The following is a 72089-nucleotide window of genomic DNA, read 5'->3' on the forward strand; positions in this document are numbered from 1 at the left end:
AGCTACGCATCACCAAACAAGCCCCAAAAAAGGGGAAGACATCCAGACTGATGTTAAATGCCTTGCTCAATGTGAAATGGCAGCCAGCAGCAGAACTGGGAATATAAGCCTGGGTTGCACATGGTGCAGACTGCAGCTACGTTTGCTAGTTTAAAGTTTGGCACACACTTCTGAAAATGAGTGCATGGTGAGGAATACACTGGAGTATTCAATGCCTTGTTTTCTTCTAACAACACCACCAGTAGCCCATATAAAAGTCTACTCAGACTTAACTGTTTTGAAAAGGCAAAAGATCACGTTATTTCCAGGTGAAACCAAAATTTCTCCCCCACCCCTTTCTACATTCAGGCAAACTGGGTATCACAGATATAATTTAGCAAATAGAGATACAAATACTTATTGTATTGTACTTAACTGTTCTTATGTACAAATACAGTACAAATACTTATTTAATACAGAGTTTTTATAATACACTGGCCCAAGCCTTTCTTTGTATAACATTGTGGGATGCCACAGTCTTACAGGGAGAAATGTCTCCCTGTCAATCCTCTATCTTGCTGTACATAGGAACAGTATGTCTGAATTACTGCTAGCATGGGTGTGAAACATATTAACGCAGATCTTACAAAGGCTAGTTGTGGAGGTTTATAAAAACCTGTATATTCTGTTGAACAATTAGTTCTGGCAGCAAGGCCTTTAATCCAATAAAACCTCATTATGTCAATAACAGACCCCATGCAACATGCAAATCATACAGCTTTAGTGTCAACTCCCTGCCTGGTCAATGTTAATGAGAAGAGCTGAGGGGGGATTTTCAGGGTTTGGACACTGCTTTGCTTCAAATGCAATTTTCTTTGATTTGCCTTTTTTTGGCAGCAGCCCTTAAAACCAAAGGGCCCCATGGCATCCCCAAAGCATCATTGGGACTGTTTGTGTGTGATGTGCGCTCCAAAGAGGTCAGAGCCAAGACCAGTGCAGTGGCCACTGCTTCTGGTTGTTCTCTTGAATTTTAACACATCCAGAGCAGGACAAATCCCCTTCCCTTTTGCCTTCCAGTAGCTTCCCTCTCACCCCAAGATCACTAGGCTCTCCTGTCATTGCATCAGTCTCAGCCACACAGAGATAAAGACTCTGATTTGTTTTTCAGGAGCTAGGGAGAGAGAGGAAAGAAAAAAAAAAGGCAAAAAGGAAAAAAAAAAACGGACAAAAGCACCAGTTATGGAGGAATTCAGTGTTTTCATCACCTCTCCCCCCATCCCCAGCTTTAAGCATGAGCTCCAGTCAGTTCCACCCAGACAATAAAGTCATTTGTCACTCAAGGACCCGCACAGGTTCAATACCTGATGTAAAGCAGATGATTGCTTCCATTGATTCAGATGAAATATCCAAGCCGAGCCGCAGCCGGCCGTGGCTAGAGCGCATGCACCATTTGTGATGGTTTAATAAATAAACTATTTATTATAAAATGGAGCCTGATAAATCCTGACGGGGCACATCTGCAGCTGTACCTCTCCTCTGACTCCATAATTAATGGCTTAGTGCTGTGCCACTGTTAAGTGAGGACCCGCTCATCTAGAAGCAATGGCACATGTTAGCGGCATTTATGCAAATGAGCATAATTACCGCACCCGGCCTGACTGCCAAGGTCACTCCTTGCTTTGGCCGAGATTTTGTTGGTGGAGACCATCAGCGTTGGTTGGGGATGTCTTTCCACAAGACACCATTTCTTCCGCTGCCTGAGAACACAACAGGATGTCAGGTGGGCAGGAGATGAATCCCATAGCAAATGGGGATATGAGCCCTCAAATCAAGCAGCCCTCAGAAGATGCTGAGTGAGAGATGCAGGAACTGACTGGGCTTTGGATGGTCTGCAGGCTGGGAGAGGGACCATCCCACTCCTGGTCACAGGTTGAAAAAAAGCTTGACATAAGATGCCCTTCGACAAATAGCATCTCACAAGCCCGAAAGAGAGATCTGGGCAGCTGCAGACACATCTTTCTCCTAAGGAACAAAACTACTGCCTTGTTGTGAACAGTTGTTTAAATTACTTCTTTTTCTCTTGAACAAGTGCTTGATTTAGAAGGACACAGCCAGGAAATACTCCTCCCACCACTGTGATGCACAACCCCAGAGCTCAGCCCTGACTCAGAGGCCATCAGCCACAGTCCCCAGCGTTGCCAGCTTTTGCCTCAATCTGCACGGATGACATCAGGAGAGAAATATTATGTTTCTCTGTAACTGATATAAATGCTTTTCCAAGAATGTATTTCAGTATCAAGACAGGCTAATACATGTGCAATTAGCAGTGGAATTGCTTCACTATTTACCAACCTATTAGACTCTCCAGTCAAAGGACGGTTCCAACTATCAGACAAATCTCATACAATAGCTAACCATTTATATGAGACTCATTAAATTTCATAGTATTTTAACAAGGTTGCAGCTTCCTCATGACATTCTTCTACAATTTCAAGGCAAACCACCGCATCCTTAAAAAGTAAATATATCACAGAGAAGAATGGCAAAGATAGGCAAGGAAGAAGGGATTTGTCTTATATTTTTATTTGACTCCTTCTTCCCTTACTGGAGAGAGGAACAGACACATGATTAAAAAAAAACCCAGCCCAACACACATACACTAGATTTTAACATGGTGAATTCTTGTAATGTAAAGGGGTGACTTTGCCCATTTCAATTTAAATGGAAAATGAGCTTTCTTTGCATACATTTATGTGTAGATCTACAAAACCCATTAAATAACATGGGGGGATTACTGAGTAGTGTCCATCAGAAAGTATTCATCTGAGTTAATTCTCTTTCCAAAATGAAATAAAGTGCAACAATAAATAACAGCTAATGTGTAATTCAATGTAAAGTCAGGATCAATCCTTTCTTTCATTAGACTTGGTACAGTATATGTGCTATGCATTTTTAATACCTTTAAATAATTTAGGAGAAATCGTGCAGAATAAGACTGACAGGAAATAGTCTAAGCTCCTAATTTTAGGAAACAGCCTATAAATTAAATTCCAGGAGGACATAACTTCTTGATTAAAGGTAAATTGTTGTTGTCACACCCAGAAAAAAAAATGCAGCATTGTATCTTATTACTCTAATCTATTACATTTGCTACTTTAATTTAGGAGAGTACCACAAAGCTGACAACCAAAGAATCACAGCCTGGGACTTCAGTGTGCTATATTCTGCCCAGCCACTGCAGAATGACGAGCAGCAATCTAGAATTTGAAATCTTAAAGCAAAAAATGGCTTCTTTATAAGCATGCATCAGCTTCTGATTTTTGGCAGCCACAGCAAATGCATTTCTGACTCTTTCCATTTTCTTGCTGGCTGGTTGTTAACCGTCTCTCTCCCTCCTCCCCACCTGTCACTCCTGACCCTTATTTCCTGCGCGCAGCTTTCTGTCCTTCCCTTGGATCTGATGTGCCTGATAAACCGGGCATGCAGGATGCTGATTAGCGCTGCCGCCTTTAAAGTTTCCCTACCCCATTTCTCAGGAAATCTCGCACAAACGCCTATCTCCAGCCAGCACATGCGGCAGGGATGCAGTGGCTCACCTCTTATTTCAGAAACACCTTCAGTAAATCAGAGAAAAGCTCTTAGCCCAGGTGTTGAAAGGCAAGAGCATAACAGCCTGGCTGAAGCTGGAACTTGAACCCAAATCCCGCTGTGTGCTTGTACTCCTCCCTGCAAGCTCATCACTTGATGAAGTGAAGGGTGGTAGTGGGTCCATGGAGGGAAAATAAAAGGCAAAGCGTAATGCACGAGCTTAGTCAGGCAAAAAGCATTGCAAATGAATAACTCTACTCACACAAGCAGTCTCCATAAATCCCAAATCATGTTTGTGTTCAAATACTTCCTCCCACGGCTGCAAAATGTGTGAAGAGGCTGAGAAAGAGTCACCCATAACTACAAGGATTCACACCTCTTAAAGCTGTCCTTATTAAAAACAAACTGTATTTACCAAAACAGTACACAAGCAAACTCAGCTGTCTCCCTTCCTTCAGTCATCGCAGGGAGAGCTCCAGCTCCTCCAGAGCAGACCAAGCAGGATATGCTTTTCCAGCCAAGGGCGTTGAAACAGCTCCCACTTCGAACTGGGGGATTCACTGCAGAAACTACCCGGTTTAAATCACATTTTATACCTTGTGTCACACCGACGAAATAATTTAGCAGCCTCTTCTGGCTTTAAAATCTACCTACCTATTGCATCACGGCTGGTAAATCTTTTTACCAAGAGAAGGGTAAGAGTTTGACCTTGATAAACAGGGCTTTTTAAAACCAGTCAACCACAGTCCCACGTAAGCCAGCGTGTGAGGACTTTGTCATTGTGAAAAAGATGAGTTTTGATAAAATCTCAGAGCCTACAACTTTTGATGAGTTTGTACTAAGCTCTAAAAGACTATGTAAAATAATGCTTCTTGCCATAAAACACTATTATATGTGAAGAGGAAATTGTATATAACGAGGAACAGAGTATGAACTCAATTAACTCTACTATAAGCTAAAAATACCTAGTTTAGCACAGTGTTTCAGAAACTGAACCCTGAACATGGAAAATCCAGCCATTACACAGCATCCTGCCCTTCAGAGACCATATCAGGTTCAGCCCAAAAAAAACCCAAAGAAAGAAAATGCTGCATCCTGTTCCACTCAGTCCAAAGGGACCTAGAATATTTAAAAAAGCCTAACTGCACTTAAACTCCACTTAGAAGACTTACACAGCATAGTTATAAATGAAGTCATGATTTTGACTTGACAATGTATTTAACAGGATGACTTGTGTGCACAAAGACAGAAATTTAGCTCTCTGGCCTTTACATTTAGAATAAGTGCCCAGTATGTTATTTTCCCCCAAACTCCACATGACACCTCTCCTGGAAGTCCATGTCCCTGAAGGGGAAGTGCTGAGCCACAGCCTTGCATTTCACAGCCAAAACAGCAGCTCTGAAGCCTCCTGGATTTTCTCTCAAAGACAAGCAGCCCAAGACATTTTTCCCACACAGAAATGGACACAAGACTTGGAGATATCATTAAGAAAAACACCTGATCTCTGAGGAGCTGTGCAATATTGGGATGTGCAGTGCTTGGTCTGGGTTAGGTCCCAAGCACGGCACTTTCAGCATATACAGATCCTCAAAGCACTTGTATCTTGGAGAATTTTTCTCTGCCTGGTATCTCCTGCTCTTATAAAGGAAAAAAACCAACAAAATAAAGACCAGGGGAAATGTTTTCTATCCTCAGGAAAAGAAGCCCAGTGTATTCCCTTTAAAAGCAAACTGAGGATAGGAAATTCAGTAAAGCACAGAACAAATGTCTTCCTCAGTTTTCAAACAGGAAACACACTTCTGGTTTTCTTCTGCACATGCAACACCTCTCCACCTGACATTGATCTAATATTTTGAATTTCTCAGCAGTTTCAAACCTAATTAAAAAAAAAAATCTACTTAGCAGAAAGATGTTTTCCTCTTTTTTCTGCCAAATCTTTCCACCTCGTTACTGGCTCCAGATTCAAAGTGTGCAATGCCCAGGGAAATAGTGACAGATTTAAGAGCTAGCCCCTGATGCCCATGCAGCATTTCAGACTAGCACTTTGGGACCAGTGTGACTAACTGGGAGGTTCACAGTTTTCCCAATGAACACAGAATAACAGCTTTTCCTTTCTCATCTGGACCCAGCAGCAGAAGGCATCCAACTTCTGGGGAACAGTAATGTAAGTGCTCCCATACAGCAGTAGCAGATATTTTTAAACAGCTTTTCTATAAAGTCATACACTGCATAGAGCCAAATAAATTTTTTTGGTTTTTTTTTAGTCCTCATGTAAAGTGACCTGCATAATTTAAAAAAGCAGCTTTATTATCTAATAAAACCTTCCATCACACTGAATCACCCTGTGCCTTCACACACAGAGAAACAAAACGTGTGTGTGTGCACACGCAGCCCTATCACGTATCCTCGCGTTTCGCCATCTGGCATCCTTCTAGGGATTAATAAAAGAAAAATAAAATTAGGTTTAAAACACCACATACGCACCCAGGGAATGAGAACTCTTACAGAAGGTTTTAACAACCTGCGTGGAGGCACCACGGGACGGGCAAGGCAAGCCAGCTAAGGCTGCGAGCGCATGTCAGGAGCAGAAAATGCACATTTATCAAGTCAGCGGGCACAAAAAGTTACAACTATTTGTGTTTTATGTAGCATAAGTAAGCTGCAGACCAGCACGACTGATCAAAGCTTGCTCGAGTCCGGAGGAATTGAAATATGACAAATGGTAATGTGACAGAGAAATGTCAAAATAGATGAGGAATTACACATGCCAGCGATTGAAGAAAAACTAGCTGAGATTAAGTCAGAGACAAAGATGAAATGCCAGATTGCCTAAAGCTAATTATCTGGACAATTAATGGAATGCCTGCAACTCGTTTTGATTATTAAGAGCACAGTCAGTCGGAGAGAGGACAAAGCTATTTGCAAGAGTCCGCGCCGATTTCCTCGGAAGAGGATGCTGGCAATGAAGTGGAAGAAATTTGTACCCTGGAGATCACTAAGGCAGCTGCTAAGCTGTGGTACAGCCATGTCACCTGGTACCAAAATGATACCAATCCCTTCCTTGGACTCTCCCTGGTGTCAAAATTCAATGTACATCTCATTTCCAAGCCGATAATTTAACCGGCATACTAGATAAGGAAAAATATTTGTGTGTCTTTGATGTTGCAAAACAAGACACATACAAGTAAGTAATTCTATGCCCTGACCTGCCAAAAATTAAAACTGAACTTCCTCCTGCTCTCCCTTAATTTCTTCATGCACCAGTTTTCAGGAAATTCGTACATTCTTCTATATTCATCAACTCAAGAGCTAAATGTGGTTCCCAGATAAATTCTTTATGTGATGACACTTCTTAAACTGGCCACAGACCAGCCAGATGCAAATACCTACTCACTCAACTAATATAAGGAAATATCAAGATGTTTAATAAAAATATTCACTTGCTAAAAAAAAAAAAAAATAAAAAAATAAAAAAAGAAGGAAGAATGGGTTCCAATACCAAATACAGAGATACTCTGTGAAGAGTTATCTGAGCCTTTTTCTGTTACTGGTACAGGACTACCTTAGTATCTGGGATGAGAAATACCCGGCAGGTTTCCCTTCTAAGCCCACGTTTGTGTCAGTAAAAAGCACAGAGGCCACGTTCTTTTGAAGACACAGTACTACATTTTAGCTCTTTTCCCTCACTCTAGTGAGAACCTGGGAAATATGTATGCATTCACCACTGCCATTAAGCATCACATCCATCAGCCGAGAGCCACTTTACAGAGAGTAGGAATAGATGTGACCCAGTCCTGGTGTTTCTCTGAAGGGCTTCCCCGCAGGCAGTCCCTTCCAATATCAGGTGTAAATCAGAGCCCACATCTCAGCTGAGCAGGGTTTGTAGTGCAGACTCCCAAGCCCCAGCTCTGCCAGAGGGTGAGCAGCATGGCCACAGCAAGACCCACTCACCAGCCAGCTCAGATCCGCCAGGAAGAATCCAGGGCCTGGATTTATTCACTTGGGCTCTGGCATTGACTGACACAGTTATGCTGCTTTCAGCACTTCGGTAATTCTTTTGCACACATGCATATTCATTTTGGAGCTTTTGACATCATGTAACTGCTCAAGATGTAGGAATTTCCAGAGCTGCCTTGATCCTGAAACGAGGATGTCTTTCAGCAAAGGGATCAAATAGCCAAGCTGTTCCTGCTTTGTGTTTAGGTTTATCTTTGTTGCCTTAAAAAGTGAGAGCCTAGAAGACAGCACGTGCTAGAGAATGGACTGCGATCTGCTGTGCTTCTTGGGACAGACCCTTCGTGAGCTTAACAGCAGTTTAACACCCCATGCAGAGATTAAAACTGGTTTTACGAACTCACTTCCTCAGTAGGCACTGTATTTTAGCTGAGGGGAAGGCAGCCAGCTTTGCAGCAGGGAAACCAACTTCAAACAGAGGTAATAGAAGGGAGCCAATGCCTTCAAACACACTTCATCCATCCTTGGATGATGGAGATAAGATGTTGCATTGGGGAACTGCACTTCCTATTTTATTCTCTGCACAAGAGGGGCTGAGAAAGGGACCAACATTTAGGGATTTGGAATTGATGTACTACCTCAGCAAAAAGCTGTCTGACGAAAAAACACAGCTCTGCTGACTGGTGGGTGAAATGGCACTGGGAAGCAATTTCAACACCAGAATAAAGCAATTTTGGTAAAATCCCCAATGAGGTTTGCAAATGCAAAGAACACTTTGCACATTACCCAAGAACAACTGCCTTTGTCCCTGCTCCCTGTGAAACCCCGACTCCCAAACTCGTTGGTGATAGCAATCTGGAGAGGAACTCCAAGCGGGATGGATGGCCACCTCCTTTCATCTCAAACTATTGCTAGAACTCACCCCACACTCAATTACCACCTGCAGGTAGTTACAAGCAGAAAATATTTCAAATCCACAGGCTTAAAAGGCATTTTTTTTTCCATCAAAAGCAAAAAAGTACCCTAAATGCTTTTGGCCATTTGTTAAATATTAGGAAGTTTTTAAAATTATTTCATCTTGCTAACAGGTAGGGGATTTCCAGACCCTAAATAAATAAATAAACAAACAAATAAATAAATCAGTATTTCATCCTTCAGATAGGCCAAATCTCTTTTTGCCATTTTAACTGATTTACACTTCTGAGATGGCGATTAACATCTTGGTCAGAGACATCAGAATAAACGAAAGCTCTCAGCATATCAGGTCCTACCACTGTTTGAAGAAAGAGCTTATACTGTTCTCAGCTTTTATTTTGGTTTGCCAAAACAAAGAAATCAGCTGTTTCCCAGGGGAGACATGACAGACACACTGATTTTCAAAACACAAATGTGATGGAGGCTGGTGCAAAATCAGACATACTCAAGGAATCCACAGCACCCTGTCCTGCAGACTGAAACCAAGGCAATGAAATGGGGAACAAAGCACACTGCAATGTTTGGAGTGGCTCAAAAACCTGATATGTCTGTGTCTGCCACTGGAGCAATTTTTTTTCTGATCTTTGCTCACAAAAGATGATTTAAGGAACTGAATGATTTTTTTTTTCCCCTCTCAGAATAGCATGTCAGAATAATACATGCTTCTGCTGGCCCCATGGGATACATGGGAACTGTGCCAATCCATCACGCTGATACCACAGTCCACCAGTATCTACCATGTCTGTGCATCTAAAAGGTTAAAAAACCCCTTTAGGTTTTGTGATAGGATATTTTTTCCTTTATTCCAGTCTTAAAAATAGTGGGAAAATTACACAATCTGTACCCATTCTTGGAGAGGCAATGCAAGGGGAAGAAGTATCATTGCTGTACCCCAGATTTCTTCACAGGTTTGACAAGCCCTGAGCCACTGGGAAACAGGAGTGATCAGGAGCTGAGTGCTGCCCTATGCTTTGATTCACCTCGTACAAAACAGAGCTAAAGAGACTACAGAAATAAGTATTGTAGGCTCCCGTACTACAATACATCCATCTCAAACACAGACGTGAAAGATCTTGCAAGAGTGAGGCTTTGGTAAAGTGACAACTCTGTATTTAAATGATGATTTGTTTGGACAAGGTTTTCAGGAGGAATCCTGCACAGCAGCTGTTCCCAAGGAGCTCAGCACGAGCCAGAGTGCTCATTTTATCCTACCTTTTCATAGCCTTAAAAAACATGGTAGCATTCTCTAATTGACTACTCTTTTCATATCCCAAGAGAGGGTTTTTTCCATTACAAAATGTAACTTGTATTCTGAATCTCACAGATCTTAACTAGAGGAAGAGACAATACATAAGTGGAGATGTCTCCTTTTCCAAAATTCTGCCAGAGTGGACTTAAGAAAACACGAACCTTTTTAGACACTTAAAATCTCCAAATGTGGGAAAACCAAGAAAGCTTAAAAAAAAAAAAAATACACGCATGCACATACTTGATTTAAATGATGAAATCCTACTCATGAAAATTAATCTGGTATCTGCATAAGAGGTGACCCATATGATAGCCCTGTAGTCCCATTAGTTGCATTTATTCCAAAAGTCTAATAACATTATATTTGGCCCCAGCTTCAGCAGCCTGTAATTTAACACAAGCACCTTTTCTCGGCATGCGAATCAGGTACTAACACCGCCTCTATCAACCCCTTTTGTGCTTCTAAATTAGAAAACCCAAATGTCGTTTTTCTTCAGATATGAAACACAGTCAGCATTGCTGTAAAATAAAAGAGCAATTAACTTTGCAAAAAAACTGTTGTGCAGGAGTGAAATACAGTACTTGAAAAAGTGGCTAAAATCTAAAACTCTTCCTACAAATGATATCCCTTAATCAGGCTAAAATGACAGAACACAGCTTTAGATACTCCTGAAAATTAAAACAAACAAAAAAAAAATTAAACTAGTGGAAGATATTCCTCCCACACACTAATTTGCTTGCTGGGTTTTCACTGCTGCACGGTAAGAAGTATTGTTGCTTTGGTAGTTGGAAAACTGGCTCTGTCTCCTTGCCATCTTCCCTCTCCCCAAATGAGCCCTAAACAGCTGATAAATATTAGCACAGAATTTCTCGTGGTTTCCTTTATCACTCAAATGACAAAAGAAGTTTTATGAATTCTCTGAATAAAATTCAGGCTGGAGCTGCCCTAGCTGAAAAGACAAAAAGAAAGCTAACATTAAGGACTTGAAGTTGATAAGTATTTTAAAATACAAAATTATCTTGGCTTTGACCCTTCTCTAAAATCAGCCAAGATTTTATAACTTGGTAAAATTAAATGCCTCATCAACACACAACTGACTGCTACCCAGCAAAGATAAATTATCTCATTAGTGCCATAGAAATCAGATGAGGCGTGCATAGTAAGTGACATATTAAATGCAATTAGAAAACCCTACTGAAGTGATGTTAGTGACCTGACACATGACAAAAAGCCCCAACGAGGCAATGCAGAATCCAGGCTGGAAGATGCGCTGATATTATTTCTATGCAGCAGACATCAGATACAAAACCACTACTTAGCCACCGGTAAAAATCCCAGAATCAAAAGGGTTGGAAAGGTTTAAGAAATTATTTCTATGCAAAGAAGGGGATATTTCTGAGAGGAGCAGAGCTACCCACTAGTGCAGCAATCTGCAATGGCTGCGATGGGATGAGCAGGTTGGGAGAGCTGCCTTCCTGCATCGCTCACCTCCATCCTCACGTGTGCACACAGTGCCCATCATTGCCAGACATAAGGCAGGTTCCCACTTTTCACGTCTGCAGTGGTAATTTTCCAATGCTAGCTATCATAAAATGAGAATGAGGGAAACACGTGGCTCAAAGAAACCTCCTCCCATCCCCTGCCAGCAGTACCAGTGAACTAAACCCTTCCTGACCAGCATTTATCCAGCTCTCCTCAAACTCCCCTGGTGCAGGAATGCTGCAATCAGACTCTCTGGTGCTGCTCTCCCTTCTCTGCTGCAAAGTTTTTTACTCAAATCTGACCTACATTTTCCTTGCTGCAACTTACTGCTCTTTATTCAACTCACAGCAGACAGATCACAGGCCATTCCTTCTCTCCAGCAGGCATTTACACCTTCCAGGGTCACTCAGCCCAGCCAAGAGACCCAATGACAGCTTCCATTATTTCATCTTGCTGCCCCACATCCTATTTCCTAAATATGTTGTCGTTCTTGTTTAACCTTTGCCCTTCCCTATATTTTCCTTGAAGGGTTGTGCCCCAAAGCAGACACACAGATGCCCCAGCTGAGTCCTTCTCAGGACCAGCTACCTTAGAAGATTAATGCATGCGTCGCACATGCAACACTGTTCACGTCCAGCAAGCTGTCATCTTGCTGAACTATGTCACTGTCAACTACTACCTAATTTTCAGACTACAGAAAGACACCCCTCAGGAGTTATCCCCTGCTTGGACAGTGAACTGGGCACCTGAACACTACCCTCCTGCCTCATGAAACTTCACCCTCCACAAGAGCGTGGTCTGCCAGTGGACCACAGAAAGACTGGTACAGCCACCTCTCCGAAAGGGACTGCTCTGAAGAAAGTGCTGAACTTCATCTTTCACCAGCAGCCTCTCCCACCATCCTTGGTGCCCACGGCCAAGCTCAGCTGGAAGGCAAACCACAACGCCTGATCCCAACCAGTGATATGAAACAACCCAGCAAATGTCCACAACAAAGCACCTGCTTCCCATCAAACAGCTCAGCATCTCTCCAGGAACCTGAAAACGAGACCTCTGCAATTTGGTCTCTGCTTGAGGAAGAAGCTCTGTGGAGGGCTTAGGGATAGCTCTTCCCAAAACACCATCTTGATGGCTAGATAAAAGGATTTTTCTTTTTTCTGGGTTGTGGGTTTTTCCTTCCTTCCCCACTTCTGACTTGCATTAGACTTTTACAGTGAATTTGAAATGCAAACTCTTCTCCAGGCGACAGAGCTGAGGGAGTCTCATCTGGCTGGAGCCTGTAGCAACACAGCTCCCTGCTGCACCTCTATCTCAAACAGCACTTGAGTAACATGACATGCTAGAAAAAGTAATCAAAAACTCTGTTAAGTTTCATGAAATCAGGTCAAAGCAACGTACACCTGTACCTGGTACAAACACGCATTTTACAGTTTTTACACTTTGGGGATTATTATATCAGTGATGGAGAGCCTCATTTCTACAGAGAAAAAGACGAGGCACACTGCAGCCTCTTGTCTTCTTGCAGTCTGAATGACATGGGGCCTTGCTACGGAGCTCCCTGCTCCTTTTCATCACTCATCAACCTCATTAAATAAAAGGGGAGGGGAAGGGTTTGATAAAAGCCCTTGTACCTCTACTTCATGTTGCTAGCAAAGGAAAAACACAAACATGTACTTTTTACATGCCATTGTCAGATGATCCAGAGATTTTGTTCACCTACTGAAATGAGCCAGCTTGAAATGCTTTCCTTAATGCAACTTTTAGCTGCCATTAGCACTTTTGTCAGGGGCACTGCTGGTGTCAGATGTGGAACAACCATGTCGTAGAGGGAATTTTCCAAGCATGTTCTTTCATTCCGCAATAAAACAAGTTATTCTGTTCAAAGAATTACTTTTTTCCCATCACTTTACTTAGCAAGACAGGCCATTATAATTTCTGTCCTTTTTCTTTCTCTGTACAGTTCATTTTGTTTCTCCTGGAGGTTAGGAAGCAAATTACAAATTGACTGGTTTGAATCATCAACACACAGAGGTGCAACACTGTAGGTATGTTGCTGGAATGCAGTTCTCTATTTTAATATATTTATTTTACCCAAAAAATTAATTATTGGTGACGATAGGAAACAGAAATAACCCATAGAGATCACTGCATTTTTGTTTAAGTGTATGACAACATGGAAAAATTACATACAGCAAAAAGATTTCAGCATGTTTAGTTCTGTTTGTGGGCAGTGTTCAAATTCCTGGGTTTTAAATTTAAAGGGTTAAAATGTTTAATAGGACTAATTTGGTGGTCCACATTATCCAGTAGGGATATTTTGAGGCATTACAGAATGTCTCTTGTGTTGCCCAAGATACAACCCACTGAAATTGAGATGAGGGTTTGTTATTGACCAGAACCAATTATTTCTACTGGGAGAAAAGATCAATTTGTGATAAGAATTATAAAGAAATAACAGGGATAAGAATTTGAGAAATTTTGACCTTAGTGTAAGTGAATATTCTCCTTGGAAAGATTTAAATACAGCCTTTATTTTATAGTCTTTTATAAAGGAAACTAATAATAATTTTTAAAAGGCAATTTTCATTGCCTTGATGGACAGAAAACACTAATAAATTAATATTCTCTATTGTGGATACCTTAAAACAGAGCAGGGTTTGAACTCATCTGCCCATGTGTACATAAGAATGCCAAATACGCTTTCCCCAGTTTACAGAGATTCTTGCATACCACAAACCCTGCTGGAAGAGAGCTCCTGCAGAAGTGCTGGTGCTTCTGCCCATCTACTCACAGGCTCACCTTTAACTGCCCTAGGAAAGAGATCAGTCAAGAGAATCACACTTGAACTCCATTAACCCTTCTCCCTCAAAGAGCGTTCCTTACTGGCTTCTACTTTTCCCTGCTTTTTTTTCCACGTGGCAAAAACCATCACCTTTTCTTAAAGAACAACATCTAGGTGCCCATTCAGTGATGCTCAGAGCTGTTTTTAGCAAAGACTGCTGGGTTCTCAGGTCCACAGCCCTCCTGCACCATGTGATTCCTGCATGCCAAGGCAGCAAACCATGTTTGGATTCATGCATAGCACGGATCCAGCCCACAAAGACAGCTTGGTTACTTCCTGTGAGACCCCACTGGACTCAGAACATGCAGCATTTCCTCAGCTCAATCACCCACAAGTTTCAATGAGATTTTAGCTTTTTACTTCCCTTCAGTCAGTGTGAACCTAGTCTGATCTTCAGTCTCGCATTCTCTTTTCAGTGCTTCTGCCCTGTTTTCCAGCCTATTCAGCTCCCTGTCTCCTTGCTTGCTCCCCTTTATCTTCCCTGTTCTCTTGAGAAAGTCTCCACTGCAGAGCCTCCTCCAGCAAGGGCTGGGACAAACCCTGCACTGCTAAACTGGGGGACAGATAACAGAGTTGATGGATGGCCACAGGGCTGGGTCCAGCCCTCATTGCTTCAACTATTACAAATTTAATACTAATATACGCCTTCTGACTGTGTGCTAAGATAACAGAAGATGAGAACTGGATGCAAAGGGGCATTTCATCTCCAGCTGCATTTCAGCTTTGGAGAGTGATGGCAGAGTGGGATACCATTTGCAATATCCCTGGTGGATTTAAGATAGTGAGTTTATTATAATTTTAAACATGTTTTAATTAACAAATTCTTTTGTAAGCCACTGTCAGCAGCGGTTTCCATGGTTGCTGCTATCGGATATTGCAGAGCACAAAGTGGGGCTGCAGCAGCAGGGGGAGGCCACACACTGTGCTGATGGGGAAAGGGATCACTGCTGCCCACCAGGACCCTGGCTGAAGGGGCAGAGACCGGTTTTGTGGCGCTCTGCCCTTGGCAGGGATGTCCTCCCAGGAAGGCATCAGGAGAACGGTGCCTCCTCCATGTACCCACTGCCAGCCCCACTGGCGTGAGATCAGTCCTGTGGGACAACAGCCACATTCAGTCCTGTCCCACTCCCTGGGAATGTCCCCACGGTTCTTTCATACCAGAACGGGTACAGCCTTTAATTTGCTCATCTCCAGCGTTCAATCGAACAATCTACAGTAGGTCGACTTTCTGATGGGAACTAAAGGCGATTCTTTAATTAGATTTAAGAACTGCAACACTTGAAGTTAAATCACGCTTAGAAAGATGAAAATTGAAAAATGATAACTAATGGGATTTACAGATGATTTCCTTTAAAAGTAAAAAATTATTATTACACACATGTACTCCAAGGACCTTTCAATAGCTGTTAAAAATACTCCTCTTAACAGGAGACAATGAGAATATATCCACTTATATGGAGAGATGAACAACAAAGCTTCTGCTAAGACATTTTTTAATAAAAGTAAAGATTCCCAATTATAGACTACAGCCTGCAGTAGTCTATAACTGCCTCCCTTCCATTTCAGAGTCTGTATTTCTTTAGCAACTGAAAATTATGTCACACCTAGGTAATATTGGGGCCACATGTCTGGGTTCTGACCTAAGTGACATTGATGAGGCTGGCTGGAAAAAGGGACATTGAATCGTAGCTCAGCGACATGTAACTAAAGTCAAAACAAGATTTGAAATATTTGTCCTAGTGCAAAGTATTATTTCAACGCAAATTTAAAACCATCTAAAGAATTAGGACCTCAACACGTACTACAAAGAAGCCAGGTATCATACTTTTAGATAACCTCCACATCATTGGGGATTTCTTCAGCAGTGACAATAATGGACGGAAATTACTGCTCGTGGATTAACTGTAGGGATAATGCTAATGTCAAGGTTTTTCCCCTGTAAACCCAGGCACTCTCTTTTGCATCACATCCATCTCTTCTGACACAGCCCCCAAGGCCCAGTGACTTCAACAGGAGTGGATACACACTCGGAATCTGCTTCATGGGAAAGATCTCTTTGCTTAATTAAGTGTATAAAATATTGAACTTGTAAAGATATTCTAGCTGCAATCAAACACTGACTGGAGCAAAAGGCTTCTTGTGCCATTTGTTTCCCGCATCTGGTTTGTGGAAGTCCACTGCCACGGCAGGTGCTAAACCAGACAGTCAAACAAAGGTATCGAGTGCCAGCATCAACACTGGTGACAGAACTGCCAAACACACCTGGAAACTGCAGGGAATGTGATGAACCAGGTAGGAATTCTTCACTAATGCACTTTATCAGCAATTTGAATAACATCTTTTTATATCTGTACAAAATACTATATCTTTTTACAGGGATTCCGAAGGTGTTCTGAAAGGAAGTATTTTAAGTTTTCCTTCAAGCGCTCATAGATAACAACATTTATTGGGAATTTTGTGGTCTTACTTGTACATTAAAGGAATTAGCAGCAAATCCAAAAAGACAGACCAAAATAAAAATTATGATCATGTTTCATGACATAAATAATTATATAATAAATATACTTGCATATGACAGAAGAAGGACAAAAGCGATTGGCTTTCACAAAGATTAAGTTAAAAAGTGTCATGCAGAACTGGTAAAAGAAAAAAACCATGATGACAGCTTAGCATCTATTACCTCGCAAGGCACAATTCTTGCACAATTATGAACCCAAAAGTCACTAGTACACACCAGCTCTTTGGTGGTTCATTATATGCAGCAGGAGGATTACTGCACTTGCAGGGGTTAGGTGCCCTGCCCTTCAAACCAGTGGCAACCTTGGCAGGGAAGCCAAAACCTGCTTGTTTGAATCCTCGTCCCTTCATTCTCTTTAGAGCATGACAAGCTAGCAGAAGCTGGCATGGCTTCCCTGTCTCCTCAGTAGGGGAAGATACCAAAATCCTGCTACTGCTCTCTGGCAGGTACCTTTTTCCAGTGCTGCATTTATTTCCAAGGAGAAGCTATAAATTTGATGTTGCAGCACTGGAACAAACAGTTTGTTCTAGTCAGGATTTGCCAGGCAGGAAAAGTTGGGTTATTTCAGCAGCTTGGTGTTCCTGGGTCAGCCGGCAGAAGGAAAACCACTGGCTCAGGAGCCCCAGAACCCTGTCTCAGCTTTCCTTTCACAGAATGCATCATTAAAAAAGGTTTTGCTTGACTAGGTAAGGCAATATTTGAAGACTCTGGAGAAGAAATTATTTGAAACTTAGAATACATATAACCATTAGAGGTAGCATTGTGATAACACAATGTGATTTACAAACTGATTTCATGCCACTGCCACTTCAGGCCCAGGAGGAATGCCTTGGTAGTTATTTGGCTATGAGAAAAGCTTATCCATTTACTCTCCTGAAAACCCAACAATCTGCTGTGTGGCAGGGATTCTCTTGGGGTGCATCCTCTTCATTCACAGACTCTGATAGGGATGCTCTATCAGTACTTTTAACTTCATCCCAAATTATGAATGCTTTCAAATCTGAACAGCATTAAGAAGCTTCTTGCTTTTCCTGGCAGCCTGCAGTGCAAAAGTGTTAACTCAGGAGTTTATTCTACAATGGATAATAAATGACATTTAGTGACATGATGGATATATCCTGGCTTTGCAGTATATGGATGATTTCAGAATACAAGCCTTATTCCTTGTTTCCCTAATATGCTGCACACAGATCAGTGTTGTCAGCAGTCTGTCTTCAGTATTTTGATTAATCATGTTAACGTAGTGCTCTAAATTGAGTTATTGTTCACATTTCTGATCATATTTATGCTAATAGTGGGGTTCTTTTTCTTTTTAATTTAAACTTTTATGAAAGCATTATTTTTTTACTAGCAGGTTTACTTTCATAGGCCATGTTTTTTCAAAATGAAGGCAAGATTATCGGAATCAAAAATCACTTAATTTCCTCTTTAACAGAAAAAATATCTTTTAGAGATTATTTTAAATCTTATCCTATTCTCCAGTTCACATGTCTGTAGTGAGGTTTTTTTTGCAACATACAAGTAAGAAATCACTGAACTCTCCTGTTGATATGAGGTCAGAGGACACATGGATTTCCCAACCAAGAACCAGTCCAATTTTGGAGTTCTTTTCTTGCAATATGCTTCAAATGAAGCACTTCCAGACTGATGGCACCTCATGACCTATCAGCTTGCCTGGTAGCCAGCATGTTCTCACTCAATGCCAATGATGTGGCATTTGAAGATGGTAACTCTCAGCCCTCATGAACAAACAGGGTTACAGGCACAAGTCAAGACAGGCTTCACAGGAATCCAGTATGGAGACTAAAAGAAGAAAACACTGAAAATGTGTTTGAGATGGGTCTATCTCACATGAAGTATCAAAGAAGCCCTAACCAGACCATGCTGGAAGTAGGCACAGTCCCTGTTAAGTGAAGAACTGGCTCATACATCAGACTGCAGTCTTCGTAAGGCCACAGCGAGGGCAGGATTACTTTCTATGCTCACTAATTGCAGAAATTTGCTCTCCAGCTTCAGGCATCTGAAGGGCATGATTCACAGTGTCAGCAGGAAATGACGGGGCTGTCATGCTCCTCCTGGCAGCAGGAGGAAAGATGATGCAAAAGTGAGTGAGAAGACTGAGGGCCGTGGGGATGACTCGACCATGAGGCTTTGGCACATCAAAGACAAGCCATGTTTTTATACATACAGACAGGAAGAGGAAGTTCCACCCCTCACCAGCCAACACCTAAAACTGTCAAGTGTCTTAGCTGTCTCACTGAGAAAGAAAGCGAAAAATGAATTTTGGAGCGGATTTTAATAATAGTTTTGCAAATCTACATTTTTTTTTGTTTCTTCAGTCCTTAGGAACAGAACTTTTCTGGAGGGCTGCAGACCCAGGATGAACCATGTGTGGAAAACCTGACATTTTTCCTCAAACACACAAGAAGGAAAGAATGTAGAAATTGTATGAAAACCATTCCCACTTTCTTCTCCCACTGAGCAGCAACCAACCACTCAAATCACTAAAAAAAACAATCTGCAATTTTCCTCCAGATGAAGAGCACAGTGGCTTTTGATATATATGCACCTAGCTGTGGCTTTCTGTGAGCACAATTAATATCTCTAGTGCAGCTAACAAAAGCAAAGCTTTTTAAAGATACAAAGCTGAAAAAAGGGATCTAAGGCCGAGTGAGCGGAGAGAGGAACAAAACGCAAAAGCTGCTCCAATGCTTAAGGCAACCTACACGCACTCCATCCATAGATGAGTCTCTTGCTATGAAATGCATTTATATGGATCATTATCTTCACATGATACCTAGGCATTCCAGAAGCATTCAAGTGACCACATTATGCACGGCTCAGCACATCGCTTACGTACGCGCGTGGGTGGCTTTAAAGAATCCTGAAATTATGTCAACACGATGGGGAAACGGGGGGCTTCCCATGGAAGAAGAGAAAGAACAGGAGAGAGTTCATGCAAACGGCTGGGCCCTCCTATCCATTGTGCTGGACATAAAAAGCAAGATTCGTAGATGAAGTTAAAAACATAATTTTAATTCAGTGGAGGACAGATGTTGAAAACATCAATCCTGCCCATATGCAAAGGATTTCATAACCACCTTTGTTGTGTGGCTCAGTTCGTACAGGGAGAAGCTGGGAGAAGGCAGCAAGAAGAAAACAATTTTTAAAACTTTTGTGTAGGTGTGGGAAGCGGGAGATGGCTGTACAAGCAAATTGCTTTGAAAAATCTGCTGGTGATGGGTTAGGGCTGAAACAGGAAATTCTGTAAACTCTGCAGTGCAGCAAAATCTGGGAACCACAGCAGAAACAAAAGACAGGTGGACTTTACCTGAAGTTGCCCAGTCTTGTCCCTGTGCAGCTTCCTCATCGGGCTCCCAGCTGGACCTCCTTGCCACTGCCAGGCACCATATGATGGTCAGACAGGAGGCATTTTGCTACTCTAGCTAATTAGGAAATCCTAGAACTAACCTCAAAAAAAGCGCTCTCAACTCCCATCTTACCAACCTCTGCCTCCCCAGTGTTTTAAAACTCTGTTTAATGGAAACCCTTTAGACAGGCTCCTACAGCCTGTGCCTGCATGGCACACGTCTGGGGACAGGGACTGTCTCTGTGCTGTCACAGGGAACTGGTTCCTGCTTCCTGCTGATAAGGAAACACACTATACATTAATCTTCTTTTACAATATCGTATAAAACCCTAATTACAACCTCATGCCTCCACAACAAACACATCACACATTTAATTCATGCAGAAATGTCAGCCCTCAACAATTTTTTTAATGTGGTTGAGTTTGTAATTAAGGGTTTGCTTTGTTCAGCAAGTGAGGTGTTAGGGTGTGACCGTGGAGCCCAGCTCTACCACTGTTTCCTGCAGGCTTTTCTCAGACATAAGCAAAACCAGGACAACTGACCAGATACTTTAAGAAGATCATCTGTGTGGTCAGAGGTCTTACAGATCTACTTCTGGAACAGAAAACCTTTTGTGAGACCTGATCAATAGAAATAACCAGACAAGCACTTCATTTGAGCACCTAGCAAATGTTCCAGTCCAGGTAACCATTAATCTATGCGCTTCTCCCTCTCCTTCTTTGTGTCATTTCAAAGAGAAACAGCCCTATCTTTCTTCTTTTTATATATATTAAAAATCCCCAAAGAAATAATTAAGCAGGATCTTTGGTGGTAGTGCTTAAAAGAGATTTTTAAATTGGGTAAAAGGGACACACAGTACAGAGCTTACACCCGTCAGTCACTCAGCCAGCAAGAGCCTTTCATTATCCTAACACAGATCAGTCCTGAAAATAGAACTCAAATCTTATTCAGAATTCACAAGAGTCTTCTTCTTGGTTGGTAGTCACCTCTAGGTGCTCTGACAATCCAACACATGAACCTTGCTATTACCTAATGATCCTTGCTGGGAACACAGAGCTGCATGCAAAGACCTTTAAGATGTCAAATGGCCAACATACCATGTCTACCTAACAACACCCAACTAAACTAAACACTCATGACCCACTGTGGTGTTAAACCCCATGAAAACCTTCTTGTTCTTGGTTCTTCTTGCATGAACTGCATTCCCTTGACTTCAGGATAACAGACAGATTTCCAGGAATTAGCAAATAAAAACAATCCTTCCAGTTGTAATGATGTTCCAAGCTTCACAGTTCTGTGGTGGAAACTGGAGAGAAGAGTCTTACATTAGCATATGGAATAAACTCACTGTTTAGGCAAGAAAAACATTTCAAATAAAGCAGGACACACAGCACAGCTGTGTTTCACCTGTACGCAGCCATGGAACAATTTTTAAATGACAAAGTTATCGCAGTAAGTTGTCTTCTGGAATATCATGCAGCAGAAATGGACAGACTTCACCTCACACTCAAGCAGACTGACCGTGACTGTGACTCTTGGACAATCAGCCTTTGAGCTGTAACATGTGAGATGAATGAAGAGAATGTCAGTGGAGAGGCATATAACAACACATACTGCCCTTGTTAATCACATGAGATTCCACCCTGTCATATCCAAAGCACTGAGGATAAGGCCTTTGGAATGCTTATAGGGAAAATACTAAATTATGAATAAAAAAACACTTTGCCATCAACAATGGCAGTGAAGGAGGCAATGTTTTATGTCAGAATTTAAGACCACAAAACCCAAGAAATTTTAAAGAGCCTAATTTTTATAAACCAATTAATTATATTAAACCAAATATGTAGTAAATATATCTTTAATAGATTTTATCTCATGTAATCATGAGAACGACAGTCAAGAATCTCCAATTTTTTGAAGTGACAGGCTTAACTTCAAGAAGCCCACTGGAAAATAAATACAACAGGAACATATAAAAAAATATTAGTTCGTAAATGTTCTTAGTATAAAATATATCAAGCAAGAAAGTGTATTTAAGATCTGGATATGAAGCGAAGTTACTGCATGCATGGCTGGGTGCACTAAGAAAAACTGGATCTGTGCTGTATTGCAGCACAGGTTCTGCACAGACAGCTGCACTCCTTCAAGCTGTATGGGAGATATTGGATAAAAGTCCAATCAATGACTGTAAGAAGGGAAGAAGCAAAAGGGAAGCACAGGCAAATTGAATTAGGTTCCTACCCAGGCTTATGACATATATTATGGCAGAATTTATCGGCCAAACTGACCAAGGCTCCATTGTCCAGGAAACGGACTGAAAAAGTGCAAGCCTGCATCTCAAAGGCCTTTTGAGTTAAGAGTTATTAGGTGAAAAGAACAGAGTAATAAAACAGTGGATGTGTCTACTTCTAGTCAATCAGAGAGACAATGACAGTCCTCAATCCGCTGATCTACAATCCATGTTGCACTTCCTACAGGAAAAACCAACCAGAGATTCTGCATTGAATCTTTTGGGAGACAGTCACCAAAAGCACAGAAATCCACCAAGACTGGAAGTTAGCTAAACCATCTTTTTCATTATTAGAATTACTCTGCATCTATCATCTTCCACATGATTATAAATGTAGGTGAAACAATCGTTACCAAAAAATCGAATTTCACTGGAACTATTGCTATTTTCCCTCAATAAAGGCATTGCCTGCAGTCACAGTGTCTTGATTAGGGGACAAACACTTTTAGAGATCGCTTTCTTAGACTGCTGGGATTTAAGCCTGCCAGAACATAAGCTCAAAGAATAGTATCGGCCTATATGATTGAGGCTAACACAACCTTCAAGATCTAAAGCAGGGCTTAGCAAAGGCAGAGAAGGTCACTCTCTATATCTGGTATCAGCCTGGGAGCCAGAGCACCAGAACCAAGGATATAGACAGTAGTGAAAACTGCTCCTCTCTGGATGCCAAGTGCTTGGAACTGTTACCCTCAGAAAGCTGCAGCAGAATCAACAATGTGGAGTCTACTGGCCAGGAGGAAAAAGAAAGGATGCTGCAGTCTTGATGTTCTTTTGTCACTCACTCAGATTGCTGAAGCCATTGCCTCAGAGGCTTTGCCATTAACAAAGGTGGTCTTTTTCTTCTTCCTTGCCTAAGTAAAGATTACTGGTAAGTAATCAAAACATGTTTCTCAAGAAATCTGTTCATTCTGAATATGGTTAGAAAACAATATCTATGGGACACAAATGCATATTGTCAGTGCAGGAACCCTACTGAGCAGCAGCAAGGCTCACTGTCCACACCCCTGGCACCAGAGAAAAGGGACATGTCACGCTTGCCAGAAATATGTTGGTCTATGAGCATTATGCCACAGTGACAATTGAAAAAGCCAAGATCAACACTCTCCCTAAAAATAAGGCAATTCAAAAATGTCACTTCTGTTGTCACAGTTGATGTCACTTAAGTGTCACTTAGAGTTAATATTAGACTAATCGAGCCAATTATAGAGTACTTATAGTATTTAATAGCCTCTTGCATCTGACTTTTGATACAAAAATCTGCATATTCCTTGATGTTTTATGAATTTAAACCAGTTCAAAGCTCAACCCCAACAGAGCGAGGAGCGTGCAAGGTGTTGAGAAAAACCTCTCCACTGTTCAAGCAGAAAATGATGCGTCACTTTACCAGCCACAGTGGACTTTCAGCAGTGACTCAACATGAACAGCTCTCTCACCACACCCTGAGCCCTTCCAGCCCCTCTGCTGGGGGCCACAGTCTCATGAAGGATTGGCTTCTGCTGCTTCATTTCAGAGGTAGCAAAGGCTCACGGACAAAGTGATGCAGATGGATGGAGATGCTCAGGCACAGAGGCACCTCCCTCACTCAGTAGGTGCCTCAGCTACTTGTTCAGCCACACAACCAGGACCAGCTGGTAGCACGCTGCAGTCCCTGTCTATATTCCCACGCTGCAGTTCATCTATCCCTGGGGATGAGGTTTGCCTGGAAATCTGCACGCTGCCGCTCCAGAGTCAGAAGAGGTACTTCAACACTCCCACTCATCTGCTGAGGAAGCAGAACTGGGCAGAAATTTTTCTGTGACATCTATTTTCTCCTTTCTTTAGTACTGAGGCTAATGAAGAGTTTCATGTACACCTAATTGTCATGCACAGCAGTTTAATCTCCCTACGCGGTGCTCGTGGTCTAAACACACAAAGAAGATACATTGATTCTCACGAAAATTAATTGTTGGGGCATAAAGCAGGCAGGAGGGAGGGACAGCGATGTTATTTCCTCAAGGAAGCAAACCATACCTTTGTGATAACAGGTGCCCTTGGGGGAAGGTCAGGGCAAAAGCAGCTAGTGTCAGGAAAGTGACTTTGCCTTTTCATAAAATGCAATTTTGTAAATGCAGACATGAAAGGCAAGTTGGTGCAAAGTCACATTTTCTTAATTCCTTCATCTCCAAAAGGCAGCGCTCCCCTCCCTGTCAGAGCACCAAGAGCAGAGGCCTTGGAAGGAATGGACACCAGAGGCTCTACCCAAAGCACTGTCTCCAACCCCTTCTCACACAGAGCCCAGTGCTCATTCCTCCTGCCAAGGCTGTGCCCCACAGCCAGCCTGGAGGTCCCTGCTCCCACTCCTTCAGGTCAGGCTGCTTACAACATGCCAACATTTCCAAACTTTTTATGAGCAACAAACAAGGGTGAATTCACAATTTCAATGAGGATAAAGAAAAAAACTCACTACATTGGTTTTATTTTAAAAGGGGTGGGTGTTTTGAATATTTGCAGCAGTCCTCAGGGAGACAAATGGATTGTCCGTGGATAAAGTGGACAAGGGTGCACAATACAGACATTTATCATGCGCACATTTATGAGCTATGTGTGCTTTACAGCATAATTAATCAGTACTTGTCTCCTATTCTGTACACAAATGCTGCCTCCCATCTTCCCAGGCACATTTGATAACTAATTTATCTCCTTCTGCAATGCAAATAATCTTATCCCTGTGGAACAACCTGGGTGAAGTAATTCAAATTCCCACGCGTGGAAACCCAAAAGGGACATTGGAAGCGCTGTCCTTGCGCATCCTTGGTACCTGCACATCGAATCCCTGCAGACTCCGAGGTGCATCCACTGCCACTGTGCCACGTGTACATGCAGAAATATATGTAAGACTGTGTATATCTGACTTGAGCAAAAGAGAAAGAAGGGGAAAATTGTATCCTCACGGAATCATTGCTGCTCTTCAACTCTCACCACCAATGCTGCCTCTTTTTGTACCTGGTCCTGAATCTCAGGAGTAGAAAACCAGTCATGCTCCAGAGAACAAGCAGCCCTCCTTCTGAGGTCACTCAGTTAGAAGTCAGGAGACACAAAACATGCAATTACAAAAGATACAACAGGCAAATCTGGGGATTTTCCCCATGCAAAAAATCTCACTTGTATCATACACATAAAAAAAAAGTATTCAGCATGATGTAAGTGCCCTCTTTGTAATTATAACTTGCCACATTTTCACGATTTCTTACTCTGTATTTACTATTCTGTTTTGCTGCTGCAGAGTTTCCTCTATTGCAATCAGTGTGGGTGTCTGGAGTGTGAGCTGTTAAGATTTCTGCTCCTCCCCTCACATCAATATGCTGGCAGTTATCATAAGCAGCTACAGTACAGATCCTGGTTAGAGATTTGCAAGATCTCACACAAAAACGTAAGAGTTGCTAGATGGAGGAATTATTTATCCCTTTAACAGAAAGTTTAAGGAACATGTACGTATGATTTACTGGGAATAAATAAACAAAAAAAAAGGTGCAAATTCTTTGTGGGTTTATAAGCCTTATCAAAGCAAGACAATGTAGTGAAGCATCCACTGAAACACCGTTCTTTAAAATTAATTTAGAGGAGAACTCTATGGACTTGGAAAAAGCAAAGAATATGTGTTATGCGGAAGTGCTACACCCACGTAAAGTAAAGGAAAAAATATCCCTCACATTTTGGATATATATCCTTTCCCTTAACATGTAAATAAAAAGGGAAATGAAGATAATTTTAAAAGAAAGAGATCTATATATTTATATATATATGTATATACTGCTCTATATCAACCCATAATTGACCTTTCTTTGTAGACAGTCACTTACAAAAGGTTAACTTCTCAAGAAATTAAGAAGGCTCAGACAAAACTAAAATGATATTTTTTCAGCAGAGGCCAAATCACAGCTTGTCATGTAAAGCAGCCCCATATTACCTTCTACTTTGTTCCCTTCTCGTGGATGCCTCACAAAGCACTTCCATTTTACACAAGGGCGCACCCAAAGTTCAGATAAAGAGGAATCCTGCAATTGTTCTTCTTTATTTAGAAGGCATGAAACACGCATCAACACAAGATAAAATTCCTATGTTCTTGAAGGAGCATTAAAGAGGAGCAATGCCAGCAGCTTATGTGCTTTTGCATGTATTTTAACTGCAAAATACCAGCACACAGGCAGTCCTCAAAGAACTTGTGTGAATTTTATCAATGGATCATTTCCAGTCCTTCCAACATTTCATCTGTGCCTTCAGCAACTAATGAGTTAAAGATGATAAATACCATTAACAAAGGAAAGAGGATCTTTCCTTTGTTTCCCAAAGAATGCGGAAGCCTGAATTCTGGCAATGCATTTTTATATTCAGCGAAGTTCCCTAAGCGGACAATTTTGCTTCTAGATTTGTTTATTGTTCTACCTTAAAAAAAAAAAAAAATTGCTTTGATTATCCAGACAGCAATCATACTACAAAAGTAATTAATTTTTTTATTTCCTATTACTGATTGTATCTGTGTGTATATTTTCCCTTTGTAGAAAAATAAGAGGAAAATGTACACTAACGCCTCAAAATCCATATAGTCTGACTTCATTTCCTGGAGAAAGTCTTACCAGGGCAAAGGAGAATTATATATAAACTCAATCATAATCGGTCATTAAATATTAAGCCACCAAATATGCATCTGAACAGCATTTTAGATGTTAAATTTGCCACTGATAATCCAAAAGGGCCCCAAATATACCACCCATGCCACAAACAAAAAAAAAAAAAAAAAGGTTTTGGTTTTGTTGGTTTTGTGTATAAATTATAAAACACAAAGCTTGGTCCTACCATCTCTCCTTATGCTGGTCAATGTCTTCAGTTAATTCTGAAGGATTGTTTCCCAGAGTCAGGAGAAAGGGATTCACTGACACTAACAGCACTAACAGCAGTCATAGCTTCACACACCAATTTCACAAAGAAAGGTCTCAACGATACAAATATTGTATACATTCATAACAGAATTTACTGAACAGACTATAAATGAGCAAAATATCAATAAAAACCATTGACTCAAGTATCTGATTAAAAACACAGAGCATTTTATTGTTCTTTTGAACCTGTCAGTTATGAGCCTTATTGACCTTTTCTGTAATGAGGGGGCAAATGTTCTGAAAAGGGAAATGAAGATAATTTTAAAAGAAAGAGATCTATATATTTATATATATATGTATATACTGCTCTATATCAACCCATAATTGACCTTTCTTTGTAGACAGTCACTTACAAAAGGTTAACTTCTCAAGAAATTAAGAAGGCTCAGACAAAACTAAAATGATATTTTTTCAGCAGAGGCCAAATCACAGCTTGTCATGTAAAGCAGCCCCATATTACCTTCTACTTTGTTCCCTTCTCGTGGATGCCTCACAAAGCACTTCCATTTTACACAAGGGCGCACCCAAAGTTCAGATAAAGAGGAATCCTGCAATTGTTCTTCTTTATTTAGAAGGCATGAAACACGCATCAACACAAGATAAAATTCCTATGTTCTTGAAGGAGCATTAAAGAGGAGCAATGCCAGCAGCTTATGTGCTTTTGCATGTATTTTAACTGCAAAATACCAGCACACAGGCAGTCCTCAAAGAACTTGTGTGAATTTTATCAATGGATCATTTCCAGTCCTTCCAACATTTCATCTGTGCCTTCAGCAACTAATGAGTTAAAGATGATAAATACCATTAACAAAGGAAAGAGGATCTTTCCTTTGTTTCCCAAAGAATGCGGAAGCCTGAATTCTGGCAATGCATTTTTATATTCAGCGAAGTTCCCTAAGCGGACAATTTTGCTTCTAGATTTGTTTATTGTTCTACCTTAAAAAAAAAAAAAAATTGCTTTGATTATCCAGACAGCAATCATACTACAAAAGTAATTAATTTTTTTTATTTCCTATTACTGATTGTATCTGTGTGTATATTTTCCCTTTGTAGAAAAATAAGAGGAAAATGTACACTAACGCCTCAAAATCCATATAGTCTGACTTCATTTCATGGAGAAAGTCTTACCAGGGCAAAGGAGAATTATATATAAACTCAATCATAATCGGTCATTAAATATTAAGCCACCAAATATGCATCTGAACAGCATTTTAGATGTTAAATTTGCCACTGATAATCCAAAAGGGCCCCAAATATACCACCCATGCCACAAACAAAAAAAAAAAAAAAAAGGTTTTGGTTTTGTTGGTTTTGTGTATAAATTATAAAACACAAAGCTTGGTCCTACCATCTCTCCTTACGCTGGTCAATGTTTAGGTCTTCAGTTAATTCTGAAGGATTGTTTCCCAGAGTCAGGAGAAAGGGATTCACTGACACTAACAGCACTAACAGCAGTCATAGCTTCACACACCAATTTCACAAAGAAAGGTCTCAACGATACAAATATTGTATACATTCATAACAGAATTTACTGAACAGACTATAAATGAGCAAAATATCAATAAAAACCATTGACTCAAGTATCTGATTAAAAACACAGAGCATTTTATTGTTCTTTTGAACCTGTCAGTTATGAGCCTTATTGACCTTTTCTGTAATGAGGGGGCAAATGTTCTGTGTTATTCAGCAAACAAAATTACCAGAAGTAACAGACAGCAAATTTCCCCAAGAAAAATGGCTCTGTTTTTAAAAGTTACTTGCAAATGTGCTCACATTTTAAAATTAAACCCATTTAACTAGTAAAATCTGCACATTTACATTTGAAGTCTAAATGATATTAGCATTATACTGCAATTCTATCAGAAAGATAAGAGCAATCAATATATTAAAAAAAAAAAAAAAGACAGCTATCTGCAAGCATAGTCTGGACTAACAAAAGGGAGAAAACCTAAAGTTTTATATAAAAGTGCAGTTTTGCTTGTAAATTGACTTCAAATCTCACATACATTTAAAAAATAATTTAATTTCTACCTCTTAGCTTTGGATACTATTAGAGAAATAAAACATTTGAGGAATAAATGTTATAAATATTTATGCTTTTAAATTATGGCAGATAGTGAAGTTATTAGCATGTCCATTGACAGCCCAGTTTACCACGGGTCTGGTCGAAAGCACGCGGTGCTATTTCAGCTGAGGCACTGGTCTGTCAGGGCACGTTCCCAGGGACAGTGCCTCGGTATGGAGGAGACAGCAATACAGCAAGGGGTTTTAAAGCATGGGATAAATCAGAGGAAAACTGTATTTTAAGTTTTCAGTGAATGTGGGGGAAGAGTAAGGTCCATCCATCCTACTCAGAAGGCTGCCTGCTGAAATCCCATGAACTGGCTTACGCAGCACTTCCAAAAACATCCTGCACACACCTCTGCTGTTTCCTTCCACCTGACGTACCCTCATCTTGCTGAAAAACCTGTGTAACCTGATTCTCAGCTGAGGGGTTTACTGTAGTGTATACAGCAGACATCATGCTTCCCTATATAATACGGTGTTCCTCGCAGTCAGACGCTGTTGGTCATTTGCATACGTAGTAATGGAAGAATAAAAAAGGCAGGGAAGTAACTGCTCTGTCTCTTTCTTTCCAAGGAGTTACACTACCTTTCTGCACATTTCAAAACTTTCAACTGGAATAATGCACAGGGTGGAAGCAGCCGAAAAGGATGCGGACCTGATACCAGGATTTTCCCCTGCCGTATGTCTGTGACAAGCTAGCAAAAGTGCATACCCCTACATTTAAATAAATAGGAAGACTGCGTTGCAAAGGAAGTGCACACAAGGACAGATGTTCACATCTCACACTGGACTGGAGGCAAACCTGAACCTTTAGATAGGAATACATCTGATACAGAACCAATTGTAAAGACTTTTTGCCATACACCGTGACCACTAATATTTTATCACTACTTTTTCAGAGTAATCTGCAATTAAAGAGATATAGCATAAAGAATGAAATATTTTTGCGTCCTTCTGGCATAACCCACCCCCGGAGTTAAATGCTGACAGCTAGAGAAAGAACATGCAGAGCTCTCTATTCAGAGGCAGCACCGTGAACGCATTCAATTAAAACTGCGAAGCATCATCTTGAAAAAGGGGATACGGCAACTGCATTTCCCACCAGGAGCCAGACCTCACCTCAGGTGATACACTACATGCTCTCGCAAGGCGGAAGATTTCTTCCTTCCCATGACAAAAAAAAAAATCTGCAGAGGAGGAAACACTTACCTTAATTTCTTTTTGGAGAATAATAATAATAATAATAAAAAAATATCAACAGAAGAGCCCGGCTCCAGCCCCTTGAGCAGCAAACGCATCTGAGAAGACGCTGGCGAGAGCGAGTGGAGGCGTGAGGCAGCGGCGAGCGAGGCAGGGGCGACAGTGGCCGTGCCCCCTGTGCTGGCAGCAGGCACGACAATGCGCCAACACCCCCTCCACGGCACAGCAGGCAACTGTAGCCAGGAGACAGAGGTGCTTAAATTAGAAAACCGCTGCCAGAGGAAATAAACGGGAACCACAGCGACCCCCTCGACCCCAGCCGCTATCAAATCCGGGAAGATATAGTGCACATCTGTTTTACGAGGCCCCCAGGGAGCTCCAACTCCAGCTACTTACCCTGTCTGCATTATTAATAGATGTTAATGGCGCCATTATATCGAAAAGAAGCCTCTTCCTCTTTATATTATGGAAATTCCAAAATTCCAAGTTAGGTTTGTTTGTGGTTTTTTAATTAAAAAAAAAAAGAAAAAAAGCAGCAAAAAACCCTACACACCATGAGGCAGCAAAGAGCTTCTTGGTCCTGCAAACTGCAGAGCTGCACCCTCTCCCTTCACCCTGCCTTCCCCAGTCATCTTCAATACACTGATTTGGTAGACAAAATCGATTCAAAGCAGCAAACAACTGCAATAAAGCAAACAGGCAGACAAAGACTTCCTGCCATAAGGCAACTCCTGAATGCACAATTTTCTTTTTAATAAGGTTCTGACATTTTTCAGCTAGAGCACATACATTTATTCCCATGCAAATGATGCAGCATAATCCCACACCATTCAGATTTTTCTTACCAAAATATCTAGTTTATTTCTTCAGCAGAAGTTATCTGTCACCTCAAAAAGTATAATTTAGACTGACTCGACGATAAAGTATCTTCTGTCAAGCCTTTGATTTAGTTGATGAATAAAGGAATGTGATCCTAAAGTATCCCTAGGCTGTGTTTTGTTAATGCCTGGATTTCCTCCGGGTCCATTCATCCTCAAGGTAGGTGTACTGCAGTCATGCACCAAAGTGTCAAAAGACCTTCCACAAAAGATATTGACCTATTTTAATCTGATCCATGTATAAATGCAATGGAGCTACCACTGGGAATAAAGTGAACCAAAGATGTATTTTTAACCCCTTTATAGCACCGTACACAGGAGGAACAAATGCACATCAATAACAACATACCCTCAAAGACTGCACGAGAATGCAGTTTGCTTTTTTTAACTGGATCTCTTCCACTGGTGTTAAGAGTCATGTGAAATGCTACTGCTCCTCAGAGAGCCAGGCACATCGCTGCACTTTAGCATTGCTGTCAGATAATTTTGAACAGCTTAAGAAAAAAAAAAAAAAGAAAAAAAAAGAAAACCCAAAAAACTAAAAATCCAGAAATGCCAGAACTGTAGGCTTCCCCAAGACAGCTTCTCCTATGCTACACAAGATACCTATTTTAACTCAAATAAAAAAACCCCACCACCTCAACATCTCAAACTGCAGAGGAAAAGAAAAAGCCATCCTTAAGGATGGAAATACCCCAGCATTAATTGCACGATGAAATTTTTTGCGTAGGTGGGGGCAGGCTGGGGAGAGCGAACGTGTCAAGAATCACCTTCTTGTGCTGCAGATGCATGCTGCAGCTGTTTGCTGGCTTCCCACAAATGAATGAAAAGTGCCGCTAATTCTTCCAAGACAAATGTAACCGATTGGCTTTGTTGCCTGCTCGCCTCTGTGGCTTTTGAGACCACGCAAGTACGCTGCAGACGCAAAATCACAGGGTCTGGCTGTATTAACTGAATTACAGACAGCGCTGATGTGATCATCTTCATCTCTCTCTCGCGCTCTCTAATTATTTATCCAGATCAAGCCTGACTGCTGGAAAATTAGCTCTCTACAGGAGGTAACCGAGCTGAAAGGTTCTTTTTACCAAGAAATGATGGGCTGGCCTCTAGCAGTACATATGCCAGCGTGCAGTTGTAAGGAAATGTCACAAGATGTAAATCTGCAAGTAGATTTCTCATCCTCACAGAAAAAGAAATAAGACATTTTTGGAAGATAGAAATATATATATATTTATACAGACACAGAAAATAAGTAACCGCCCAAATTCCTGACCCCAAACTTAGAAGAATTTATTTAAAATTGCAAGATGTATATTGGTCACATCTTCTTTTCATTGCTTTACACAGCCAGTCCCACTTGCCTGTCTACGAACAAGTTCATACAGTATTTCACTTGCACAAGATTTTCACTTCTTGCCAGCAACTGCAATAAGACCAAGTTTTAGTTCCGATGCTTAGGGGGAGAAAAGACAGCAGCATTTTAGTTACTGAATCAAACCAACCCACAGCAGAATGAACAAAGCATAAAAAACCAGGATAGTAGGGTTTTTTTTAAGCTCAAGGTACTGTTTTAGCCTGTAGCAATCTAAAAGAAACTGTGAATGTAATTTTTTTTTAAGTTAAATAAATGGAAAATAAAAAGTGTTAAACCTTCGAGACAAACAGGGGTAGTTTAAAAGGAATAGCTTTGAAATTATTTTCCAATTAGCGAGACTGCCATTACAAGTCAATTTGCTGTACTGCACACATATATGGAGGTACACGTTTTTAATACACTCTAATGCACGCTTTGGTCCAATTCTAGTCTCATGTAGGCCAGTATAAATTTTAGTGCTAGAGAGCTTTAACTTACCCTTTGAAGCATTAAACACACAAAACGTGGACATTAAAACAATGCAGCAGTATGAAACAAACATACTGATTTTGATAGCTACAACCTTCGGAACTTAATTGTTTGGAAAGCAAAAATAGAAGCGGATTCCAGGCTGAATCTCTCTGCTTGCTGCACTTGCAGCAGTTTCAGCACGTCAAGCCTTCCTCGATCTTTTAATTGCACTGGGTGTTATGCATGCCAGGGATGGGTGAGAATAGTTGTCAACCCACCTGACTGCAGAACAAAGAGCATTTTTTCTTCCAGCATTTGTTACTGATGCTTGAGCCACACCCTGCGTCCTTACAGAACACACTCTTTCTCACATTTTCCTTTTTCCTTCCCACGCAGAGAGACAATTTCTTCCCAATAATAAAATAATAGCCATTCTCTAGAATTACTACCCTGGGTTTCTCCATTTTTTGAATCCCCTGTGGGTTTACTTTTAAGGGACCAAGGAGGATTGCAGGTGCCGCTGCATTTTCCACAGTGTGGGGAGTCTCTGAAGCTGGGATGCCTCAGCATCCCACAACCTGGCTCCCCTTGCCCTGCTTGGGATGGTGCTGGCAGATGAGGGGCCTCACCCTGCTTACCCAGTCACAGGAGAGAGAGGGCAGAGCCTCCAGAGCATTTGAGGGCAGAAAAATTTTTAAAAAACCCCAACAACAACCAACCACCCAACCAAAAAACCCCAAAACATAATGCTACAACAAGGGGGAAACCCCTTGAAACCCCCTGCCTGGCCCCCCTACCCACCAGCCCCAGGAGCCTGCCTGTGAGGTTGAAATGCTCTGGGTGGCATTAACCCCTAATAGCTTTTTGCCAAATCATGTGCTCCCTATCACACCTCTTCAAATCCTCCAACAGCTGGCAGTTTGCAAGGTTGAACTCCTCGTGGCCTGGCTGGTCCACTGCTCTGCACAAAGACCCTTCCGCCTTTCATTTTTTGCTTATATTCCCATTAACACTGCAAATCACACACACTGGTCTCTCCAGAATCAGCCACAAGAACAAAATCCCTTGTAGGCTGGCTACACAACACACAAAAACCTATCATGTTTTTTGCAGATTTGTATAAACAAGCATATTCCTGACTGGATCTATTTATAAAACAACCAAGCAATATAAAGCTAGATGCAGACAATGCAAAAACTGGTACCCGCAAAGCAGATCACATGCCTTTTCCTTCCTGTCTGAAAAAATCTCCTCCATCACCTCAATAATCTCTTCCAAAAAGTCTGGAGGCAATCAAACACCACAGCTTCTAACATTGCCCCCACGAACCATGAGGTGTGGCAACAACTTGGCTGTGTTTTTGGTGGCTCCATAGGAGCGGGTAGGTCCTAAGCATCTTTAGAGTCAACAATGCAGCCCTATCCCTCTGCATCTCCTGAGGCGTTGAAGTTACACTTCCTGACCTAATAAAAGTAGCAGGAATGGTGGCTTTCAGGACAGGTGGAGTTAAGGAATGGTATGATTTAGCCTGGATTATCTTTGCAAGCAGGAGTAGAGGGATTACTTATTTTTTTCTGTTTCCCTGACACAGCACATGCATCCAATGCGCCTCCCAATCCTAGCCCAGTTGTCCAAAACAGCTTAACGAGCAATGCTATGGCCTCTGTGAGGTTTGGTGTAGGGCTTCTTCTTTATTTGTTTTAAAAAGAGCTTTTGTTCAGCTGTTCCTTGGCATTTGATATGTTATCATCCACCAGCCACGCACCACTGAAGGGAAGCCACGGTGCTCTTGGGCTGTGGCTAAATTCTGCGTCAAACAGAAACCCGTTTGACGCAGAATCAAAGAAACTGTTGCCACTTGAACCTTCAAGATGTAGAAAAATAAAACCCTTTTAACTTTTGGTCACATGACTGTTGAATAACCAGCAAAGACAGCTTAAAAAGAAAAAAAAAAAAAATCAATCTGTATATCCCTGGACATATTAGACTGCCAACTGCTGAATGTTCTCGTTACTATTTTGAAATAGGGTGTGGGCGGAGGTACCTACTAAAGCTTTCTACTGCTACTGCCACCGTTGCTGCTAATGGGGTAGGTGTTTCCAGAAATCCCTGCTCCTAAGGAGAAGCCTGAACTTTCATCTGTGCCTCTGCTGGGATGCACTGAAGACAGGAGTTTCTTGCACCATCTGTTATTTGCATCACCGCTGCATGGGGATGCCAGCCTGTGACAGCACCCAGACCTGCTGCAGGCACAGCGGCAGCCAGGGAAGAACAAGATGAGCCGTGAAGGGAAGTCACCAAGACTAGGATGGATACTGAGAAACAGGCAGGCAGCAGAGTGTGTGACACTGATATAACTCGGCAGGATCTGGCAGTTGCCACGAAAAACCCCCATTTTCCACAAGAGAGCAGATTAGTGGCTTTTAAGGCACCTTGCTGGTGAAGGCATCACGGTATAGGAGTATGGGAGGAGGGACTCTCACCCCAACTCCACAGGCTTGCTCCACTGTGAGTTGCTACACTCTGAGCCTCACCAGGTTTGACACACAGTGGACACACCTGGCACAAAATCAGCAGCTCCTCTCCCCCCACCTGGTGGCAGTGACCAGAGGTCCTGCCTGTATCTCTGGGGCAGCACAGCCACCAGACAGCAGCAGAACTTCCCTGGTGCACTCGTCTGTGCCGCACACTGCACCCTGCTAGCTGCCCATTTGCACTCAGGCATAAGTGTCTGCTGAATTTTTGTGGAACCTTCAACTTGTTTTCCTAACACTGTTGGATTATCTTTTAAACTGATCAACCCTGCTCAGGATTTAGGCAAATGGGTTCTGCACAGTCACTGTTATGTTGCTGAAAACATGTCTGAAGGAAAACCAGGAGGTCTCCAGAGTACTGACACTGCATGAATATGTAACAAGCCCTAAAATAAAAAAAAACCAAACAGTACAGTGCACCACAGCTCTCAATACAAACAGGTATGTGAATACTCAGCACCTTTCTCAGAGATGCTCATGTTGAACCTGGGCAGTTTATCCACTTTTTGGCATAGTAGCTGTACCTGCTGAGACCAAAAGAAAACCAGCAGATATTAATCGGAGTAGAATTGAACTAGCAAGTACCAGGACTTGTTGGTTTTTGGATTACAAGTGTGCTGATAATCCTGTTACCATTCAACCTCTGCACCCCTCAAACAGGCTGTTTGTTGCCCAGCTGGACACCAGCCTCCTGGCACATGGACAGCAAGAAAATGCTCCCCGGTTCCCTGTACCTGGTCCACCCACAACCCCTGATGAGTCCCCTGCAGCACCTGGGTGATCCACCAACTCCCTTTTCTGATATATGCTGCATCTTCCCTCCCAGAGGACTAGCCTCCCACTGGCTTTCCCTAGAAGGAATCCTAATCCTTCTGACCTTTCTGAATACAAGTCCTTCCGGTCTTTATTTTCTTAAATAATTCCTATCTCCAGTTGTAGCCAGGCACACTTATTTTTTCCACTTTCCATTCTTTACGCAAATTTCAACCCTCTGTGCGAGGTTTTAAAGTCGTTGCTGTAGGTCTTTGAGAGTCTTTACCTCTCTCCCAATCTCCTTTACTTCCTCTGAAATCACTTTTAGTTAAAAAAGCCTGCAAGCTGTTTCTCGACCATACCCAATCCTCCCATCACTTTGTCACGAGCGCTGGACTGTCTTTTACAGTCAGAGACAGTGATGATAAATGACAGCCTCCATAATCCAGCAAGTGCTGCTGTCCAGGGGCAAAAGTCACAGGCAGATGTGGAGCCTTCCCACTGAGAACACCACAGAGGGAAGAGAGCACATCACTCACAGCAGTAAATCCCATCCTCGCTCCAGCTGCTCGGCTCCAAGCAGTGTCAAAGCCTCCTTTCCAGGCTACAGAGCACACTGTGCTTCTGAGTCTTCTCTTGCCAGCAGACTTTGTTTTCACTTAAAACACAAAACATGGAAAAAAGCATCTTCCATTATCCAAAAGAACACTGCATGCAGCCCTGTACACTCCCTATTCCAGCAGCTCTGATATTGACAGCCAGCTGGATAATGCATTCAAGCACTCTGGGGATCAAACCCTTTATCCAGGAAATCTGTCCCTGTTTGCTAAAGGAGCCCCTGGTGAGTAGGTTTTGAGGAGTGGAGATTCAAACCATGCTTTCCCCCTCACTCCTAACCAAAGTGGATTAGGAAGCAGGAATGCCAGCTAGAAGCAGACTGCCCTTCTTCCCAAAGAACCACAAACATCTTTACAAATATTAGACCTCACAGCGTGCTTGGAAGACGTCGATAAACATCATTTCTGCCACCTCACCTGAGTCTTTGCTGAAAAAGCAATGCTAGAAGGAAGCTTATCTGTGTGTCCAAGGTCAGGCTAGGCATCTGTGACAGATTGAGCCATCTTAAGTCCCTGCACATCCAGCCTTCAATCCTAGAATTAGACACCAGGCAGTGCCTTTAACTTTTAAAGAAGAAGCACTGAAGGAAAAGAAAAAACTTTTACAGCCTAGCTGGAAGCCCACTGGAAGACCTGAAGAGGTTGTACTTCAGAAATCAGCTGCAACACCATCCTCCCTTTTCGGAGGAAGCTTTTCCCTGCCAGTACCAGCTCCAAGCTCCTCAGGCTGTGCCCACACTCAATAGCTTCCAAAACCAGTAACATAGCAGAGTGGGATGGGGTGAAAGCAGGGCATAACCCACACTAGGAGTGTGTGGTTTTGTCCAGTCTAGTGTCTGGTCTTTGCTTGGCTCTCTTGGACCTGCACATCAGCCAAGAGCAGAGCTGTAAAGGTACAGCCACCAGCATCTTCACCAATACCACATGTACCACAGCATGCCAAAAGTATTTCCACTGGCTCCCAATGGACCTGCAAGCCCTTAATGGTGACTTGCAAGCCAAGCTGGTGCCAAAGCACTGGTACCTGCTCTGGCACAGCGAGGCTGATGATCGCTTGTGACAGTGTGGCATCAGTCACTGAGGGATAGATTTTTCTTTCTTTAGGTGAGACTACCCTGTTCTGGTAAGCTGGCTAACTCTGAATTGGAAAGCAGGTGGTAAGAGACTCTTTTCTGTTGCCTTTTGCAGACCCTCCTCTCTCAGGAGGATGCTGTGCTGGGGGAAGGGGACGCTCAGCCACTATGTGGCCAGCAGCAGAGAACACCTCGGCTCAACTGCAGTCAACAGCACCATTCCCCGGCAGTGTTTTGGTCCCTGCCTTGCTCATATTTCCTTTAAAAGATCTCGATGAGTCAAGCTGCTCAGGATGAAAGTTCACAGCCTGCTGGCAATGTGACTGAGAGCACGGAGCCTGTGCTAGCAGAGGATGCCAGGAGTGCAAGGTGCACCTCAGCTGAGCTAATGGGACCACGAGCCAGCAGCGATGACTTGGGGCAGAGCTCACTGCTGTCAGCCCAGCCAAGAAAAACGAAGGCAGCCATTTTCCTGCAGTGTGCTCCAAAACTGTCTGCGGCATTGTTGCTTTGATAGTTAACCAAAAGGATAATTTACAACCTTTCCCCCCCCCCCCCCCCAATTGTAGTCTAAATCTAGACTAGATCTGTTTTCAGAAGCATTCCAATTTAGGCTCACACTTTATTAAATCCTTAAAATTAATGATTTCTTATCTGTCAGCCTCTAAGACAAACATAGGTTTTCAGCAGAACCAAGAACAGCCAAAAACTCCACCAAAGCTCTCCATCCCAGGTGAGGTCCACAGGGGGAAGTGTGACCCATTAGAATGCCAAAAAACTTGAGTCCAGCTTTGCAACTTCCTGCACATAAAGCCCGCATGTTCCTTCAGGATTTACATCCTTCACATAAGTAAGACAGAGAAATTAAATATATTTAGCAGGGAAAGCAGTCTTTCACAAAGAGAAAATCCACATTTTTTCCTCATCTCTACCTCCCTGCTCAGATTTGTCTCTTTTATGCGTCAAGAAAAATTAAATTCCAAATTTGCAAGAATTAACATCCTATTGCTGCATTACAGAGGACCACAATCATTACAGAGGATGAACAGAACGAGTCCACAAGGGCAGCTGTGGCTTTATATCAGCTAAAGTGGTAACCATTTATTTTTCTTTATCTTGAAATTGATGGGTTTGCTTTTAAAGTCCAAAAGTATTAAAATGGGATCAGACCCTTCAGTGGAAATAAAACAACAAAATCCAAGTCTCTTGGTTTGTTTAGAAAGGCCAACCTTCTTCAAAACACTCCTAATTTTAATTGATTTATGTGCTAGACAAACAGTTAAAAAGAAAAAGGAACAGATTCCCAGCCATTTTTTCACCCAGCAAGACCCACTGGGCAAACAAACTCGTATTCATTATTTACCTTGGGGCAGGACCCCGACTCCTTAACCAGGTTAAGGGCCCCATTGTGTTAATCTTTACATTAGTCCAGCGCATCGTGCCTCATAATTAAACAAAGTAATGTCAATCGCTCTTTAGTAAGGGGGCTGGGAGAAATGACACCAACCCCCTCCTCCCCACGCAGGCACTGTAGTATGATCTGCCACCTCCTATAAATGCTGCCATTCGTCTTTTCTTCAGATGCATTGCAGGGGTATTTCCATATAAGCCTTATTATAATAAAAACGACAGTGTGACAAACAGCTTTGCAAATAGGTCTGCTGCTCCAACAAAGCACAGACACAACACTGCTGATTTGCAGCAATACCCCGCAAAATTCAGAAGTGCTACTAGTTGATTTGAAATCCAGTAAATTTAGGTGGTTGCTTTATCTTCTTCATCACGATACCTATTTCCTTGACAAAGCTGAAGAAGTAGAACATGTGCTCAATGCCTGCAACTGTTCCCCCAATCCTTTCCTTCTCCTCCCCTCCAATTTACATTGATTACAGGTTTCAAAGTCTTAGAGATTCATTTTTAAGTTCTGTTTAAAATGCTGATTTTTACTTGTTTTCTTTTCATCTAGATCAATAATGCTCAGATGATAAATATGTACCATTTACCATTTATACTTTTTCATCTTATTGAATATTCCACAGCAAGCCTAAGAAAAATCAGTTCCTGGATAGCACTTCCATTTCCCCTCTCTAGCCTATTCCCTGTTTTATCTATAACACAATACATGAGCCCGAGTGTGTTCTATTAACGCAGACACCCGTTATAACATTCAGACATTAAGTGCAGCAGAAAGGAACTGCATCTTAAAACGTTCGCTGCTCATTAAAAAGTTTCTCTAATTTTATGATGACAGTTCAGCGCATACATTATTCTCTGCGAAACAGTGCCCCAGTGTTAAGGCATCACCACATCAGTTTTCTATTCAGTCTTCACCGAGAGATGAGAAGCCACCATTTTCTTTTTGATACATGCAAATTAAATTGTTTGTCTCTACAGAAAGTGTAAACCACGGAGAATTCTGCATTTCAGTGGCGATACTGTCACCTAGCATTAAAAACAAGTATTAATTTGTAAATCAACCTCCTCAATCGTGTTCAAAGGAAGTAATTAAGCATTTAATGTACTAACAAACCAGCACAAATATTAGTTCTGTTTCCAAGGTATCTCACAACCATATAAAATTCCCCTCACGCTGATGATCTGCATCAGAACAGACTCTTCTACACCATTTTCAATAGATGCAGGCTTACCAGAGTCTTGCACAAGCTATACAGTTTATACTGTTTCAAATTTAGCAACACACAAATAGCTGCTTACACATATCTGGGACTATTAGACTTGATTTTACATTCTAGAGCATTAAAAAACAACAGCGTCTTGTCAGTATCCTGCTTACGAAATGCTACAAATTCTTTAATAGTCATGCAGTATTTTCAGCATTTAAAAAAAAAAGCTCAAAATCATTTTTCTAGCAAGAGCATTTAGGAATGCCTTACCTCATTAAAATAAAGTTTTAAACAATGTCTACATTTAACTTACATAATGCACTGGGTTTGCTGTAATTATCTAGTAATTCCAACTATTCAGTAATACAGGAGACTTAAAGCACAGCTTAGGAACAGGAAGATTTGTATTTTCCAGCAGCCCTGTGAAACTCTGGTGAAGTTAGTTCATTGCACTGACAAGAAAAGAAACCTCAAAACCAGTCAGGCAAAGTAGTTTAGCAACTGTATACAGGGCTTTCTTTCGCATGAGGCTTTAACAATTTCAATAGGCACAATTTCACAAATCATCTTTCAAACTCTGAATAGCCATGCTGCGATAAGAACCAAAGCTGACAGAGTCGTGGCTCTCCAGTAATGCACAAAAATCCCGATATACAGGATGGCGACTGAAAGATACATTCATTAACTTTGTTTTCCTGGTTTTAAAAAGGTCAAGTGGGATGCTGACTGCCAGTCAACCACTTTGTTTCAGGCATTTTTATTAGACAAAAGGCTTACAGTTAGCACTGCATTGTGCCCCACCCAGCTGGCTGAGAATTGTCATCTTCTCACTCCATTAGGCTGTAGGGCTGTATCACAATTTCCTAATTAAGCATTCCCTCCGATACATGTGTCTGACTTATAAACACACTCTGTTCTTTCCCTCCCCTCCTAAATAATCTTTTGGCAACAAAAAAAAAAAAAAAAAAAAACCCAAACCCATGAATGAAACAATGAAGGAACAGGATAGTACTGACCTTTTCTTGTAATAACGTCTTGCATCTCTCCCTCCCTTGCTGGTTTCTTAAACTAGGAAACCACTTCTTTAAAATTTAATTACCGGAAGGAAAAAACCCAACCCTTCTTCAAAGCACCCACTCCTCCTCAAAACCAGGCAAGCCTATATTGGTCAATTTTTTTTATTCTAAATATATTTCAAGAACGAGGATTTTTCCACGCACACATCCTGCATCAACCTCACTCTATCTGCATATGAGATATCAAATGCAATGGGTGAAATAAGATGAAGTAAATAGTACTCTTTTCTCTCCTTGCACCATGCATACATATTGACGCTACGCAAATGCACACTATGTGAAAAGAATGTTAAAAACTTTATGCTTGTGAAATCCAGGTGATGAGATTTTCAATAAACACATGAATTTAACCATTCATAAGAACAGTAAAGGACAAGTTTATCACGAAAGAATGTCACATTTACTTAACCCCTATTTATGTGATTTGAGGCAGCCATACCTTATCATGAAATACCAAGTACACACTGTGACAAAATATTGAAGACACCGCTAGAGTACAGAAAACAATTTCTGTTTTCAAAACAATTTAAAGTAATAGAACGTTCTCCCAGGTTTATGTACTCTCTGTTTAACTAAACCCCTCATGTATCTTTTAAAATTCAAACCTCTCTAACAGTGGCCAACAACAATATTATGCTAATACAAGTCAAAATGGAGCATCTTTTAGGTTGATGGATTAAAGGGGAAATAGTAAGGTAGGACACAGTTTTCACAAGAAGGCCCAATTCTTCCCTTCCTTCTATTTTTAAAACTGATCTTATGAGCACCCATTGTTTTTCCTCTCCACAGCATCTTTTAAAAACTGCTCTTACATAGCCAGACAGCCATCATGCCTATATGCAGTAGCAAGAGTTTTCAGAAATATAGACTTCTTTTTTAGGTAAAATGCAGGCATATTGTGAAGAAACCTTACTTCTCGAACTAATATTCCTCAGGATGTATTTGACAGAGCCGTATGAACCCAAAATTACTTAACCTGCGGCGAAATGCGGCCAACTCTTCCCTTCTGAACGCGCATTTTGTACGTCAATGTTTCATGCTGGTAAGACAGTTTTAATTCTTTTTACATTAAAAAGACTATTTCCACATTAAATTAGTTGAATTCGTTACCATACCTTACTTTTCAGTTCTCATTTGTTCCTTGACTGTTGAGTGGTATTAATGGAATCCTTCCTTCCTTGGAAACCTACCTTCCAACATTTTAATGGTTCAAGCAAGGCCATAACATTGTCACAAATTATTTGAAATACATCTCATTCTTTAACAGGGGATAGATGCTGATAATGCAAGCACTGGAAAACACAGGCAAATTCTTTCCTAGTTACCTTTTTTTTTTTTTTTTTTTGGTATGAAAAGCAGAGCCTTTCAGATATTACCCATGATGCCCCAGAACCAAAAACATCTGCAATATGCTACGTTCTCCGTTTGTCGCAATCAACCCACCTATTTCAAGTGGGGGGAAGAGACCATTAATCTACTAAAATACACAAACACACACACACACACACACACAAAATTCATGGAAAAATCTCTTGTACTTACACGTTGCACTGAGCCGCATGCAGGAAGGTAGCTGTGTCAGTGCCAGCCATGTTGAAGACCTGCAAGACCCAGGTATTTGTGAAGATGTTATTTGATGGCTTTGTGACTTTCAGCCATAAAATATCCCCTGCTTCCCCAGAGCCACCTACAATTTTGCTAATGACGTTCTAATTTTAAACGTGGCGTGTGAAAGGCAGGGTAAGGAGAAACGTTCTAGGTATTTTAACCTCTTGATGCTACAGCTTTAATGCAAGAATGTTTAAGAAACACCTGAAATGTCCCTTCATGAGTAACTATTTCTTTCCTGCTGAAGCAGAAAGGGGGCCGGGGGTGTGGGGGGAGGAAGCCCTTGAGCCATGCAGTTCACACCTTCAGAGCTAACGACCCTGCTTGGTTAGGACAAAGGTAGGACACACAAGGTGACATTTAAAATCAAGGTCTCCTCAAACACTTTTTTCCCCTCTTCTCCCTCCAAGTAGGTCACCCTCTCAGCTGATTTTGTGTAATTGGTCTAGTTTGTTAAAAAGCAAAAAGAACCCATCCTGCAGCATATGCTACCAGGAGAGCTTGTGCCCTACTGCAGAGGGAGAGGGCTTGCTAAAACCCATTATTGCTAAAAGGGAGCATCACCCACTATGGCCATTTTAGACTTCTTTCAGGTTGTGGCAACCTGGATTTCTCAACACCATGTCAGTGGAAGCAGCACATCAAAGACGTTTCCTGGTGGCTCCCCGCTAATGACTGCACCGAGCTCCAGCCTGGTCACCAAACCACGACTGCACGAGGGCAGCCGAGCTCTCCTCATCCCAAACACACAGCGCTCGAGCTTCACCTTGGCATCCCCCTCCCGGGTGACAGCGAGATGTGCTGTGTCGGTGCGGAAGCCTGACTGCTCATTCCCCTTGCGCAGTCCCCAGGAAGAGGTGGGTGCTCTGGGGTGCTCCCTTGCCCGGGGAACAGGCGGCACTGCTGTTCTGGAACCTTCCTGCGCATGCCAGCCCAGTGCCTGCATCCCAAAATCTGCCTGGCGCGCCCCTGGAAAGTGGCTGCTCTTCCCGACACACCAGCAAACAGAAGAGCGCTTTTTCATATACTGCATTTCCCAACGAAAGCTTAAAGTAATTAATTGTGCTTTTGCTTGCCTCTTATGGGGTACACAGTGGCTAGCATGTGATGCCCCCTAAGTTTGGAGGAATTTTAACTACAAAACCCCACAAAACCCAAGTGAGACCAGAAACACACAGCCCCACAACAGAGGTACAGCAGTACCCTCTTCCCCGCAGCTGCTCCCAGGGACGCGTGTCCTGCAAGCCCCGACTGCGCCGCGCCCGCAGCAGGCTCCGCATCTCTCCGCACCGCACCGCAGCTGCCCGAGGCAGGGCCACGCACGGCTCCTCCGCGCAGCGGTGCGGGAAGGGCAGGGCGCCAAGGCGAGCCCAGCACCCCAGCATCCTCACCGGGCGGCGGCGGCGCGGCAGCCCGGCCGCCGGGATCGGGGTTTTGTTAATGCCACTTCCCATCTTAAGGAGTTCTAGAAACTTTCCGGGAAGCGCCCGGGGCCAGCCAGGACGGCGCCCCCGGGCTGCCGTGGTGCAGGTGCCCGGCCCCGGCCGAGCATCCTCCCGCACCGGCACCGCGACACCGGAGCGGGCGGGACGAGACGCTCCGCTCCGCATCTCGGCCGGCCGGACCGCTGGGGGTCCGCGGGGCTGCACCCACGGGCGCGGCGGAGCCGCGGGGCTGTACCGCCGCCCCCCACGAAGTCCGCACCCCCGCCGCAGCCCACGCAGCAGCCCCGGCTCGGCACGGCTCGCCCACCTGCCGGGGCCCGGCCCGGCGTGGCGGCGGCGGCGGCTCGCAGCCTCCCGTACTGCAGGAGGCAGGCAGGGGCGGGGGCGGCGGGGCCGTATATACCAGGCACCCCCGCCCCCGTTCGCGGGGAGGGGGGGCCGGTCGGTGCGGGGGGGGCGGTGCGGTGAGCGCGCGCGCGCGGCGACGGCGACGATCAGGTGACGGGGCAGCCCCCGACACTGCGGAGCCGGGCGGGACCCGCCGGGCGGCGGCCGTGGGGGGCGGCGGGGGGAGCGCCGCGACACGCCGTGCCACGCCGCGGGCGGGACGTGCGGGGCTCTGGAATGCCGCGGGAAAGGACCGGGGGCGGATAGGGAGCGGCTCCGTTCTGGAGCGCCGCGTCCCCGACACCCGTTCCCCACGCCCGCCCATCCCGACGCGCGCCCGGCCGGCCGGGGACCCGCGCAGCATCGGCCGGCCCGCACCGTCGGAGGTGCCGCTCCCGCGGGGGCCCTGCCCTGCCCTGGCTCCCCCCGGGGGTCGGTACCGATCGCTGGGTAGCGCCGCCGCAGTGAGTTCCCCGGTGGCGAAGGTACCCGCGGCTCGGGCGAGCGGGGGGAACGGGAGCCAGCGTGCCCAGGCCGTTCCGAAGTGGGCAGAGGGTTGTGCGGGGGGGCACGGCGGGAGGAGCCGCCTGTGTCCCCGCACCGCGCGCCCTGCTGGCGTGGGGACAGTGCCTGCGGTCCACGCCTATGGTGGGATGAGTTTCGTTAAGCACACTGACCCCGGGGTTTTCTATTGGAAAAGCAGGATCGAGAAGGCTGCACGTTCTCATTGAAAGGGACTGTCAGCTTGCAGTGATGGTGAGCTGACAGCTCGCTTTTACAGCGTGATGCTGGTGAACCTGAAGATGAGTGTTTGGTGCAGCCTTCTGCGGGGGAACACCCGCCCTGCCAGGGTCCTTGTCTCCTGCCTGCTGCCCACGCCGAGAGCTGGAGAAGCAGCAGGCTTGGCTGGCACGTGACCCCCACTCTGAAATCTGGTGCCAGAGAACCCCGAGTTACTTAATCCAGGCTCCTGACCCCTCTTCTGGGCAACGGGGCTGCTGCTCTTCAGTGTGGCGTCTCGCTACACCCACCCCTCTGGAGAATACACCCGCACATTTCACCTTGCTGTGTCTGTGCCTGCATCCCGATTTTGTGTCAAACGAGACTTTTGGATGGATGAGAGCTGGGACGAACTTCTGGGAGCACTCACCTGCATCAGCGGGGCACTGAAGCGCATACCAGAGCTCAGCAAGCAGCTGCGGGCTGAGCGACACGTTCACAACCCTCTACTTCCAGGGGAGATTTGTGTGTAAAGCAGGAAAAAAACCCATGACTCCCAAACTGCACTTCCCCTCCAAAAAAACCCCAATCACCAAACCCATCCAAACACTCTGTTTGCCAGACCAGGCAGTAGATGCCCCTACCCTGCTGACATCTTGTCCTAGGGTTTTTTTTTGGGTCCACTGATGCTGGGGGGCAGGGGACAAGTCCAGAGTGAAGCCCCAGCTCTGCATTTACCCGTTCCATTCCCATGTTGCAGACCCGTAGTCACCCCGCTTCCCTGGTTCCTCTTGTTTGTCTGCACCACACAGCAGGGCTGGTGGGCAGCCCCCCACCCTGGGCAGGCACACCCCAGTCCCTCTGCTGCATTTCCATGTCTCTGCAATTACTGTTAGCTGTAAAGCTTGATGTGCTCCCCATCTTTGCAGGGTTTGATTGTCATGTGGCTCCTCCCTGCAAATGGCACGTTTTTAGGTGGTTCTCCTGAAGGGAAACGTGCTGGTGCAGAGCTGCCACTCCTATGTAGGATCATATCCTCTTTGGGATCAGGGCCCTTTTGGTGGCATGAAATATGTCTAGACTGATGTGTATTCTTCAGGTCAAATCTTTAGATCAAAATGTGATGTTTTAAATTTTTGTGGAAATATTTTTCTAATGTTTATATTTTATTAATTTCATTGCTGCAACCTTTACTCATTTGTGTAGTCTCTGACAGAGGGGAAACAGAGGTGTATGCTGGGTTGCACCTTTTTTCCCTGATGGAAGAGGTACCCTTCACATTAGTACATTTGCATCTTTTTCTCCTAGAAAACTCTTGAAGCTTTAACCTTGCAGCTTCCTGCCATGTAATCAAAAAGCTATGTTTTTCCTGCTAGAAATTTCTCATAGGAACTTGTCTCTCTGACATGATCCACTTACTGTTTTTTCCTTGTCAAGTGCAGGCTTGTTTTTCAATAAAAATAAAAGCAAAGAGCTAATTCTGAAATCCTTAGTCAGACAAAGCTTGCACTGAAATCAAGGGGAGTCTTGTCTTGGTGTAAAGATTGCAGGTTGAGGATCAAAATCATTATAATAAAACATTGTCGCAGGAGCAACATCTCCCACTTCAAAAATAAACATCTTTGCTCCAGTTAGCTATTTATGTAGCTGCAGGAGACTATTGATTTAGGAAAGCTTTCTGGTGCACAGATGCTCTAAACCCTTAGCACTACTAAGAAGCAGCAAAGCTCGGGAGGAGCAGGTTACAAAAGAAGTATAATGCAAAACTCTGCTTTGTTCTGCTCCTAGCAGTACTCAGGTTAAGCCTCTGGCTCACCTTCACCTGAAACACCCCTTTGACACATCTTTGCCTCATCCCTTGCTCAGATGTTCCCAGCCAGGCTGCACAGCCAGTAGAATTAAACATTTGCCCATGGTGGGAACGTGGGGCTTTGGAGCCTGACAAAGTTACTGAAGAACAAGGGCTCTGTCCCTGCTTGAGTATGATGCACCTGTAGCTTCTCCCTCCTTGCCTAAGAGACTCTTACAGGAGGGACTACAGAAGTTTTGGTAATTGTTCCAAAATAAGAACCAATCTACTAATCCATGACTAGCACAGATCAAGAGGCGGGGCGGGCAGAGAGAGGGGGAAAACATGCACAAGCAGCCTGAGTGAAAGAGAGAATTTGTCATCATATTTGTATAAATGTCCCAAATTTCCGTAGTAATGTAATCATCCCAATATACTTACGGTAGAAGAATACTTTCAGTCACTTTTGAATACATTAGGTTACATTACACAAAACAGAAAATTGAAAGTCTTTAAACAGTGCTATGAAGTGTTTCCAAAGAGTCTGCCTCTAATGCCAACGAATAGCAAAGCTGCAAATAGCAGAAGGACTTGATTATTTTGAGTCTTGCAACTTACAGTATATAAAATTGCTTTTAAGGTACATTTCTAGGAATTAGGCTGGTGACTTAAGTGGGAAAAGAGTTGGGCTGAAAACCTGTTAAAATTATTTTCGTGGGAGAAGATGGAGTTTTTCTTACTGCTTCTGCCATAGACTTTTCCTCACCAGGTGTGTAAAGAATTAAGTGCTTTGTTGAGTAATGGCCACCAGGAACCTATTTGGCCCCACCCCAGTAGACATTGCTACTCTAATAAGAAGCAGATAAACTTGAGTCCACAAGAAATTTTTTTTCTCAAGGGAAGGCAAGAATGGTATTTCCGCACTAATGCAAACAGATGTTAACATAACAGAAGCTGAAACAACAAATCACTCAGAGAAAATCTAAGTTGCTCAGCCTTTAATCTATTTAACATAAATAACTTCCATAACTACAGTGAATAGAGCAGTTGATCAAAAGTCCTGGTATGGAGGCTTGGAAGTCATGGTATGAAATCTATTCATCTTACATCCCACGTCTCAAAAAATGGCAATATCCGTGTCTGATGTTCTGAGAAATGCCAATACCATGTAACTCCATTTAGTGGCCTGTTCACGTAGATCCCAGCTCTCTGCTGGAGTGAAAATACTGTTTTGGCATAGTTGGAGGATACAAAAGTAAGTTGCATGCACTGGATCTGTACGTCATCATTTAACATCCTTTTAGGGGCAGGCAGATGTGGTAGTTCAGCCATCAGGCAACCCTCATGACATGTTCAGAGCTGCCTTCTGATTACCCAGACACTTCTAGCTCCTCTCCAAAAAGCAGCAGGTGAACCCTGATTTATTTGCAGTATGTGAGAACAGGATGGGTGCTATATTATCCTTATCAGAAGCTGGCAAACCCTATTTACCTATTATAGTCCTGTGGGCTCTTCTCTCTTAGCAGCAGAGATTGACTTGAAAAGCCTTACAAAGACAAAGGGTGAGCTGGTGGTTGTGTTGGGGGCACACTTTGTAGATCTGGTTTTATTCTTGCCCTGAGCTGTAGGTACCATTGCCTTGCTCTCTCGTCAGCTGCCAGCCCTTTTCCCTGCGATAGAGATAATATTGCCTGGCTCTGCCATGTCTATTTAGGACCTAGACACCAGTGACCACAAAATAATCATACACAAAATGGGGCCCTGAACTTAGCTGTGAGATCAAGGCACAGCAAAAATGATTTGCCCATCTACAACCCACATGGGGCCACACACTTGCAGTAATAGAAGCGCTAAAAGCAGCAGGCTGCAGCTCAGACCTTCAGAGGCTTGCCAGTTTCCCATGGGGCTTGGGGAAGAGACAGCCCTCTGCTTCCTTCCCTCTACTCCAGAAAGGATTTTTTTTGGACCCTTCTGCAGCACATGTCGGTCTGAAAACCCTCTATGGGACAGGACTTAGGAAACCCTGGGGGAGATTTCCACATGTGGCTACAAAGCCGCAGAGTGGCCCAGGGGACATCCCTTCTCGTGTCATTAGTCCTCCATGAGGAATGATGGAGCTGGGCCATAGCAGAAGGCCTAAAAAATTAATTTATTACTGAAGGATGTCTGAGTTGAATTGACTGAATCTGGGGGGGGGGGGGGGGGGGGGTCAATGCTCATCATTTTCAATGGGCCTGCCAATTCATATAACAGGGAGGGATCATGATTGCCACCATCACCTTGCAACCTTTCAACCTTGTAAACTTTGGTTTAGCACATAGACTGCTTCTTGTGCTTTCCCATACATTTTCACATACAGTGTTTGTAAGAAAGAGTCCTTTGTATGCCACCTGCCCTCCAAAATGCAAATCCCCCACTTAAGATGAGAGCAGTGGGCAGCCTGCAGACTACAGGTGACATAAACTGGAGTTCAGGAGCTCATGACATCATAAAATGGAACACAAGCTGCAATGTTTGCATTTAAATTGAGCTCTCTGAACAAATGCTTTGGAATTGTTCATAAACAAGGGGTTCCAGTAAAAAGGTGACTAATGCCATTAGTCATCAGAAGTGGACCTTCTGCATTGCCACAGACACCAGTGGCAGAGGTCCCGTTACCTTCAGCAGGAGTAGGTTATGTTTCTAGGAGATTTACTGCCCTTACCTAGCATGTCAAAACTGTCAAGGTCCACAGTATGTGAAATGTAATGCTTAACAGCAGAAGAAAAGGCTGTTTTGGAATACGAGGAAACTGATGTGAAAGGGGCAATAAAAGAGTGCATTAAATGATGATGCCTCTTTTGAAAGGAAATTCACAGGCATCTGGGGCCATTACCTTTCATATCCCAGCAATCAGGAAATTAACCTTTAACCCTTCTCTGTTGACCTACTCTCCTTTCTCTTTTTCTGTCATTCATTCTTTTTTCCTAATGACTGGAGAAGATAGATACAGTCTATGATTTATGCTTCCGAAGGCTACAATCTGCCTCCTTCCTGTACCTTCCCAAGCACTTCAATGTCTGTGTTCACTCAACTCTAGAAAGAGTCAAACCTTCACTCGGATTTACTTCCATGTCATACTTACCAACACCTGAATTGTTTATGCTTCATTTATTCCAAACCCCGTATTACCTAATTACCCCTGACCTAGGAATAAATCTTACTCCCATCTTTGCTGTCACCTGGAGGCAGGCAAAGCAGTGGAGGTGTTGGGAGCCCTCTGCTTCAAGGAGAGGTTGGGCCCTTTGGACTTGCACAAGGTGATGCTGCACAGGGAGAACATAGAAATACACAATGACCCTGTTACAAAACCAAAATCAGGAGTAGGAGTTGCCTCTAACATCTCATCCCGAGGGAGAGGAATGACGGAAAGAATGAGTGTTTCACCCTCTGATTCCAGGGAGACCTGGCAGATACAGCATCAGATAATAGGTTTCAGAAAAAGTGTGACAACATCTCTTTTAAGAACAGAAACGGTGACTATAAAGCCAACAAACAATGGTTACAGCACTTCAGGGCTATGGTGACTGCATACAAAATTTCTGAAATGCTGTGAGTGAGCAATATTAGCTTTATCAGGAAAAGAGCTAGGAGAGTGAGACATGGCCTCTTGTCATGGAAAATGGAAATTCTGTCTGAGTAAGTTCAGAGCAGCCTTTGCTTGCAGAGCAACTGAAAGTCCTGAGTCATCACACTGAATTGTAAGCTGCTGGCTGCAAATCCAGCTCTGGATTCCCACCTATGTTCATTGCATGTATTGGAAAACAAGTTTTGCTGACATAGCTGCACTTCACATAGCTGCCAAAATATGAGTATCTATGTTTTCGTTCTCCTTGGAGGTTTCCCCTCCCTGCCTTGTCTCCTGCCTCTTACCGAGAGTTAAGTCTGGCATAACTAGTCCTAAGACCATTGTGCTCAGACACATGGTGACTTGGCTACACATCTGGTTTTTCAACTTTTTTACCTGAAGAAAACAAAGGTCCTTCCCTTTAAGCCTTGCTAAGGTCACACTGGTACTGTTCAGCATCTCTGGAGTCACCCTGAAGTTGTGTGCCGATTTAGCCTTGAGGGATGACTTTTCCTCTGGAACCATCTAAGTTCTTGCCCAGAGGAATGATGACTGTGTGGGCACTGCCTGCAGTTCCTGATGGCTGGCCCAGCTTTGCAGGGAAGATATATTGGGAAGAGGTGATTTTTTTCAGGTTATTGGATAGCATGATGGAAGGTAGGAGTCTGCTTCCCCGCCAGAGCTGCACCATCACTACTTGTCCCCTGCTCTCGTGCAGACCCTGCCAGCTCACCAGGCACCATTCAGTTTATTTCCTCTGGGCCCTGCCAGAGGATTTGCTGCTATTTGCAGAGAGCTGCTCTGAAGCTTCTGGGGAGGTGTAGTTTTAGCGGGTGTGTTTGCCAGCCACGCGAGGCGACTGTCTCCTCCCCTGGCGGTGGCAGCCCCAGCACGCTTTGCTTTTTGGTGGGTGCTCCCATCCCTGCGGGAACTGCAGCAGTGGCACATATTGTGGGACAAAGGGGTGCCTCCTGCACTGTCTGGGATCAGGAGTGCTCGAGGGACAGCGTGTCAAGAAGCTGGTAATAGAAATAAATGAAGGCGAACCCCCCTCCTATTGTCCACAGAGGCTATTTTTGGTGCAACTATTTTAAGGGTTGTTCTGCTGGCATTCCACATCCTGACATTTCAGCACATTTGCCTCACCTGCATTACTGGGTTTTCAGCTACAGATCATCCCTATCGAGCCACTGCAGTGATTTTTTTATGCCCTATCTGTGTTGTACACACAGTGTCATCAGCACCTTATGTTTGTAAAACAATAACTCCAGGAATAAAAGGGGTGTATCCGCTCTCCCACTGCACCCAGCACTTACGAGCCTCAGCATCATTTTAATATTCAATGTACTATGCCTTAGTTGAGCAAAAACACACTTTGAGCAGTAGCTGTTTAATAAAATAAAAACATGCTCCAAAGTGACCCACATGGCAGGGGTAATTTAGTATGCTGCTCTTTGTGCTTTGTGTCTTACTTTTGCTGTTTACAGATTTTTTTTTCTCATCTGTTTGCACAGGGAATAGATGCTGACGTTGTCCTTTTCATGAATAAATCTCTTTTTAGCATGTTGGCCAGCAGAATAAAAAAAATTATCAAACAAATTAGAGCCTGAACCTGCAACCTTTTCTGATGAAAAGAAAACCTGTTTGTGGGCCAGCTCCCTGGCTTACAAGGGACTTTTTCTGGAGGAAGAGCTGCTCACGTGAGCTACATGTACAAGGTCTCAGAATTTTTGTGCTGCAGAGCTTGACTGTCAGCCAAAGCTGGAGGCGGCTCAGCAAAGGGAATGAAGGTGGTTGTCAGAGACGAGTCTCAATTTCCTCTTCCTCTGCCACCTGCTGCGTTGGAAGGACCAAAGGTTGCTGTAATTTATACCACGGCTTAAAGTCTTGGTGGAATGGTTTGCCTCCAAAGCAAGAATTATGTCTGTGGTAGCTTTTGCAGCAGCAGAAATTTTTAATGGTGCCTCCAAAATGACATGGATCGCACAGCAGATTGATGGGAAGAAGTCCCCACAAAGGCTGTTAAATATGAAGGCAGCAGCTGAGCCTCAGGTACCCTCTGAGCTATCGGTGTCTGGCAGCTGAAGGTCTAAAGGAGAGGCACTTTCCTACATTGCTCTTCTGCCTTTAGCCATGGGGACCTTCCTCTGACCTGTTGTGTCTGTCCTTGTATTCAGAGCCAACACCAGCAATTCCCAGCTCCAAATTACAGTGTTTTCATTTGGCTAGATCCCAGAAAGCAAAGGACATGGCATATATTGCCCCAGGCGCCATAGATTAAGCTTTCCTCTTCCCTCCTGCCTTCAGTGGGAGAGAACTTGTACCCATCCTTGTGCAGGTCTTAAGGGACCAGCACAATGCAAATGCTTATGACCTGCATCCTCACCAGCTCAGCTGGAAGTGGATGCCCTGGCCAGAGCAGTTTGCCTGGCTCAGAAATTCCACCCAGCTTCAGCCAGGGGATTTTGTAGATCAGGAGGTTGTACAGGACAACATCTGAGAAACAGCAGAGCTCTGCAGCTGAGGTCATCCCCAGCACATGTCAGCTGCCCAGGCAGTGCAAGGGTCCCCAGGTGAGCTTGCAGGATGAGCAAAGCATCTCTTCCTGTGCAAGAGAGATGCCTTTTCAGGGATTTTACTCCAGAGAGCATCCATGGGGTGTCTGCTGCCTTGGGCCCCCCACTCCAGCACACCTTTTGCCAGGCTCCTCCTCTGCATGAGGAGGAACAGCTTCAGCTTTCTCAGCCTGTCAAAAGAGAAAAAATGTGTTCCCAGAGATGATTCCCAGTTCACAGGGTTGTGGACACTGACTGCCCAAAGGTGGAAACAGGATAGGAGGTGTGTGTACAAAGAACTATTTTTATCAATGGATGAGTTGTAGTAGGTGCAATAATAAAAAATTAAAACCTGGTATGACTAACCCAGGCTCTCAGCAACCCTGGCTCCCACTGTGCTGAAAATGGTATCAGCCTAAGTCTTTTATGAGCTGAAGACTACCAGGTAAGCAAAACTCTGCCTGGTATCTTCCCTTGGCTCCAGCAAGAATAGTCAATAAGGCCTTTGTGTTGTGCCTGGCAAGGAAACGACAAAAATAACTGCATCTTCAGCCAAGAAAAGTCCTGCAAGGGTAAAAATGATAGGATTTCAACTAAGCAGAAGAAATGCACTTTGGTATGAATAACTCTATAGACTAATATGCCAATGCATGCAGGAAATGTGGTTCTGCCAGCTAGTGTTGGTTGAGTGTATCCAACAGTAGCCGGCAGCCGTTGGATACCCGTTTTGACACATGCTGGTGGTTAGGAGAGTTTTAAAGGGTAACCAAGAAAATGCGAGCAAAATCCTATGAAACAATGCTAGTTTTACAGAACCAGATATGCAAGATGGATTATTTAGTAGGAAAAAAAAAAAAGGAAATAAAATCCAGAAGGCAATAATTCAATCAGTGACAGCTGACTGGACATATGTCAGAAGGGAAGGCTAATTGACGAGACATTTCTGCAAATACCAAGATGCAAACAAAACCAATACTCTCCTGCCTTATGCAGTGCTTCCAAAGGTCTTCAGGCACAGAAGTCCAGGAGCAGAGTCATCAGAGCCCCCCTGTATAAGAAATAAACAGGCCTCCAGATCTGGCCACTGCCACCCAGAAAAATCTGTCTTTCTCCTCTGAAGGGGCATCAGGGCCCCTAAGAGCATGAAGGGGGTTAGTCATGGTGGTTGTGTCCAAGGCCAGAAGGCTACTCTCATTTCTTCTTGCTTCCTCTGCCCCTTGGTGTAGCGCATTTAATCTCTGTATGAAGCACAGGATGTTCATGTTTGCCTGAAGCACATATTTCAGAAGGACTTTAATAATTCATTGAAATAATTAAGGGTGAGGAAATCCATAACTTTCTGTGGCAGTTTGCTCCCACTGCCCATCAACCCTAGTGCTAAAAATGTGTGCCATATTTCTGATTAAACAGGTCTGATCTCACCATCCAGTCTTTGATATTTGCTGTCCTTTTCCTCCATGAGGTTAAAAGAGCTCCTAGATGCGCAATATTTTTCCAATAGTGGAAAAAGCTGTTGTCGATCAAATCATTCCTCAGTCATCTTTCTGATGAGCTAGACAGATTGAACTCCCAGCCTTCCACCAGAGAATCACTCCCTGGTTGTCCAGTTGGTTTGGAGCTCTCTTCTTTACATCTTTGCTGACTCTTTCCAAAGACTTCTGGTAACATGGATGTCAAAAATACACTCAGTGTTCCCAGTTTAGTTTCATCAGTGCTGCATACAGATGTGATTTTTTTTTTTTTTTTAATAGATAACAGTTTCATCCTTGGCTTTGGGGTCCCTGGATTTCTCTGAAATCCCAGGCTGCAGACATTTTTTCTAGAAGCATCGAGCATTTGCGCCTCACCTTGCACTGCTTGTCCCCACAGCCACCACTTGTTTTTCAGGATACAGATCTCTCGTCCTCCTATTCTGGAGTGGGCTCAGCCGTTCTTTGCTGAGACTCCCATTCAGTCAGTTGTCCTGGCACTTGCTTAACCTTGACCCTTTATTTTTTAGTGTTTGTTACATTGTGAGAGCAAAGGGATTCTAGGGGCACAGATTAACAGCTTTTATTGATTCCCTTTCTCATACGTACAGGACTAACCAGCAAACATGAAGTGCAGGAATAGCCAGAGAGAAACTGAGCACAGAGAGCATTGCACCGTGTCCACATCACCCAGGAAAGGATCTCTTTGAGCAAACAAGGTTTCCCAGAAATCTAGAGGGACTTTGCAGGACTTTTGAAATCAGAGACAGTTTAGGTCTTTGGGTCTCTGGGGAAAAAAATGGGAGTGTGGTTTGGGATCAGAGCTGGGAAGCTCTTTTCAAGAAAAGAGGAATAGTTTGCTTTGTGGGTAACCACAAGAGATAATGAGGGAACAAGTTTTGAGAAATTTTGTGCTGAAAGTTTTTTGAATTTTGGCAATTTACACCAAGACATTTCTTCCACAATGCAGGAGACAATTTGTGTGAATATATTTGTGATTACATGATCAGTGAAGGCTGTACATGAAGCAAAATCTTTGCCAATGTTGTTAGAGATAATGGCATTAGGGAGAATCCCAAGCAGGGATAATTACTCAGTGTTTAGAAGGCCTGGTTATGCAAGCAGCCAAAAAAGCAGTGAATGTGAATACCTCCAAGGAAGAACTTTTCTTAATGATGATTTTTTGTATCACCATCAGGCATTTGTTTGCTTGCAAAGGTGGGGTGTGTGCTGTTTATTTCCCTCAACTGATGTACAAAAGGAATAAATAAAGCTTGGCGAGCTGAAGTGAGGAAAGATGGGCAAGTCAATAAATCACAAAGTCATTAAGAGCAGGGAGCAGGTTTTTTATTGCATTGTGAAATGCACAGGAAGCACACAGGCATGAGTCCAGTCACTTGCATATTAAGACATGAGCCATTGCATTTTGAAGATTAATATTTAGTGAGTAGGCTTCATAAAAGAAGACTTTATGAGAGTCAAAATTAGAGGCTGTGAAGAGGTAATTGCTTGCTGTGACCACAGAATTCACAGTGGAGCTGGTTTCCACATGCAGTGCAGTTTGCTGTCTCATTCATTGTTGACCATGGTGGTGTGGAGCTGTGGAGAAGCAGGACAGCACCGTAGGGCAGCCTTGGTCACTTCACTTGCTTTGGCTGAGTGAGACAAGGTGATGGAGAAGAGGGCAAGAGGAGTCTTCATCCCCACCTCCAAAAAAAGGAGTCCTTCACTCCCCGGCGTCTATACCAGATGCATAAAAGTAGGGTAGGTGAATAAGAAACAGTCTTCTTCCTTCTTCCCCAGCCCCCCTGCCAAGGACTACAGGCACAGCAGGGCAAAGGAGGAAGGTCAGTGGGACTGGAGGTGCCCATCCTCAGAGTGTTTAGCAGATATGTGGGTTACCATGTCTGCTCGAAATGTCCACCAGGTGCAGCAGCAATGCAGCCTGCAGAGCAGCTGGGTGCTCAAAAGGAGCTGCTGATGTGCAGCTTGTTAGAAGGGAACTAGAAGCAACAGCCAAGAGGGTAAAATGCTTGCAGGTTCTCTCAAAAGGCACCTCACCGCCTGGTTACAATAAAGGTATTTCCAGTTATCAGAAAATGTTTTAAAAGGAAATTAAAACAGGCAGAAGGCAAGCAGCTGGATAGACTGTCAAAGTTGTCCTTAAGAAGCGTAGGTTGTGTCCACACCAGGGAAAGCATAAGAGCAAAGAGGTGGAAACCCATAGTAAAAGCAGCCACAATGGATTTTTGTGGGATAATTTCATTGTTGGGCATAAACCCAACAACAAAACCATTTTCAGCTACATCAGGCAGAGGCTACTTGCCAGCCAGCACATAGGGCCTGGAGAGGACTGTGGGGTGATGGGAGCATTAAAGATGACAGGACTGTAAGAGCAAAGGCAGACAAGATCTCTGTGCTGGTGTTTGCTGGAGAGGAGCCTCAGGAGACTTCCCATGCCACAGCTTTTTCCAGCTGGAGATGAGCAAGAAACAGCCTCAGATTGAACTGTCAGAAGAGGAGGTTTTAGAACAAGTTGATAAAATGAATAGCAACAAATCACCGGGTCCAGCTGGGGTTCAGCCTGGGCTCCCGAGGAGACTCAATTACAAGACTGCCAAACTACTGACTACAGTGTGAAACCCCTGCCTTCCATCAGTCATGTGCCAGGAAATGGAGGTGGTAAATGGGATACTCTCTTAAAAAAAAAAAAAAGAAAAAAAAGAAAAAAAAAAAAGGAGCTTTGGGAAACCACAGTCTTGTCTGTCTGCCTTCCCTTCCAAGAAAATTGTCAGGCAGTGTGATGAAAAAAAGACCAGACAGACAGGTTGTATTGATACCAAAGATCTGTTACAGCCCTCCAGAAGAACTGGTAGGTCTGTGGATGAGGATGGCTCTCTGGTCACAGTTTATTTGGCTTCCCCAAAAGGTGATGGCAGGTCTGTCACCCAGGTGTCTGCTTATCATTTAGGAAAGCACACAGATGTGTCTCTGTGGGGGTAGTGCTGATGGTAAGCACTGAGTTTTGCTCTCACCCTTGTGTGTGAGCTGGACTGAGCTCTGCAGGGGCTGAGGAAGAGGAGAGTCACCTGCCCTGTGGCTCATGCCCCACTTGGACAAACCTCACTATGTCTTGGAGCTCCTACTGGGGATGTGGAGTCAGTAAATATCCTCATCATCATCATCTTCATCACTGACAGAGTGCCTTAGCTTAACACAAACCCCACAGTGCTATGTGATATACAGAGGCAATAATAATGAAAATAATGGGTTCTTGCCCATAAATATTGTAGCTACAATACATACAGTGGATGCTTAGAAACAGTATCCAAGACTGGATTTGATTCTTCTGTGAAGGATGGTTTCATGTCTCAGCTGTTCCAGAGCACACCACCAGGGCTAATGTTTGGGTCAAAAAACCCTTTCAAGCCCACAGCCTTCTCTGCAGCACTGCTGCCTGACCACCCTTTTGCTTGTACAGTGCATTATTCCTATCTTGTTCTTGTATTTATTGGGTTGTGTCTGCTGCTGGAGAAAAGACCCTGGGTTTTCCAAGATGGCTAATCTCAACCTGCAGCCTGCTCATAAATATATTTAGTTTGATCGTATCTGCAAGTAAAACAAATATCTAAGCTATTCAAAGGAATCTGAGGAATTCCCATTTTTGAGCTGACAGCCTGGTTTCTGTGCCCTGATTGGGTTGTACTGGAAAGGAAACCTGGAATGGTTTGTCTTTTTTGGGATTCATTTGGTCCTGTTTTGCTAATTAGAGAGAAAGACCATTGCTCGAGGTTGTAGAATCAGCTGATAAACTTGTTTGTGGGCTTTAAAAGATTAAATCAAGCAAGGAAGATTCTGGATGTGCATTTAAAAATAAATTTCTGGTTTTGCCTTCGAACAGTAGTGGTATATAATGTGACAATTAACATGGAGGATAAGGAAATCTGTTGCTTTGAACAATTTAATCAGTTATTTCCATAGGAGCATGTCAGGGAATCAAGGACACTTGATTTCCCTTCATTGTTATGCATAACTGAATATATTTAGGCCATTATATCTGAATAAACAAAATAAGATTCTTATAAACAACAACAAAAAGAAGAATTGTGATAGAAGCAGCAGGTTAAGCGTGGAAAATCAGATTTAACAATTTTCAGAGTACTTTTTTCCCATTGATGAACTGGGGATTTACATGACTAATGTCTGTTAAAACACTTAAATACCCTTTGCCTCAATGGGAACTGACAATGGGAAAATAAATTCCTGCCTGCAGCCCATTCTGTCATATGAATCGAGCCTATGAGTGGTACGGTTTCTTGGTGGGGTATTGGCCGGGGTGGAAAGCACAGCCAATGTTCATATAATAGGTTTTCATCTCTGAAGGCAAATGTCAACATCATTTACCTCTGGGATAAGTGAGACCTCCTGAGGGATCTCAGCCCTGTGTGGAGGGGTCAGAGCACGAATCCAATGCCCACATTTTAGCAGATGTGAGAACAGGCTGGCAACCATGCAGGGAGAGGCTGAGGAATGCTGTGAGAGTGGGATATGGTCCAAATCAGGATATTTTTTGAATGTGCAAGAAGGAGGACTGGTGATCAGAAATCAATTTTTCTGTCCTGAACACCAGGGGACAGTTGTAAATAAGTTTCAGTAGCTGTTTTCTCTGTTAATAAAACAAAACATGTAAACACATCCTAGACAGCCATCCATCAGAGACATTTTGCATCACATACGTTTTATGAATATTAGATAATGGAGGAATGTGACAAATAGCCATTTTTGTCTCCCTCTTGAATACCAAATAACGGTTATTAGTATCTGTCAAATAAATAATGTGAATAATTTAACAAGACATCACTATTGTGCAAGAAATGATACCCCATTCTATTAAGCTTTGGAGTCAGTTATTGTGCAAAGATAATAAATACATGCAGTAGCTATAGCAATTATGCTCTAGAAATCTACTTCAAGTGTTGCACTGCTTTAAGAAAAGGAAACCATTCGCACACCACGCAAATTATGTGCCAAATCTTCTGTTCCTGTCAACTGGCGTGGCTCCAGCTGTTCCAGCTGTGCTCTGTATACAGTGCCCTTCTGTGACCATGTATGCACACACCTTCCTAACTGCAGCTCCTTCATAAAAATGCTTAGGACCTCATCATGTCAATTTGCCCTCTCTGCTTAACATTTGAACCTTTCCCAGCAGAATCTGCCGGAGGTTTTGCAGGTAGGTTCCACAAACCTGCATGAAAATAGGGGACCAGGAAGGGAAGACATCATGTCAATGAAGCCAGTATCTTTCCATGTCATGCATCTACAGGATATCTATCCTAATGCTGTTGGTCAGAGAGCCACAGGCATAAAGAAAGGTGTAACATGAAATATTAGATTAAAAGGCTTTCAGTGATCACTTGGAGGTGATGCTCATGGAAGGCATTGGCCTCCCCCTCCCAAACCTGCCACAGGCTCAGGATTGCATATCAAATAACTTACAACTATTTCAGTGATCTTTCTAGATTCCTGCTTGTTGCTTGTTTTTCAATCAATCAAAAAACCTCAGAAAATATTATTATTTAAAATTACTATTTACAAGTGTAGAAGCTATTCTACTTACAGAAGACATTGGGGCCATTACCTTTTGCTGGTATTTTATGTGATAAATCATTTCTTTCTGTATATAGAAAAGTGTTTGCATTATTTTATTGTTGCATATTTGCATATTGTTTTCTGTGCTGGATGTTTGCTGCTCATTATTTTTTCTCAGAAAGAAACTGAGGAAAAACATACATCTCTCAGCTGAATTTTCAAAATTTCACGATGAGGGCTGACAATTTTTTTGTGACCAAGACATTGTGTCAGGACATGCTTTTTATCATCCCCATCCCAAACTTGTTTAAAGCACAAGAATATGAAAAAGCCCCTCCATTGTGGGATGCCTTTGCTTATTAACTAAGTCCTAGTGACCATGTGGGTGTTATCTGACAATAAAAGATGGGATTAATTTTTTAATATCTTTCTCAGAAAAAGGATGCAGAAGATTGCATGAAAAAGGAACTGTCTCAAAGCTAATAAAGGAAATGCCTCAAACACTGAAAGTTGCCAAAGCTAAGACAGCCTGGACCACTGTCATTTGGTTGTGGTACATCCACAGTATCTCAGGGCCAAACTGAAAGGACACTAAAGGACAACTCTAAAGGACAACTGGGCCGTGGAGTGCAACAGATCAGCACTATGTACACCAAGAGCTTGCTTCTGGAACTGATCAGAGCTGCAAAAGCAGTTGAGTGGTTCTCTGCATCTCATTTCTCACAGCAGCAGAACATGGGTTGCACATGGCGATGCGCTGTGGGCAGACAAGGGCCTGTTCTATGGCACAGCTGAATCCTCACCTGGAACCTCAGCCTAGCTTTGTTTTCTGCCACAGAATCCCTTTGTGATGGTGGAAAGGCACATGAACCAAGCTATTCAGAGATGGCAGTTTGCACGTTGTGGTACCCAGCTTGAAATCTCAGGATTGGTCTTGCAGGAGTACTTGGCATGCACAGTTGCATCTGAAATCAATAGAAGCTGTTTTCTGAGCCTATAAAGTGCTGTAGAAAATATGATGAACTATGAAATGATAAGCCTTAGGCATTTCAAACCTTCCATCCTGACTTAGTGGGTAGTTTGGAGTGTTTGCTCAGTGTGTCTCTGCTCTCTATGCAGAACCATCTCCGCTGATAATTCATCTCACCAGAAGCACCGTGAGAGTCAGTTCAGTGTTTGTGAAATGCTGCTTTCAGAGCAGGGTGTGAAAAGTGTGCAATAAATAAGACAGTCATGCACTGGTGATGAGAACAGGCAGGATTTTGAGGAGCAATTAGTGAGGGAGAGGTCAATTGGGAAAAAACCTCAGTCATATAGTGAAGTAATTAAAGATGTTTTGTAACCCATGTGCCCATAGGAAGTGGTAACAATTGCTCAGACAACCATGCAAAATTAAACATTCGTTTAGGAGGTCTTGTGTAATACCATTCACCAGTTGCTTTGGTATTTGCAGAAGTGAGGTCTGAGCACATCCCCTTCGTCTGAGAAAATATGATTGCATCCATATTGATATTTTTATATCAGATGAAAAACTGACACTGGTGTTTCAAAGAGCATCACGGCACAAATAGCACCTCTGCTGGCAATGTTGGATGGCCTCCTGCAACTACTATTTCATATGAATTTTAATGATGTGGAAATGGGGAAAACCCAAAAACACACCATAAAAAAAACCTCACCAAAACTCTTTGGAAGGTGTTGCTGTGCTATAGGGATGCTGTCTGCCTACAGATGATTTCATTGTTCAGCTCCTTTTCTTTTCCTCTAACAATCTGGACTTTCTTTAAATGAAAGAGACAAAAAAGGGGGGAAAAAAAAGGGGAAAAAAAAGAGAAAAAGAATAAAAAGGAGCACTGTATCGTTGTCTTTACTGAGATATGGTGGGGCTGAAAATATTTCCTTCAGAGCAAGAGTTTCAGGTGGATTTGCACACTCTTTTGGAAACATGAAAAATAAGGCACATTTAGAAGCCCCATCCAAATGAACATTTTCAGCTCAGTTTTCAGGGGATTAAAGTTGTTGCTGGATAAAGTTCTGCTTACAGTGAGATATTTAGTCCACCTAGTAAAGGAGGATAGAAGCTTTGTAAGTCTGCTGAGACTGCTGATTTCCACTGTTGTATCAGCTCTTGCCCCAAGTAGTGGCACGTTGCAAAAATGTTATTTGAGAAAATTACAATAATGTTTTCTGATATCTGCTCCAAATACACAAAATGCAAATTGTTTTGAAAGAGATGAATAGTGTGTGGCAAAGCACCATGCAATTAAATAATTGGTTGTGAACATCTTTTCTCATTAAAATGAAGCAATTGTAAATAATGGAATGATATTTAAATGAAACGGTATGTAAGGCCAGTAAGAAAGATTTGCAAGAAACATTTGTAATTGCATTATCTCTAAGTAGAAAATTTATAAATTATAATGAATTATACAAATGTATCCTGACATGAAAGGAAAATGTTCGATCAAGAGGCTGAATATGTAAGGATTAAGTTCTTTTTATTGAGGAAGTTTCTCCTGCCTGTATGCAATATTCATAAAATGTGTTACAAGTTTATAAACTGAATAGATATTTGTTAAAATGTGGATTTAGTACGGAAGGTATATTTTAAATATTTAATGAAACAGTTATGCTGTATTAACACTATGTTCTTTATTTCTTGGATTAAAAATTCACAGGGATTTTTATCCCTCGCATCTTTATTTGTCATAGGCTTTATTAGAGTTATTCTCCATACATTTTCTGAATCAGCTGAGTACTAATAATTTTCACATACCTGTTAGAATAGTTGTACTTTGTTCTTCAAATGTATTATAATATATAAGAAAGTGGACCCCAAGCCTGTCTCACTGCAGATCTTCTGTGTGCCTTTGAGCTTAATTGAGCTTTGCTTTTGCAAATGGGGGGTAGGATAAAGACTCTATCCCAAATATCTTCCCTGGCTGAACTTCCAGGTGCTGCCCAAGCTGAATCAGTGGTGAGGCAATCCTGAAGTTAAGTTTCTCACCATAGAAGCCACCCAGGAAGCCACTGCACCTTTCTGTAGTACAGACACTGCTCGAAGCAAAGGGCACTACCACCAGGTCCTGCACCCTCTTAACCAGCTAACTGGATTCCAGGTGAACCAGCAAGTGAAGAACAGCAATCCATGCACAGGCACGGAGGTACAGTCATGAAACAGAAAAGGAATGGTCACAAACTCCTGTCTGTTTACAGCTTGGAGGATGAAATGCTGTTCTGACTGCTAATGGCTGCTGATCAGAGCTGAAGCACCTCTTCTACAAAGACAGAGGGTTGCTGTTGTTCAGCCTGGAGAAAAGAAGGCTCCAGGGAGACCTTAGAGCATCTTCCAGTACCTAAAGGGGCTGAGGAGAGTTGTAGAGGAATTTCTTACAAGGGCATGGTAGCAATAGGACGAGGGGGAGTAGCTTCAAACTCAGAGAGGGTGGAGTTCGATTATTAGGAAGAAATCCTTCTCTGCAAGCTTGCTGAGGCACTGGCATAGGTGGCCTATAAAAGCTGTGGATGCCCCATCCCTGGAAGTGTTCAAGGCCAGGTTGGATGGGGCTCTGAGCAACCTGGTCTACTGGGAGGTGTCCCTGCCCATGGCAAGGGAACTGGAACTAGATGGTCTTTAAGGTCGCTTCCAACCCAAATCATTCTATGGTTTTATGACCTCTTTTAACTTGTGGAAAGTTAGGTTGGAGAACTAATGAAGGGCAAGGATCGATACTAACAGGCCTAGCATCTCAGCAATGCTATCAAAAAAGTCAGAAACTCAGAACAGCAGTGACATTCTTGCAAAGAAGCTTTTAGAGAAGCATTTAACACAACATCAGCCAGGACAAACATTACTGGCAAACTTCATGTAGGATTTATCCAAAGGTGGTTAAAACATTCTGTGAAACAGAGACAGAACTCAGTGTTCCAAGGTCAAATTTACTGATAATTGCACAAAGATGTTTCTACATTTTGCTTTGCCCAAGATATCAGTGTAATACTTGCAAGGAAACTGTTTTGGAAAATGGCTCTCTGGAGTGCTACTATGCTGCTCTGTGCTCTGGAGTGTAACAAGGCAGAACTCACATCTCATTTCAGGCAGTGTTTTTCTCATAAGAGAACTGATCCCAGATTAGCTCTGAACACAACAAAATGCTACCTGTAGCCATTTTATTTTTATATGGTGTGGAATAAAAAGGAGATAAACTAAGTGGTTTAATTGATGCAAGACCCACTGCTCAAGCAGCAGGTTTTATTACATGATCAATTTAAACAGAAAGGAAGACAATCCTGCTGTAGCAGACCCTAACCTGGGTACTTATACAGCACTGTCAGCATTTGCAGTAAAGGCCTCTGCATCTGACAACTGAATTTATTAGAAAGAAGGATCTGGGCTCCAATGGATTCAGTCTTAATGAAAAATTCATGGATTTATAAGTCTCCTTTGAGCTTTTTGAAACATTAAAACCTATTTTTATTTGTATTACCTTGATTTCAATGATTGCTCTCTTATTTGTGACCTGTACACAAATACTGACCTTGTCCACTCCCTCCACTGCTGGAAGGACCCTGGCAGCTCCCTGTACTCTCATCCTCTGCTGGGCTCATAAAGGGTGTCTAGCTGATGTGGCTGTATTTTTGCTCCATTCATACTATTCATTTAAGAATATATTTATAGAATAATTATCTGAACGTAGTGTAGCTTGATGGAGGACTGCTTTCTAAAATCAGATGAGTTGTGCAAGAAATGTCATTTGTGCTAATCTGTCTGAAACTGGGTATGTGTGAAATATGCTGTCGGGAGGAATTATCTCTTCTGCAACATTATAGGCCAGGAAAAAAAATCTGTTTATTACATAAAATATAATGTATTTATAACAAAATTTTAACTTATTCTCACTCACTTCTGTCTAAGTTAATGTGTTATTAATTGTACATTTTTGAATATAATTTGACGGGGGTAGAACAAATTATCTCTAGCACTGCAGCCACTTAACGGTAACAATCACATTTTCTTTTTAATAGAGTAAGTTAATTTTTAAAGTGATCTACAGAGGAACAGATGGGGGAACGAATTCTCTGTGGGTATCTCCTGCTACACCAACACTCAGAGCACAGAGCACTGCCTAGTGCCAGGCACGTCTACCTTGCAGTTCTTCCTTCCCTTGTTCTCCTGTTATCTTGTGTCAGATGACCAGAAATGGAAAAGCAGCCTCTGAAGGTAAAAATTCCTCTGGTGTTTGAGCAATCTGCTTCACAAACAAATTCCTTGCTGGGCTGCAGCATCCAGCAGCAGGGTCCCATCTTAGGGGTTTGTCTGCTGTCTGTGAGCGTGACAGGCCTCCAGGAGCAAGGGAGGAACGTGGCTGCAAAAGGGAAAATGGGAGGGGAGTCCAGTGGAAAGCACAAGAATAATTAACTGCTTCCTCATCCTCTATTTTGTCTCCCTCTGACCTGCAGACTCCTGCTTGGCAGGAAGCAAAAACCTTGCTGGCTTCAGTTAAACTGGGATTTCGCTCCAGATTTCATCATGCTATTTTCCCATAAATTATTGCTCCACTAATTTATTTGTAGAAAAAGAGAGCAGCAACACATCAGCCATAAAGCAGAGTTGAACTGTGGGTTTTCCATGTCCTGTGATTTTTGGAGGAGGTCTTGGACAAGGGCGGCTTGGAGGCTGGAGGCTGCTCTAGTGGATGGTCTGAGCAGCTCCCCATGCTCCTGCAGTGTGCCTTGTCCTTTCTTCCCCATGCACACACCCTGATGCCAGCAAAGGGGCTGGATAATAACATGTGATAGTTGTAATCCAAATTTTTAAACAGAAAGTGTGCCTCAGGTCACCAGCAAGGGCATGGTGTCAGTTCAGGCACCTGGTTCAGAGCTGCTGCAGGGAATAACAATCCCACTACTGCTGGAACAGCCACGGGTGGCTCAGGCTCCTTCAGTGTACCAAATCTGCACTAAACAAGAAAGAAGAATCCTACAACATGCAGTTAAAAATCTTTAATAACAATAATTACAGCAGAGCAAGTAGGATAGAAATGGATAAAACCCCTACCCTTCTTATTGACTTATATTTTTCTTTAAAAATGTTGCCTATATCTGCTACTGACCTCTGAACCTCAGAGAGTGTGCAAATCTGAACACTGATGTGTGAGAGAAATGCACCCTAGCCCATACAGCATGATGGTGTGAAGCATTTTTAACCCTCCTATTAAAGTGATTTACATAACAGGTAGAGCTGATTTTGAGAGGTCTGTATTTAGACATGTAAGAGATTGAGAGAGGAAAAAAATCATCTTAGTAAAAGCTGGTGCCTTTTCATTTTCAAGGAGTGAAATTACTGTCTATTGTATTCGTTACTAATGACAATAATGTTGTGTTTATCTGACAAATTTAGTTCCAGGCCTTCAAAACGAGCAATGAGGAGCCCCAGAAGTGTGCTGTAATAGCAGTGCCTGAGCTCAGACAAGGAAAGGGAGTGCTGGGAGCTGCTGGGAAACACCAGCACACCCAAGAAGGAGGTGTCTGCTGCCTGGAGAAATGCCTCCTGTGATACCTGGAGAGCATGTGGACACACATCATCCCTCTGCTGCTGGACAGGAGTTTGCAACACGTATATCCCAGATGAGAGATGGCAGGCTGCTGTGGGGCAGCAGTGGTAGTGATGTTCCTGGGAAGATGTCCCAGGAGACAAGAACGGGTGTGACAGCGGCTGCCGGCAATGCCCAGTAACACAGGCACCCTGCAGGGCATCTCCTGGCCAGGATGCCAGCCCTGCTCCTGGCTCCCTGGGCTCCCACAGGAGCTTTGCCACAAGCAGCAGCATTTCTCCTTGTGATCAGGCCCCATCCCAGGCCACCGAGAGCCACTGCTGGTGCTCCACAATGAGGTGTGCAAGCTAATAGGGTATAGTCTAGTCCTTTAGGACTGAAATTTGGGGATGAGTTGAAGCCTCAGCTTTAAATTAGATGCTCCAAAAGCACCTGTTTCTGTAGGGTTTGATTGAAATGTGCTTCTTCCCCCTAGTGAAAAAAGTTCCATAATGTCTGTTTTGACTCTGAAACCACAAAGTCTAAGCAAAAATGAAGCACCCTCTCTGGGAAAAAATGCAGTTATCTGAGCATTTTAGAGTTGTGATAAGAATTTTAGACTTGTGCTGGGAGTCTTTCAATTTCAATTGAACCTACTCCCTCCATCCTAAACAGACACCTATGCCCTCATGCAAGTTTGATTTTGTAGAATCACAGAATATCCTGAACAGGAAGGAACCCTCAAGGATCATCTTTTCCAACTTTCCTGCCCTGTACAGCATACCCTGAAAATCACACCACATGCCCAGGAGCATTGTCCAAACACTTCTTGAGCTCCGTCAGGCTTGGTGCTGTGACAGCTTCCCTAGGGAGCCTGCTCCAGGGCCCAGGCACTCTCTGGGTGAAGCACCTTTTCCTAATATCCAACCTAAACCTCCCCTGGCTCAGATTCATGCCATTCCCACAGGCTGAACAAACCAAGAGACCTCAGCCACTTCTGATGTGGCATCCCCACCTCAGTTGTTCCTCGTGCGGCTTCCCCACCTTGTTATTTCACAGCTTGTTATCCATCTGGATGGCCCAGAAATGGCTGGGCCAAACTTCCAAGTACTTGAGATGAGCTCACTTCAAAAAATAGCATTATATTTGAGGAGATGGAGATTTTAAAGCCCAGCTTTACTCCTAGCTGTTTCTGGGCTCCCTGGGCCTCCAGCAGAGCTGGTTTGCCTTTTGGCCAAGCTGAGGAGCACTCCTAAAGGCAAAACACTCTAAATGGCCTGTGTCAATGTGGATTAGAAATTCATCACTCTGTCAGAAAAGCATCCTTTAAAACAATTGCAAATTGCTTAGGTGGGCATTGCATTAGATTGTGCTTTATATGTGACCAATCAATATGTTTGTGTGTATAAGCATGTAAAGATGCATCGGTTCCTAGCAATGCAATATTCATGTAGGTGTAGTGTCATGGCCATCTCTCCCCATTTCACAACAGCCAGAGAAAAGTCTGCAGTAAGTGCAGGACTGGCAATCTCATATCTTGGCTGCTCAGCAGTGAGGATCCAAGAACAGCACAGGGAAAGACTGATACATTCAAATTCTGATGGCTTTGCAGAAAAAGAAAAAAAGGCATCTATTCCAACTACAATGGTGGTCTGAGTCTTTTATGAGAGCTTTCTCTAAGTTTGCCAGTGATGGCCTTTAGCAATGGCAAAAGGCTTCTCAAGGAAGGGTTAAGCTCTCAGAATGAATCCTGGATAACTGTGGACAAGTTGGGCATAGTCATTGACTTTACCTCCCTTTTGACCCAAAACTATTAGTTCTTCTAGCACGAGTTAAGGAATGTCAATTTACACTCCAAGATTGATGTGCACAGGGGTAAATAAAAAATAATATGCACCCCATCAGGATTTTTCTGTCCATAAATCCAATTTCTGACATGTCATGACATGAAGGAAGGTCTAGGGGTTTTTTCACCACCTTGGACCACTCCTCCAATGTATCATGAAACCATTTTTAAAATGCAATTTAGTTGGCCTACTTCCCAACAGAGAAATAACCTAATTCCAGCCCCTACCAGTTGCATCTTACATATCCTTCGGGAACCAGCCAAGGGGCTTAAAGAGCCAACCCATGTTATGGGTGCCAAATCTCTTAGTTTATCATTAAGTTGATAATACACTTCAATCTCATTACTATTCTATCATTAGGATCTGAGTGGTTTGAGTGTTTGACTAAGTGGGGTTTTTTTTCTCCTCAGAGGTATATGAAATGCTGCCTCTCAGCAAGGTGTCCTGAAAACCTTTTCTTAATGAACAAGTGATTAAAAGGCTTAAGTGCAAGCAAGCATCCAAAACACAAGCTGCATTATCACAGAATGAGCCAGGAACAGGCTAACCCTCAGCGCTGCCGAGAGCACTGAGGTCCTTCACTCAGATGCTCTCCACACTCTCTTGTTCTCTCTCAGTGGTAGCTGCTGGGCACTGTCCCATGGGCAGGCTGTGCTGTGGTCCAGATCCACCATGGATGTCTGGCTTTGCCTCTGCCATGCACAGCAAAGCCACCCCAGGGCAGAGCTGGCTTTTCTCTTGTTCCCTTGCATGTCCCTGTTTCTGGTCCCAGGCAGCTCAGGAACATCCATGAGCATCCTGCTCCTAGCCAGGCTGCACCTCCTTTGAGTTGGCTGCCAGGACTAGCACAGACAGGGAGTCAGAGTGAGACACAATCCTCAGGAGTTTGTACTTCTGTGCTATCTGTCACAATATCAGATTTTAGTATTCTGTTTATTTAGTGTTTCATGTGGAGGTACAGTGAGATAACACCTGAACTTCACCATCCCTTCTCAGGGCATGGCGATGACTGTCAAAGGAACACAGATGCAAGGAGTGTCAGCCAAGGAAATAAAACTTTCCCAGAGTGGAACCCTGGTCCTTCAGAAATCAGGGGATGTTAGCCAATAGCTGCAGCAGAGGTCAAATGTCACCTCATTTTCTTCACTAGATGTGAGTGTTGTGCAGGCACACCAAGGGTGCTGCTCCTCTGAGGGATTCCTGGGTGCTGCCAAGGCAGCCTGTGCTGGTATCTGCTTGCTCATACCAGTTAGGTATGAGAGGAAGAGGAAGGCTCTGGGAAAGCAATGGTGGGTGTTTAACACACCATGCCAAGACCTCTAGGACCTCAGCATAGAACCAGGCCAATGATGTGTTATCTGAACTAGGGAAGGTGGAGAGATAAAAATAAAATCTTCTCCCTGACCTTTGTTAGAAATTTCTCTTCCATTTGTTTCTATTTCTGCTCTCTTTTCATTTTTTTTCCCAGTAACTGAAACAGCAGCACGAGCTGACAATCTGTCATTACCCACATCATTTTCTGTGACACTGGTTCAATTAACTGCCCTCACAGATGTCTTCATGTTCCTGAGGAAAAAAGTTCCATTTCCCCAGCCCTGGAGAACCTATCTGTAGGGATGTGGCCAACTTTGCTGCGTTTGCTGCCCCATGTCGTTGTCTGGCTGATGTGTTCTGTGGTGGCTTCATCACTTTCTATTTCTTGCTGACCCCAGAAGTTGTGGGCACCAGGTGCCTGCACCATCCCCAGTATCATGACTGAATTTTACCACTACAGAGCAAATTAAGCCTCTGACCTGGCCTTTCCAGCAGCCAGTGGGTAACAACCAGCCAGTAAAACAACCCTGCAGCTGTTTTACTCTTGTTAAGCAGTTGTGATAAGCTCAGAAGGGGCTGCCTGAGCAGGGATCCTCACTGATGGCTGGGTCTGCCCAGGGCAGGCACAGTGGCTGAGGCCTGAGGAAGAGCCATTCTCCTCTCTGTGCCACAACTGGAGAAGAGCTGCTCAGTGCCTATTTCTCTGCTGGCCAGTCTATTCTGGATCATCTTTCTATTGCAATTTTTTCTAGTGACCTGAAAGAAACACCGTTGGCTCTGATTTAGCTTGTGGTTTCTATATAGATAGCATCTAGGCACTTACAACTTCCTCCTAGGTTGTCATTAAGGACTGTGTAATAATTTTCAGCACTGCCTTTTTTCTTCCAAAGGCATCTCTTCTCCATCCAGTCATTTGAGATACTGGCAGAAAAGGAACATTTTGCAATTGCAGACATGGGGTTATGACCTTGCTTCAACTGAAGAAGACTTTAGACAGAGAAGTTAGTACAATTCAGGTTGTAATGGACTTATCTGGTTCCAGACCTTGGTTAACATCTCATTCCTCTTTTCCTGAAGAGAAAAGGCAGTACAAATCATCTAATATACCTTGCCCAGGGCTGCAAGCAGAATGCTGATTCACTGGCGAGCTGGGAATCCAGGAGAAATACTTTATTAACTTCTCACGCTGCTGGTAGTCTAGGTGGAGGGGGGAGTGAAATGGAGGCTTGGAATTAAAAGTCTGATAATTTGCCAGGCAGATGATGACAAAAATCAAAAGAGAAAGCACATTTTATTTGCAAAGTTCAAGAAGGGTATTACAATCAAGAAGAGGAAAGCAAATTGAAGCATTAAAAATAAAGCACTTGATAGAAGCTCTTTGAAAGGGTGGCTAAAAAGTATTTCCCTCAAACTCT

The sequence above is a fragment of the Pyrgilauda ruficollis genome, unplaced genomic scaffold (genome assembly GCF_017590135.1).
Source record: "Pyrgilauda ruficollis isolate IOZ18807 unplaced genomic scaffold, ASM1759013v1 scaffold2, whole genome shotgun sequence".
Lineage (NCBI taxonomy): Eukaryota > Metazoa > Chordata > Aves > Passeriformes > Passeridae > Pyrgilauda > Pyrgilauda ruficollis.